Source organism: Larus michahellis, chromosome 10 (genome assembly GCF_964199755.1).
Source record: "Larus michahellis chromosome 10, bLarMic1.1, whole genome shotgun sequence".
NCBI lineage: Eukaryota > Metazoa > Chordata > Aves > Charadriiformes > Laridae > Larus > Larus michahellis.
The window spans coordinates 11,666,992-11,727,939 of record NC_133905.1 but is presented as its reverse complement, the minus strand read 5'-3'; the positions used below and the strand labels follow the sequence as shown (position 1 = coordinate 11,727,939).

General features: G+C 46.6%; 2 protein-coding genes across 19 annotated transcripts in view; both read left to right on the top strand.

Annotated features, from left to right (window-relative positions):
* The first annotated feature begins 480 nt into the window (after positions 1-480).
* Positions 481-30,174, top strand: EIF4E3 (eukaryotic translation initiation factor 4E family member 3). 10 transcript variants are annotated; one of them, XR_012589420.1, is made up of 9 exons: positions 481-870; positions 10,400-10,472; positions 12,379-12,473; positions 14,440-14,500; positions 17,552-17,674; positions 18,051-18,117; positions 20,440-20,595; positions 23,313-23,868; positions 26,551-28,086. XR_012589420.1 is itself a non-coding variant. In XM_074603384.1 (8 exons), exons 1-8 carry the CDS (start codon positions 764-766, stop codon positions 23,366-23,368), a joined length of 738 nt encoding a protein of 245 aa, XP_074459485.1. In that variant the 5' UTR covers positions 627-763; the 3' UTR covers positions 23,369-24,411. The 10 variants fall into 10 exon arrangements, 6 of the variants coding, with proteins under 6 accessions (XP_074459485.1, XP_074459488.1, XP_074459487.1 ...); XR_012589419.1 differs by lacking the exon at positions 481-870 and adding an exon at positions 8,420-8,549; XM_074603384.1 differs by lacking the exon at positions 26,551-28,086 and having other exon boundaries at positions 627-870; positions 23,313-24,411.
* A 23,317-nt stretch (positions 30,175-53,491) lies between these two features.
* FOXP1 (forkhead box P1) overlaps positions 53,492-60,948 on the top strand; it is a 391,349-nt gene continuing 383,892 nt past the window's right edge. For 2 of the 9 annotated variants that reach the window (XM_074603310.1, XM_074603308.1), the window contains exon 1: positions 54,358-54,577. The gene's annotated coding sequence lies outside the window, so the exon portion shown is untranslated. Of the gene's footprint in view, positions 53,783-54,357; positions 54,578-55,070; positions 55,364-56,703; positions 57,222-60,948 lie in introns of those variants that run through there. The other 7 variants (XM_074603299.1, XM_074603303.1, XM_074603302.1 and 4 more) reach the window with 6 other exon arrangements.

Sequence of the window (60,948 nt, the reverse complement as noted above, 5' to 3'; positions counted from 1 at the left end):
AAACCAAGCATGTAAATTAAACAGGCTGTAGAGAAGATGAGAAGACAGATAAATTATCCCCCCCCAAGGCTGGAAAGGTTTGTTGTTGTGTTATTGTCTCCGTCCATGGTCAGTTTGCATGGTACTCGCCCCTCCATTTTGTGAACATGCAAGGGTTTTGTGTCCTAAAACTTGGGGTTTTAGAGAGATTTAGTTTTCTGGTCAGCATTGCCAAGCTGAACTGAGCACAAAGGTTATTTTCTTCAGCAAGGCAGCCCCAGAGATGGGTCAGGTTTGTGGTGTGACCTGTGTGTGTGCAGAGAAGGGGCTGCCAGCAGCGCACTCGGTGTAGGACGGTGGCACTGGGTACCCTGCCCGCCCAAATGCCTTATGGCTGTGGGTCCTTGTAAGGGTCTGAGGAAGCAGATCAATGCTTTCCCTCAATGCAGAGACATGGATGAGGCCAAGTGCGTGTGCTGGGCCTGGATAAGGGACCCTTTCTGGAGCCACCCGTGCCCTCAGATGGGCCCATCGCTGTCACCATCGGTGTGGCTCCCTCCTACCCTCCCCTGTCTGTCCCCCCCACCACCTCCGTATCCCTCCGGCCCCCTTGTCCCAGAGCATCCGTCCCTCCCCTGTCCCTCGTCCCCTTGCCCGAGTCCCGCTCACCCCCCTCCGTCAGCCCCCTCACCCGGCTCCCCGTCCTCCCCCGCCCCACCGCAGCGTCCCTTGTCCCCTCCCCGCCCCCCGGCCCGCCCCTCGCCCCCCCGCCCCGGCCAGGGAGATGGCGCTCAGCCCCCCCGAGCGCCGCGGCGGCGAGCGGCGGGGCGGGCGGGCGGCCGAGCCGGCGGGGCTACCGCTCCACTCGCCCTGGACCTTCTGGCTGGACAAGTGAGTGGGGGCTGGGGGCGAGCAACAGTCCCGCGGGACGCACCGAGCCGGGCGAGGGAGCAGAAGGGGAAAAAGAAGGGGGAGAAGCCCTAAAAATCCGTCTGTGGAAAGCATCTCTGTGCTTTCTCTCTCCTTTTTTTTTTCTTTTTTTTTTTTTTTCCCCCCACTCGTGGAACGGGTTGGAGAAGGGGAAATTAATCTTGGGAAACCGGGCGATGCGAGGGAGCGGGGGATGCGGTGTCCCCTTCCCCTCGGGAAGCGGCGGCGTTTGCCGGGAGTTAGTTCGGGAAACGGGTTTCTGACAAATGCTCTCGGTTTTGTGGTTGGACGGACACACGGGGATTGTGTGTTAAAACCACCGGGGGTGGCGTTTTAAACTCTAAATTTAGCCCTGGCGCTGGGCAGCCCCGGGGTGGGGGGGGGGAAGGCGAAAGGTTGGGCTGTGCTGCTGCGGGGTGGGACGTGGCGGGGGTGTCCCAAACCGACCCGCGCCCCCCCGACCCGTCGGGTTTTGTGACTCTTGAATAGTCAGGTTTGACTGCTTTGACTCTTAAAACCGGAGGTGAGCTGTTTTGAAGGATTTGCTCCGATTTATGAACTAACGGCAGCGTTCACGCGGTGGGATTGCGTTTCGGGTTCTTGAAGCTGCAGCCTGTTGTGGAGAGCTGCCAGGGGAGCTCATCCCGTGGTGCGGACAGCCAGGCACCCAAGTCAAAACTGAAAGAGAAAGTTTAAAATCAGAGTTTGATATTAGGTTTCCAGTGTGTACTCTCTGGCATCTTGTTTTTAATCTTCTGCACCTCCCTTTTCTCAATTTTCTCTTGTATTTCTCCTCTCCTCCAACTCCAGAAGGAAAGTTTTTTTCCTTTATATGTCTTTCTGCCACTGAACATACTGCCTTGTTTGTAACTTTTCAACTCATGACAGAGAAATAGCAAAAAAAAAAAAAACAAACTACAAACTGTTGAAAGCACACAAATATTCTCAGGTCCTGCAAATCAAACCTTAAAAAAAACCCCACAAGCTATTTCTGGTTAATCCTTTTGAACTCAGGATGTAGTTATGGTCGGGTTCAGGATCTGAGTTGTGTTTTCTGTTTGTTTTTAAAAAGCACCATTTGAACTGGTCTTTAAGCAAGCTACATCCAGATCTGTTTGTTTACACAAGCCATGTGGAGATAAGCACGTTTGTCTTTTATAATCAACATCGGAAGTTAAAATCCATTTCAAGTTCCTGAGTTGCATCGTGCTATTTTTTCCCCCCCCCATGTCTTGGTTCCACTGTAATTTAGACTCTTAAAATTCAGTTATTTTATTGGTTTTTTTCTTTTTCTTCTTTCTGATCACATATAAGTGCATTTCATTAGGTAGCATTGTTATTCCTTAACTTATGAAGCCAAGAGTGTATATGTGAGGGAAAGAAAACAACGACCAGTGGGACGTTATATACACAAAACTGTGTTTTGTTTACCAGCAGCAGGGATAGAATAATGGCAGGGAACAAGAATGACAGCAGCCAAGGCATTTTTCATACACTTAAAAAACAGTTAAGGCATTAAAAAGCACACAAGAGATGCACCCGTGAACTTCATTCACTGCAGCGGGTGGAGGTTCCTGTCTCTCTACAGCGTCCTGCAGAAGGGGCTGTGACATTTAGCAGTGCGCCCACGCGGATTTGATGGAGGGATCGTTGCTTAGGTTTGCACAGGGTGGACTTTCCATAGGAGATAACTGTGGGCGCTTTTTTAACTTACTTTAGTAATACCTGGTGTGGAGCGGTGATATTTCCTCATGAGATGGCACTGATTTTTGACTGCCACTAAATTTTGCCCTGTACTTGGGCTGAAAGGCAAGAAGTGATGCTTAAGTATAAACACACGTTGAGATAGATCTGTAGTTATCTCCTTCTATTAAATTACTGCGAGAGGTCCGTGACATACATATTAACATCTCCAAAATGTATCTTTTCATTAAGTCACACTGTTAAAATAAATATCCATCAGCCAAGCTGTACTTCCTGTAGCAGCTAGTGATATGCTACCAAGTGATTCCCTTGGGGCTCACAACCTTGCTTTTATCATAGTGGCTCTCGATACGTCTCCTGCTTCAGCAGTAAATGCCTTTGTTTTATCTCCATCAGCACTTGTTTCTGTGAATGCCTTGGCACAGGCTTAACATCTGGAGACTGGGATCCTGTCACCAGGTTCTGGTCCATTGCCATTGTCTCTCACGTGTCGCAGGGCATCTGCATTTCCCGTAAGCGCTAAGCCTTTCTTGGTATGTGTGTCTAAAATAGTAACCATCTGATATCGCTCTCTGGTATCTTACCCCGTATACGCTTTAGGAAAGCGAGCATGATGAAAGCATTTGGGAGAATGTTATTCACCAGTTTGACAAATAAGATCCCATCTGTGATCTTCAAATGCTCGCAGGTGAGCAGTTTCAGAGAAGCTGTCAGGTGTTTGTCTCTTAAGAGAAACAAGATTTCCTTTTTAACTGCTAAAATGTTTTAAGGTCACGTGCTGGAAGTCTTGAGACCAAGGCTTTAGGTCTGCTGTTTGTTACGGTTTGAAGAATCCACAATAACTTACTGTTGTTTAGACAATTATTCTCTCGCCCGATGACCCCTCCCCACCTAGGAAGGGGAACTGGGGAAAAAAACAAGGAAACACGAGTATTGAAATATATTTAATAGAATAAGACTAAATAATTAACATTAATAATACTAGAGAACCAATATTGATCCTGATAGCAATATCAAATATACCGGCATTATACTCAGCCCAATTCTATCTTAGGAAGCCGTGCGCTCCCAGCAGGGACAGCCAGTGTGGGACACTGCGAGCGCTGCGGCTTCGGGGGGAAGGGAAGGGCTCAGGGCCTGGCACCGGGGCAAGGAGTTCTCAGGACTGCAGCCATTAAGGAAGAGAAAACTTCTCAGCAGACTTAGTAATTTTTATTGACTGTGATGTTCATGGTATCAAATAATCCTGTTGGACCCTGTCAAGTGCCTGGGTCTCACTCCTCCTCATCCCTGCACCTGGCAAGGCTTGAAAACACCAAGACCTTGAAACCCACATACCATCGCTGGCTATAAAGTAAATATTTTCACAAATTCAGACACTAGAGTCTTCTAAAAGTGCATTTTCCCCAAGCATTAGAAGAGACCTTACTGAAAGGTAAAATTACTGAAAGATAAATTAATCCTGTGTCACTCAAACCAGGACGCTGTTTTATTTGTCCATTCTGCAGGCTTCCAAGTTCATACCTACGTGTCTGATTTTCAGTACTCTTACATGCAGTGACGTTATGGCCCATGGGGAATTTCAGCAGGTCTTGCAGATGCCTTTGGTACCACCTTGGGAAGCTGATCCGTGCTGGTGGCTCTGCACACTCGTGCTTATCTCAGTGAGGCTCCAGGTTGGTGTTGGGTCCTGCTTATAATGGCTTCTGGCTTTGAAATGAAGGGTGCCTTTCTGGTTTTTGCTACACTGTGTAGTCTTTAATCTATTTTTTTATTTTTTTTACAACAAAGTGGAATGCATCACTGAAAATAAAAAATTAAAACCAAGGATTGCAAATCTGGTCATTATATTCCTGTTGTGTAGCACATTGAACACGGGGATTGTACAAAAGGAGAAGTCAAGTGAAATGACCATCAAAGGCTGGGGTGTCCTGGGTAGGTGCTTGGAGCCATCCCTTAATAGGATTTGGGGTTGCGGATCTGGGTGCGATCTTTGTGTAAATACAAAGCTGTGAAGCTGATTGTGCTTTTTGATGTACGTGTGGACATGATGCAAATATCCCACTTGGCAAACCTTGCAAATCACGAGGGTCGTTTAGCCTGGGTGGTGTATGCCTCCTTACATTTGATGTTACACCAAGTAAGCCTTTCCCTACCAGAAGATAAGAGAGAACGTACTATTAGTTGTCTGATTTTTCCAGCTTCATGATGAGAAGCCTGAGGTTTTGTCAGGGGTAACAGGTTTTGGTCCAATGTGTGTGTGCACACGCAATAATGAAGATGTTGCGCGTCCTTGCGGAAAGACCGCTTTTAAAGATCTAAGAGCAGCTGAGCTGCCAGCGTTGCTGACAGACCGCTTTCAGCCAGCAGCGAGGAAAATACCAGTGCCCTTCTTTACAAATCAGTGCTTTCAGAAACTGAGCACAGATCACACAAAAGCCTGGCACAGAAGTCTCACTTCTAGATAAACTTGGTCAAAGACGCGCTGGCTTCCATGGAAGTCTGAGTGCTGAGTGTGCAGCAGCGCGGGTCGCGTTGCAGGGTCACGTCCTGCCTGCCTTGTCTTCTTGCTTTACTTCTAAAATACACTGTTAGGTCATTTTGTTTCTGTTGCCAGAATATTTTAACTCTTCTGTATCTTTTTGAGGGGAAGAATACGCTTGTAAACGTTGTAAAATATAACGCGATGTTATTAGTCTGTTCCAGGAAAGCGAAAATATTCTTGCATAAACGTATTATCCTTTTGTGCTGATTTTTCTCACTCCATGTTATACTGATAAGTTCTATATAAATAAAGTTTGGTTGATACGGAACAATTTTCATAGTAATTGTGAATCTTCATAAGTGAACGCATCAGATATCTGAAACTGAGCTTAATAATTTCCCTTCTTCCCTATAGCAAAATCTTATTTATCTAGAATCATCTATTTCGTCTATTAGAGCTCATGAGTAGGTGGCTTACAATGAAAAATGATGGTTAATATTATAAGAATGTTCAACCCGGTAAATGCATTTTGACAGGCTTTGATGGCTTGAAATTAGTCTTTGTATTCAGAATGGATTAGCAGATTTATTTAGTTGCCACAGCATGTTTTTGAGTTTTTGCTTTGTAAGTAAATATTTTGCTTATTTATACCAAAAGCAGTTGTGGCTAAGTACTTACAGGGGTATCTTCAAAAGCGCTTGGCAGCTTTTAAAGCTCCCGCTAAAGCTGCGATGAGATTCCCACTGGGAGACAAAGGCCAGTGTGAGCACATATGAAAAAACTTTTATCCTTAATTCTTTGCAGGGAAACAGAAGAGCTACAGTTCAGCATCAGGCATTAACATAAGCACAACCACCTGGAGGTTTACTCATGGATAAAACAATGGAAGTTATCTTTGTATCCTTTGTTCTTTATTTGTGCTGGAATAAAGGAGGAGTAGTGAAGCAAGCCGGCGTTAGGATTCAGTTCACGTAGGTTATCCCTATTTCCATGTTCCACTTTTAACTGATGCCCACGTGGTTTGCTGCAAGATGCCGTGCGGTGGCTCTGGCCTGATTTGGCGACTCGATTAATCCTGATATTGCACTAAAATTTCTCCCTTAAAGATTCTGAAGATGCAGAAAAGTGGCATCACGGGGCACAAAACAGGCAGAGCAGGAGAACTGTTGGATGTTTTATGGGCAGACTCTCCGTGGGGAACCCAGATGTGGGTTTGCAGGTGGCGTGGCGATGGACCAGCTCCCTCCATCCCCGGGAGAGCCGTCGGTGCCTGGCTGGTGCTGGGACCCAGCTGGGAGGACCCATCCCCTCCCGCAGGGACTTGCAGGGCCTATTGAGTTACTTGGAAAGTAATTGCTCACCATGATGATAACTGACAGTTCAGTATGGCAGATCGGATTAACTTTATTGTTGATGGCAGTAAAGTTATCCGAAAGGGAGGAATCCTGTAATAGCTTCGTTTCCAGGGCCAGTATTTGCAGGGTTCCCATTCCATGGTAGCATGTGTGTTGAGGTTTTTAGCAAAATACACAACCATCTTACTACTCGCTTATAGCGTGTTCGTTTAAAGAGTTACAGAAATACGAATTTCTACAGATTCCTTCACTAGGAAGTCATCTGCCGTTTCTGCTAACTTAATCTAAACTTATTCTGTGTACTCAGTTAAAAAAAAGAAATCGCAATTTCGTTGGTTTCAAGGCACAAAACCCCACTCTGTTGTCATTTGTGCTGATCTACTGAGTTTATGGGTGGCTATCGCAGAATCACTGTGGTTCAAATTTGCCAGCAATCTGTAATTTTGCAGGAAACTGAGATTTTTTTTCTTTCTGTCTGTGATTAAAATACCATCTCTGCCTTATATTCATCTGCTAAACCAAATTTGTGCAGGTGTAATTTCTGCAGCAAATGATCCCAAACTTTTAAATTGACGCATGTTATAATTTTCTCACTTGCATTCCCTTTGGTATTTATTTTTTTTTTTTATAAAAAAGTCTGGGGGCATGTCTATAAATCACTGACACTTTCCAGGGCTGGGTGAAGGGCTGAAATAATGCTGTGTAATTCAGTGGGCACGGAGCACTCGCCAGGCAGGTTACTAGAAGTAAATGGTAGCTCACCTTAACTTTTAAAACAGATAATTTGCTGGTTGGTTGGGGTCTTCTGCCAGCTGGTCACATTGTTTCTCTGGAAAATGTTTTTTGCAGCTATCAAAATGAATCATGTTATAACCTCAGAGTGGAATATTGTCTGTTTTTCTCAGCTGCTCTTTTAGAGGGCGCTGATTTTTCTGAATGGCTACCGTGATTATCTGGATAACCTTTGAAGGCTATCGTTAGAGAATAAATTTTAATTGTAGACCTTACTATGGCAGCATCTCAGTGGCAGTATCAGTGTGAGATAGGGAGTGGTGATATCACATGCTGTAGAACAAAGTTAACCCTTGGTGACTGCTGAGTTAGCAAAGTGGCAGTAGTGCCTCAGAGAAGTAGTTTCTCGGGCAGTGGTGTGAGACACCCACAGGCAAAGTTATCTCAGGTTTTGCTTGTTTGTGTTTTGTAATGTATGAAATGAAGCTTCGTAGAGAGGAGCCACTTCTGTCAGCAACAAGCTAAAAACTAGGGGGGGTTTGTTGCAAATCCTCTGCTCCCCACTGACAAACAGTTAAATCACTGGCGAAGTTTTCTGTCTGTTTTAACTTGCTACTTTTTTCTTTTCTGCATTCAAAAGCCACCTGACTGACTTTGTTTCTGTTAAATACTGTGAATTTTTCTTTCTGCTCTTTAATGCTGTGTGTAGAATGTAAAAAAAAAAAAAAAAAAAAAAAAAAAAAAAAAATACTCTTACTATGATAATTCTTTTTGAACACGTTGATGAAAGTTTTGGCTGTTGTTGTTCCTGAGTTATCGGTTTTCCCATGGGAGTTTTCATAGTTCATGAGGCACAGGACTAGAACCTGCACCGCAGAGACTCCTTGGGTTTTGTGTGTTTTTATAAGCTCTAGTTAAAGTGATTTTTGAAATTTGGACATGTAACACAGTTTTCTCATCAGCTCCACAGTTGCAATATACCCTTATCTAGTGATTAACAGACAAATAATAAAGTAGACGTTAGTTTGTCTGTTCTATACTGAAAAAGTTGAGAGGGATTTCTCTGCTGGTTTTGTACGTATTTTTAAAGTAACTTACTTTTGATAGGAGCCTTCAAAAAACTTTGGAACTTTTATTAAAGTTTTGAAGATGTGATGCTGTTCCAGTAGTTTTGCATGTTACATTTCTTCCTTTACACAAATACCTAGTTTTTCCCCCAGAGCCTGAATTATATCTGTAACAACTGAGAGTTACTTTTGTGTTTTCCTGGACATATTTCATGCTGATCAGATGCATCAGGACAAACAGCCGCGTTGACGGAAGCGTTGCTGAGATCTGGTTTGCCCTTACCCTTTCTTCAGCAGGTGCACGAGCAACAGCTGCGGTTTTTTCCCCCCATGTTTCCTTAAATCTGCTTCTGTTGCTTCTGTTTCCAGATTTAGTCATTTTACACATTTTTATTTCTTCTTTTAAGATGCAATGGGAGGTTGCTTTGTCTTTGATCTTCATTTTTCTTTAGAAACCCTCCTTCAGCTTCTGATGGGGAAAAACTGTTTCCAGTTCTAACAAACTGCATGCACCTTACCAATTTTGACCTCATTCCTCCTAAATTGCGCCTGTGGGGGCATGTGCTGGGAATTGTAAGATGGTTGTTACCTTGCGCTATTAGTGTGGTGACAGGAGCCAGCGATGTCTGGGGATGTGGATGGACCGTTCCCTGCGTCGCACGCACCGAAGAGTCGTGATGAAGGTTATAAACAGAATCATGGAACCACTTAGGTTGGAAAAGACTTTTCAGATGATGGGGTGCTGTTATGATTTGAAAAACCCACAGCAATTTAATATTGCTTAGGCAATTATTCTGTCACCTGATGATCCCTCCCCACCTGGGAAGGGGAATCGGGGAGAAAAACAAGGAATCACGAGGGCTGAAGTATAAACAGATTTAATAGGATAAGGCTAAATCCATTAACATTGATACTAAAGAAACAATATTGATCCCAATACCAATGTAAAATAGACAAGGATTATACTCAGCCCATTCTCTCCACAGCAGGTTGTGCTTTCCTGGCAGGGGACAGCAAATGTGGGGCACTCGAGCTCTGTGGCTTTGGGAGGAAGAGAAAGGCTCAGGGCTCCGGCACCGGGGCAAGGAGTTCTCTGGATCACAGCCATCATAGAAGAGAGAGAACTCTTCAGCAAACTTTCTGATTTATAGTGAATGTGACATTCATGGTATCAAATAATCCTGTTGGCAGCTTGGGTCAAGTGCCCAGGTCCCGCTCCTCCTTATCCCTGCACCTGGCGAGCTCGGAAACACCCAGACCTTGAATCCCCTGTAGCATAGCTGGCTATAAAGTAAATATTTTCACAAATTCAGACACTAGAGTATTCTAAATGTGCATTTTTCCCAAGCATTAGAAGAGAAATTAGTCCTGTGTCGCTCAAACCAGGACAGGTGCCTAAAGGGAGCAGCTCCAGGTGGGAGCTGGGAATAACCAGGGTGAGCTGGAGAAGCTAAACGGTGCCTGGTGAACACCACGTAACCCTGAGGTCTGGCCATGAAACCAACCCAAGGACCTCCCGGCTGTATGGGAAGTGCTGGTAGTAGACGTGGCTTGAAGCAGCAAGTGCTGGTGGTGGAAGAGCTGGGGGAAGCCCTGGAGGTTTCCAGCGCGGTTGGGTGACGGGGCTCGCTGCCCGCCGGCGGCTGTGTGCCCCTGCCACCTAGCGGCCTGTGCTCGGCCGGCTGCCGAGCAAATAATCGTTCATTCATTCTATAAACTCCGTGGATGACTTTTCTTTTTAAAAGTATGGAAGGCTGAGAGTACGTTAAAACGCTCCAAGGAGGTTCGGGGTTGTATTAAATGCGATTAACTGGCGGTCCCTCGCTGATAGCCCTTCGCATTGGAACTGCAGAGCTTCTTCTGATGCCTGGCGCAAGGAGGGCCATTAAAAGGAGCACTGTTATTCTTGGTTTAAAACTCCTAATTCAAATCAAAATATTCTTACAAAATGCCCAGTGAGTCTTAATTTATTCAAAAGTGTAAAAGCACATGAAATGATTCATGATATTTGGAGTTGGAGTTTATTGTGCGACTTTGACATATGAATATTTCAACTTCACACTCATGTGATTCACTTTCCCCATCCATCTCTCTTCTACCCCCTTGATAAAATAAATATTTTTATTAATCTCTACTTTGTTTCCGAGGTCACTTCCTGGGACAACAGCGGCTGAATGTGCGTTAAATTTGAAGAAGATTTATACAGTACAAACGGTACAGGTAAGGTGTAAAGCTTTGCTGTGGGAGTTACCACATGTTATTAATGTAACTTCACACCTTAAGTTTTGTTTCTCCTCATACGATGCGTCACACCTGTGGCTTTGCTTACCTGTGGTATGAGACGTAAGCATTATTGTGGGTTGTGTGGGGTATTACTTAGTCATTGTTTGAATTTCATTTGGCTTTCCAGACCAGGAAAGGAGGAAGCATATTGAATTGAACAGGCAAGAACACTCTTAAACTTCCCTGAGTTTCCACTTTTGTCTCCATTGGGTGTTATACTTGATGTATTTAAAATATTTTTCCTGCCTTTTCTCAATTTTTTTAATACAGAAAATCGTTACACAAACACTAAAAGTTACAGCTTGTGGTTTTTTGATTTTTCTCTCCTTGAGCATGAATTTTAAAAAAGAATTTCTAGCAAATTGATTTGAATTAAAGTACTGCAATGTTTGCAGCAATGAGAAATTCTGCACGTCTGCGTCATCTGCCAGTGCCGAGTAGCGGGCATCTCTTGCAAGTAAAATTGCATTTCTGTTTTAATACCAGTTAGCATGAAGTGTAGCAAATTGGTATTTGTCTCACCTTAATGCTAGGCTGACTCTAGTTCACTAAAGCTCTGAAATTCTAAGGCAATGCCAAAACCTTCTCTTTGAAGCAGCCCAGCCATAGTGATCTACTGAAGTTTTAAATAACGCTTTCTCATTAACGTCTGCACAACTTGTTACGTCGCATGATGGAATTGGCCTAAGAAATGAATTGGCTTTTCTGGAGCCAAAATTGGAGTTTTCTGGAGATGAGTTTATCAGTAGAAATTCTTTGGCATAAAGCATGGAAATGTCCTTCAGACCCTTGGGAGAGGTTCCCACTCACCTCTCCGTGTCACCAGAATGTCCCCATTGGTCATGCAGTGAAGTTTTCTTATATTTCTATTTTTTTAATATATATTTTTAATAGTCTTCCATCTCTTCCTGTGACTGGGTAATGGCTGGTAAGTAGAATTGCCAAGGGCCACAAAATTATATCACATAATGTTGCAATCTTTGTTTCTAAAGTAGTGCTAATGATTAAGTATTAGATAATACTTAATGAGTTGTACTAATGCGCAATATTGCATTACTGCATGTTGATGCAACGCACGTCTTTAAAGATCCTTTCTTATTCCCAGCTGTTGGATGAAGAAGAAAGGGGATTGGGATCTTTTCAGTCATCCCTCTGTGTTGCTCACCACTGCTTTTGGGCGCCTTTTATCCGCCCCAAACATGTAGGACAGCTTCTGCTCTTAGCAGCAGAAAGGCTGGGAAGTAATCTGATGGTTCCTGGTAACTTGGGTCCTCTAATTCCTCCCCCATTCCTGTATTAATGTGTGCATCTCAAATTCTTTGCGTCTGTTTGCAGCTTTTCACTGTGATCTAGACAAAGTAGCTGGATTGCTAGTTAGGCATTCAGTTCAACAGAATTATTGTTTGTGGTGGTTTTGTAACTCAAGATAATCATAATCAAGTTTTAGAATATTCTTAAGTGAAGCAAGGTGGATATTTGATTTAAAGTATATATTTTTAATATGCTAAGACAGTTTTATGTATTGGTTTGTTCTGACGTACCTAGTGTAACTCTCATTTTGATTATTTTTTTCTCTCTATTCCTATAGACTTTGATTCTAAAGTAATCCACAGTTGAAGTGCTTCCCTTCTTTCTGTAACTTCTGCAGAAATGACATCTAAAAAAAAAAAAAGTGAAATTGCAACAAGTTCTTTTCAGAGCATTTTATTGTAACGTAGAAGGTGCCAGTTCTCTGGGAGCAGGATATGGAATTGTTTTGGAGAAAATGAACAAGGAAGTAAAACTATGTTAAACTTAGTCTCTTCTGTTAATGCAACTAGTATTTTTTTTTTTTCTTTTTAAGGATTTCTGGAGTGTCTACAACAACATTCCTCCAGTGACAAATTTGCCTCTGAGATGTAGTTACCATTTAATGCGGGGAGAAAGGCGGCCACTTTGGTACGTGTGTTGTCATTTCTGGGAATGGGGAGTGACAAACCCGAGGGGGTGACAGGAGCAGGCGTGGGACAGGAATGTCTCGTTTCTGTTGCTTGCAAACTCCTGAACTCGAGAGACCCACAGAAGAATTATCCTAAGGATCTTGTTAAGCTTAAAAGTACTACAGAGTCTTTATTAAAAACACGGTAATTTAATTGTCCACCTCTGAACGTAAACAGAAGAAGGAAATTAAATTATGAAATAGAAGTTAAGAAATTAAAATATGTTTCTGAATTTCAGTTCAAGAATATACAGAATGGGCTACTTGCATTTAAATTACTTTTTATCTTGCAAATTTTTCTTTCTTTCCACTGAAGCTAATGTAATAACAATGCAAACGACTGATGGTCCTTAGCTGTTCATCACCTGTGCAAAATTGTGCTTCATATGCATATAAATGCACATATACCTTGGATTAAAACTAGCTTAAGGCATTATGAAATGATTCATTGCACTAAATTCCTGATTGATTGTCAGACAGTAATGGAATAAAGTATAAATCGTTGAGGTTTTCCTTTCAGAAATTGAGTTTTGCGTGCCTTCGTCCTGGTGCAGCTCTGTCACAAAGTGCCGAAGCACTTTCTGAAGAGTTTTGAGCTTTTTGGCATCGTTTCCATAGATCGCAATTGGATTAGAGGTCTTTAATTTGATCATAGTGCAGCTGACTGGGTGGTGACTTACTACAGGAGATTTCCGTCCTACTCTACTGAACAAGTAAATAATTTTCTCAAGTGAAATGCATCTACGTTACTTTTCTAAAAATACTGTGAGTGGTCAGGGTAGCTAAACTGGGTTTGAAAAAATGTTGATGTCAGTATAAATCAACTGGGCCATTGTGGGCAGGTCTTGATATCTTTGTAAGGATGAGTTGAGAACATTTCGGGCTTTGTTTTAGTTTGTTCTGTTTTCAGCTTTGATTCGGTAAGGGACTATTAGAGGTGTGAAATGCAAAGACCTCTTCTAAAAAAAACGATACCTCTATTTTAAGACTGTCAAAGTAATTTTGTATTTTAGGAAAGGGATTGCAAGAGATTGATCTCATCAGTAACCCACTAATTTTTCAGTAATTACTGCTAAGAAGCTTTTCTCAGATTACAGTTACAGTATACTGGTGAATTGCAGCATTGTTTTTTAGGAAGAAAAACAAATTCTGAAGTAAGAATTGAGGACTACAGATTTTTTGAAGATGTTCTCCCAGAGTTTTCCCAGTGCTTGTCTGGATTGGTGGGAGACCCAGTTTCATACTGGTCTTAGATATTCCAAAGATGAATTTTAGGTTATTCTTTAAACTTAGCTATTACAGAGTTTTTAACAGGAAACTAGAACCCTAATTTAAAAATCTTATAAAAAGAATTGTGACAGAATAAACTTGCAGCTCACAGGTTTGTACGCTGTGCCTTTGTCATTATGAGGCAGTTTAATGGTTGTGTCTGTGCCCTGACCCGGGGCAGCTTCAGCCTTTCTCTTAATAAGGGCAATTAATTTCTCGCTGTCACAAAACTGAAATGAAGTGCTCTCATGTTCTTTTATTAAACTGGATAAACTTGAGAGTAATAAGCTGCTTCTGTGAAAATATGCCAGAGTTTTTTCCAAAATATAAAAGGTTACCATAGTAAAAACATAAAATTGCTTTGTGGCTTGTTCCCATATAATATGCAGCCACTTCTAAGATGGTCTGTAGTCAGGAAAAATGTCAGTATTTTCCAACACGCAGAACTTAGGAAAGGGATTAGGTGTTGAGAGATAGGCTTCATACGAACAATGAAAGAATTATCTCTGATGTCGGAAGTCATGGCTTGAGTCACGCTACCTGGAGTTAGTAATTGCATTTCAAATGACATTTTTATGGGAAAATTAAACCCCAAACATAAGTTTATCTAGATGTGGATGTGAGTGTTTATCTTACTGATCTATTTTCCATAACCAGGGAAGAGGAAAGCAATGCCAAAGGAGGTACTTGGAAAATGAAGGTCCCTAAAGAAAGTACGGTATGTAATTATTGACTTTTTACTTAGACACTGTTTAGTAAGGGGCGGTTCTTGAAACTCCATCTGATTAAGCTGTTGTAAAGCTTTTTAGTTCTGACATCACCCAACACAACAACTAAACACTATTTTACCATCTATAACCTTTTATTTTAAGACAACGAGCAAAAGTTTCTTTTCACATAGTTCCATATCTCTTGCTTGTGATAACACTTATCAATGTATTAACAAGCAAATGAAAGCTGCAGTGTTATACTCCATTTCCATTTGGAAACACAGTATTTTATAATCGCCTTTGTTCTCAAGGCTGTTTGCTTACAGGCATGCAAAAAAAATGAAAATCTTCCTGATAATATTACATGCTAAATTATAGCCAGAGCCACAATAATGCTCTTCAAAAGTCAACACACACAATCCAGCACAACTTCGAGTTTCACTGAAGGGCCAAATGCTCCTAAAGTCTCTGTCAGACTCAGCAGGACTATTTCTGCTTGGCATTGCGTGTTTGTACCTGTGCGTGGCTGTGAGTAGCGCTGTGACATTCTCTCCCCAAACATGGACCAAGACGTTGTTTCCACCGATAGCTAATCCCGTCTCATGGCTTGTCCTGGAAAGGGGAAGATTTTGCTTGTACTCTCCTGATCCCTCTTGCCCTGGCGCTCATCGGACTGTTTTGTGAGCCAGTTTAATGCGCGCCGATGTCAGAAAAAGTCTCCCATTTATTTTATTTTTAATTTGAGTTTACAGCCAGGAGAGTGTTTTGATGGGTGTAGGGCATAAAGGAGAAAAGACAAGTAGGATCATCCCCTTTGGCAACAGTGAGTTGTCACATCCCCTCGTGTGCATCTTGTGAAACTGTAGTGCTGCTCGGGGTCTTTTTTTTTTGTGTTTTGTTTTTTTTTTTTTAATTTTAAAATGTGAAAGATAAAATCCATTCAGGTATGTCATAGTTCTAGCCCTGCTGAAACTACTGGGTTTCTCTTTGCACCCCTACTGAAATGCACGTGAGTCGCGTGCACCTCCTGAGAACTCTCATGCTGAGGAGATTCGACCTCTTCAAGGGTGGTGTTTATGTGTGTGAGTTTGTTCTGGATCGGGCCTCTAAACGTGAAAAGCGAAGTGTCAGAAAAATGTGAGAGCTTTGCAGCAGGCATTAAATGCTGAAAAGTGGTACTTGAAATTTCAGCCAAAAGTTAATTGATTTTGGCCTATGGGCTTTTTCCCCATATGTGAATTGCAGCTTTCCTCCCTGCAGTCCCAAGAGATCGCAAAAGACTGAAATTTTCTGTTTCCTCTTATAATCCAAGGTGTGAAGATTGTCAGAAGTGACACGTGGTTTGGGGAGCCTGCGTTACTGGGTGGTGAATTTAGGGGCCTGAGAAGCCTTGTTTTTCAGAGGCTGACTGATAGCCCCTTTTTGAAATGAAGGTACTTCTTGATCTCTCAAACTATGTACCACACATCCTGGGTCACTTCTGAAAGGTTTAATTGAAGGTGAACTTCAGTAAGCTTTTAGTGCCTCCGTAAATAGCATAAATAATGTCTTTATGCCCGTTTCTCACTTTTTGGCTTCATTCTTCGTCGTGTGTGCACATAGCGTCTCCTTGGCAAAGATGAACATCTTGTACAGACCTAACTCAAAAAGACGATATGCTATAGCAGCTCTTGGAGACGGTGTGGAGGGAAGAAAATGCAGGTTTTTCTAAAGATACTGGTCTCTCAAGTGGTATGAAAAACTGACTGACAGAATACTGATACTTAAAATGTTGTTGCATGTGTACAGTGATCCTTTCTGTCTGCTGATTTTTTATTTTTATTTTTAATATAAAAACTAAGACTTTTTAGATCCTCATAAGCCTGATCCTGCATCTGCTTGCTACTGGATGAAGTGCTTCCTACCCTTGAGACCATTAGGACAACTCACAGTAGTGAGCACTGTGCCTGGTAAAGAGAGTGTGCGTGGTCAGTCCCACCATCAGTCTCTGAGCTGGTCCACTGGCAGGCGAAAGGCCACCACGTCAGAGGCTGTCACGCTGACGTCCTCAGCCTGCTTCGGGAGCACCAGATGGTCCTTCCCATAACACAGCTTTATATGATGCATTGGATAGATGATGATGAGTCACAGAAATCCTTTGTATTCTTCTAGAAGATGGCTTAGGAGTGCTCAGAAACTACCATTAAAGTAGTTTATTAGTTTGTCATCTTCGCAGCTGCTTGTTTTTTGTTTTAATCTGGTGCGTTTGATATGTTGGGTTTTTTAATAGTGCTAAAACTCAAGATAACTTCATATAGCAGAGAAGGGACTCCTTAGAAGTATCACAGAATAGTTTGGGTTGAAGGGACCTTTAAAGGCCATCTAATCCAACCCCTTGCCATGAGCAGGGACATCTTCAACTAGATCAGGTGGCTCAGAGCCCCGTCCAACCTGACCTGGAATGTTTCCAGGGATGGGGCATCGACCACCTCTCTGGGCAACCTGGGCCAGTGCCTTGTCAACCTCAGCGTAAAAATTTCTTATATCTAGTCTAAATCTACCCTCATCCTATCACTACAGTCCCTGGTAAAGATGATGTTTAAATATAAATCAGTTTAATTTACTGGTAGGGTTTTCAGGCACTTTTCTTAAAGTGGTTAGTAATTCTTTTCTGTAGAAACAAATCATAGAATCACAGAATGGTTTGGGTTGGAAGGGACCTTAAAGATCACCTAGTTCCAACCCCCTGCCATGGGCAGGGACACCTCCCACTAGACCAGGTTGCTCAGAGCCCCATCCAGCCTGGCCTTAAAAACTTCCAGGGATGGGGCTTCCACCACCTCTCTGGGCAACCTGTTCCAGTGTCTCACCACCCTCATGGTGAAGAACTTCTTCCTAACATCCAGTCTGAATCGTCCCATCTCTAGTTTTAATCCGTTCCCTCTAGTCCTACGATTCCCTGACATCCTAAAAAGTCCCTCACCAGCTTTCTTGTAGGCCCCCTTAAGATACTGGTAGGCCACTATAAGGTGTCCTCGGAGCCTTCTTTTCTCCAGAGTGAACAACCCCAACTCTCTCAGTCTGTCCTCATAGGAGAGGTGCTCCAGCCCTCTGATCATCCTCGTGGCCCTTCTCTGGACGTGCTGGAACGTGTCCATATCTCTCTTGTCGTAGGGGCTCCAGAACTGGACGCAGTACTCCAGGTGGGGTCTCACAAGCCTTACGGTCTTTTATCATGGGAAATACTTGGGAGAAATCTGCTTTCATGCTTTACATTAACTAGTGCATTTGAGATGAGTCATGGACACAGATAAAGTGAAAGTAAAGTCATTGTTAAATATTTAAAATGTTTATTAGAACAATTCTGTGTAGCAGTATGTATTTGCAGGGTCTAAATCGTTGCTCCAACTGTATTGAAATTAATTGTATAACACAGCAGGTACTTACGATAAACGTTCTTCTTTTGTCTAGACAACCTCAGAAAGAGAATGCACTCAAAACTGAGCTAGGAAACCTAACTTTTAAATTGAAAAATAATAATGCTAATGTAACTTTTTTTTTAATTTTCCCCCTCCTTAGGCTGCAGTTTGGAAAGAGCTGCTGTTAGCAACTATCGGAGAGCAGTTTACAGGCTGTTGTGCAGCAGGTAACTTTTCAGAATTATTGAGGCTTGCATGACAAACTCTGACTTTGAATGCAGAACATGGAAGTACCGCTAAAAATGGGGTACAGGGCTGAAATTATATTCAGACCCATTGTCATTAAGAGGAGGAGAAGGTATTCTTGACCGTCTTAGCGCAAGACTCAAGCTCAGCAGCTTGCATCCCTGGGAAGCCAGCAGGTTTTCTAGTTATTGAATATATATAGATATATAAAAAAATATATATTAATATATATAATCTATAAAATATATTTTTTATATATGTACCTGTTAGCCAGCATTTAAATCATTAATATTAATTCTGCAACGCCAGGATTCTGGAACCCCAAATTACACTATATTTTGTATCATCACTGTTGGAAGCAGCTACGCTGGATGGATGCCCCTATTAGCCCTCAAGGTCTCTAGTGGTTCTCTTAAAAGGGTTAGGAGTTGTCAGGGGCAGGAGACCTGAAGCAGAGGGAAGGTGCGTAGTTTGCCTCTGGTGATATTAAAAGCCTGTAGCAGGGTCATAACACAAACCTGGCTCTCCTCAGTCCCAGGTTAGCTCTCTACACAGAAGCAGGATTTTCATTATTGCTTAAAAATACTGCATAGGTCAAGGTAATCTTTAATGTAATTGAATTTACGTAAATATTCTTAAAATACTTTGCTGGTTTACTGGAAAACAGGCGTTAATCACCCAGAAGCTCACATGTGATTTTGGTCAGAGGTAATAATTTAACGATGTCGTTTTGTGAACAAATATCTTCTCTAGGCTTGCAAGCTTGCAGGTTTCATTTGGAAATGGACTCAGGGAAGGGACTGTGAACGCTGGCTGGCTTTAGATAGATCATCACATGCTGCTGCTTAGTCACGAAAAGCCAGTACAAGTCTGTGGCCATTTAATCCGTGAAGGTTCGGTTGTAGAACTGTTTCTTGCCTCTGGGTGAAGTGAATAATGAGCCTGCTGATCCGCTGGCCTAGAGGGAAGGACTTCTGGGGACTGGTTACTAATCTTAACTTTTCAGTTTAACCTGACATTTCTTCATCACTTCTTTTGACCATATTTATTTCTTTCCTAAGCGTGGACATGTGATTAAACTGGCTGTCGCAGTGATGGTATATATCCCCGTAGGAGTGTTCCTTCACTGCTTTGTCATTTCAGAGAAAAGAATTGAGTTTCTTGGGTTGGCAGAGCAGTTCTGCAAAATTCTTTCTAACAGTTTCTCTTACAGCTAGCTAATACAGAAGAGCAGGCGTATCGCAGTAGGCTGCTGATGGTATGTTCACCTTGGTGGCTTTGTTTTTTCCACAGGAGTTTTATTGAATGAGTTTCTCAAGTAGTGCATTTCTCTCATGGCCTTCCCACCTTTCAGAATTGGAAGATACAGAATACGGGCCTCAAATCCTTGATCTATGAGAGACACTTCTAATAGCTGCTTTTCAAAATCCTTGATATGCATAATTGAGTTGGTGTCATGAAGGGGGTGTTCCTGCCCTTTACACCGATGGGGTGGTCTCAGGTCAGTTTAAGCAAGTACACAACATTCTGCTGTCTGCAGAGGTAGTCTTTCCCCTTGGCCATGTGCTGTTGACGCCACCTTTGCATTCTTGTCTCTGACCCTTTCCTTAGGATGGACCGGGGAGGTCACTGCGGGAGGCAGCCACCGCTCCCAGCCACAGTGTGGCCTTGGGCTGAGCTCTCCATCCTGAGATTTTCACTCCAAAAAGGGCTTCTTCAGTGAAGCGGTGGAGTTACCAGCACTGGCAGCAGCAGCAGCAGCCTGATGGGGGCTTTCTTCTTCTTCTTCTTCTTTTTTTTTCCTTTGTCTTTTTTTTTTTTTCTTTTTTCCTGTTCCTTTGCAAAATGACAAAGAGAGCAAAGTCTGGAAAAGCTGGTGTCTGACCTCCTGCAGATACCGTTCCTGGGGTTTTAGTTGTTTCACCCACCCATTTTTGCTTATAGACATTGCTGTAAGTAAATTCCCTTCAGTAGTTCATATTACTAACCTGACCGAAGGGAGTCTTGTGATTCTCTTTTAATCAAGGATCAGAGTGCTAATAGCGAAGATGAATAATCTTGGGGCACTTTATTAAAACCACTATGAGGTAATGTTTCCAATAGCTTCTATAAATACAGTGTTTGTTTCTTTCTGGTAACTATTTTGTCTGGTTTGAACATTGGTATTCTCCTCACTGGAGATCGCTCTCTTTCATTTCTTCAGTTTGTTCAGCTTTTGGGCACTGTTTCATAATACATAAGTATCAAATTAGACATGTCTCACTTTTAAAGTATTCCTTAGTGATCCTTCCTCTTCTGCGCAGATGATGAAGTAATAGGGGTTAGCGTCAGCGTTCGTGACCGTGAAGATGTTATGCAAGTCTGGAACGTGAATGCCTCTTCGGCAAGTGAAGCAAAAGTTTTAGAAAAGATACATAAACTTCTGCCACACACACCTTTTAAAGTGGCGTTTTATAAATGTAAGTATTTTGTACTGTTGATTTCCAGCTGCATTAGGGAAACGAGATGCTGGTAGGGTATTTCTATGGGAATATCCTGCCCGATTCATCATTTTCCACTTGGAAATGTAACATCTCTTGTTGCATTCAAATTATTACTTCGAAGATATGCATGTTTTTTCCCTTCAACATAAAAGTTAGCTACCGTTCAAAATAGAAGATATTTTTAGTTGAATTGTCGAATATATTTGGTCTCATGTTTAAGACGCCTGATTTGTAAAATGAGCGAGACAAATCTCTTGATAGCTCTCAAGACTCCATGCTGTTCGAATCAAGTATTCATTTAGAGGAACCATTTACAATCACATTGATAATTTACAAGGGATCTCTTATTTTAGGCTCCATATAAATGTATTACCAGAATAGTGTATTCCCAAGGATTACTTGTTGGCACATTGTGTCTTCCTTAACTGCTCATACATGGTCTTCTCTTTTCAGCTCCTCAACAAAGTTTACACATTCTTTTATTCTTGTTTTTCCTTCTCTCTTCCTTAGCACACAGAGAGCATCATGCTTTTGAAGGCTGACGGGGAAAACATTAAGTGCCAAGCTCATTTGTTGTCATTTGGTGTGTTGAGGTGGTCTGGGCCAGGAGAAAGATGGTGGAAGGCCCTGCAGAAGCACTACACACAGTGGCCCTTTTGAGTTTCTGACATTTCAAACTGGGAAAATGAGGAAAAACAGTTGCTTTGACTGCTCAACGCCCAACTAATTGCTGCTTGTTTGGTTGGGGTTTTATAAATTTTTCACTGGTTCTTTAAAAAGATATTCTGGCCACTTTTTTTTTTTTTCAATCAGATCATATTTGTTCTTATTTCATTAAGATAGCAGGCTTTAATTTCTTCTGTACTGTACTTGATTAAATGCAAACGTGCACGAAGATGGTGTGCTGCGTTTCCTGGATGTGCTGTACGTAGAGGAATACTGGCTTGCTGAAATGGGTTTTCAGTTTTCAATTTTGAAACATTCCTATAGTGTTAAGATTTACTCGCTGGTTGTGTCCCAGGAGAGAAAGAAATTGCGCTGCATTTATTCTAATATTCAGTGTACTCTGGGCTTGCGCTGACAACAGCACACATACTGTACGAGTAAATAGTAAAGTGTTCGCTAAATGAGCAGCTAAAGAGAACACATTCATATTGGGACTGAACCTGTGTGGGATGATGTTAACGAGTGTTATCATTGCAGTGATTTCAAAAGAGCCCCTGTTGGAACTAGAGTGACAGATCTTTCAGCAGGAAACCCTGCAAACTCCACACCTCTCTTATTTAAGAGGGGATGGGGCTTTTTTAAAATGTTTTATATTGCATAATTTCTTAGGATATTTTTGTGTCCATTCATGATGAAGTGTCATGAATGCTTTCTAATGCGTCAGACTAACTGGATCCATCCCTCACGCTTCTATGAGAGCTTTAGGCCCGTGCCGGCACCCCCAAAGGTCAGCATCAGAACTGCCGTTGACGTCGGTGCAAAGGAAGAGATCCCATCGTACGTAGCTTCAAGCCGTCATGACTTCCTAAGTGACATTTTAAAAAAAAAAAAAAAATACAGAAAAGACATGGATTTTGTGTTGCAGCATGAATATGAATACAAAATGTGTTAATCTTTTAATTTTGTCTATATTAATTGTTTGAGGTGTTAGTTTGGTTTATTATACTACCAAAGATGGCTGTAGTTCCTTTGACAAGAAGCAGCTGCGAGGTGGAGATGAACGTACACTCCACTGAGCGTTACTTCATTGTTAAGAGGTTTTAGTTTGGGAACTTTTCAAGTTGCACTGATTTCCCCATCTTTAGTATTTTAAGAGGCAGCCATTAAAATAAAATAAATTTTAAAATAAGAATTGCACATTTGTGACCTTTTTTTACAACTTTATCTGTATTTATGAATTAAAACCATGCAGTTGATGAGTATTATTAATTAAACAGGTTTTCTAAAATCCAAATGTCTTGCTTCTGTGATTGCTTTCTGAGATTAAATGTTACCAGACTTGCTTTTTTAAAGCCCTGTATTTTTCAGTAAAACTTATTTTCTCAAGAGCTAACTATGTTTTATTCATAGATTAAAAATATTTTTTAATTTTTTTGTTCAATCATAAAGGAAGCCTGAAGCTTATTAGTAGTATCTCTTGTACATATTTAGTTAATATTTGAGGTATTTTTGAGTTGCAGTTAAATTGAGGTTTCAAAGTAAAAAGCAGAGACTATAACCAGTGTAATTATATGACGTTTCTCAATTCACACTGTATTGGTGTATGAAATATCCCAGCTAGTCTTATTTAGATTAATTTTTACCAGTGTGACTTTCCAAGATGCATCTAATGCTTCAAGGATTTCTTTTTATGGTGCTACTCACTTTGAGTTACCTCCAAATTGTCTGAGATCTGTTTGAAAAAAATTAAAATATTGTATTTGACTACAAACAGGGTTGAATCACAGAATGGCGGGGGTTGGAAGGGACCTTTGGAGATCATCTGGTCCAACCCCTGCCAAAGAGGGGTCACCTAGAGCAGGTTGGACAGGAACGTGTCCAGCTGGGTTTTGAATGTCTCCAGAGAAGAAGGCTCCCCGACCTCTTGGGGCCGCCTGTTCCAGTGCTCTGCCACCCTCAAAGCAAAGAAGCTCTTCCCTATGTTCATGTTTCCCTTCTGTTGAAACTAGGAATGGTTTCTCTTGTAGGTACATCGTCACCCATTGAGTCCCATGTGGAGATACCCAACCTGCTTGAGAAATGAGGGAATGTAGGAAGGTGCTTTCCCTGCAAGGTGAAATGAACTTGTCGCTCGTCCCTCACTTTTATCTGCAACAAGTGGGGTTCCTCTTTTTCCAGGGAAGGGGTAGAGGAGACCTCAGGACAGCAGCTACCCATGAAGTGCCAGCTGATAGCTGTGGGTGTGATGGGTACAGACAGCCTCCAGGCCTGCGTGATGGAGTCAAAAAGTGACTTTGGAGAAGCAAAGAGTAGAAACCTTGGAGAAAAACATTTTCAACAGCTTGAAGAGCAAGATTTCTCACTTGAAATAGTTTCCCATCTTTGGAGGAAATGTGACTGGAATACTAATGGGGAATTAATCACATACCTCATCCTTTGCTTACTTTTGCTTTTGGCAACAAGCCAGAGCTTCTCACCTCTCCTCCAGGTTCTTTTTGAGCACAGACATTGACTTCAGCTGAGTTGGATCTGCTGGCAGAAGTGGCCATGGCCAATTTGGTGATGACACTGGAACTTGCTAATGTAAGATACTACTTTTTTCATACTATTGACGAAAATTGTTTTTATGCTCGAACATCGGATAGTGACTGAGAGAGACCTCATCCTAGCCCTAGGATAGGGTAGCTGCACACTGACCACCACAGTCCACGTTCTGACCTGTTGTCAGTTTTTCATTGTTCTAAATCCCTAGCCTATAGAATTAGGGTGTTTTTCTGTATGGCTTAATTCTGATGATAATTGTTATTAGTACTTAGAATCTGGGTTGATGGATATCTTCTGATTAAAATTCAGTATATCATATGCCACAATCCAAAATCAAAATGCGTAATGCAAGTTTACAGGAACATGACAAATTGCATATTAGAATTTTGCAACAATTCATTTAAAGACTTTGTAGAATTTTTGAACTGTCTTTTCATCCCTACTGATCTCCATAGCACAGATGTATTTATACCAAAGGATGTTGAATAGTTAATTTTTTTAGTCTTTTAAATATTTATTATTTTCACCTGGAGATGTGCTTTATTGAACTTGATTAAATGAACCCCCCACTACTTCAAAATCATCTAAATTGTTTAAATGGATATCAAAGAATTCCTATCAACATGAATTTCTGCCGGCATTTCAACATAAAATTAAAACATTTAACTTCCATGGTGACAGACAACAAAGAAAACCCAGATTGCTGCATTAGCTGAATTAAAGACATCTGCGTCCCTCTTGGGGTGGTAACAAGCCCTGGCTGATACTTGCCCATGCTGGGGCAGTGCTTGTGGCCTTTATCTGGTGTCTGTTGGTGTGGAAGTTCACGCTGAAGCCTTACATATAGCTGGAGAACTTGTCTCTTTTTCCCAGGCTGTTTTTATGAATTTTGTAGGAATTTCCTATCTTTGATACACCCGTCCTGACAGCCAGGCTGCTGGGTGTGGAGTTACTGTTGTGTGAGGATTGTCTTCCGTCCTGGGAAGCCAGGTGAGATGCAACGTAGGGGGGAGATCTCTGGTTGGCTTTAGAAATGTCTGTAGCACCTTCTAAAAGGTGCTCACAGCATCTTCCTGGGAAAAGCTTTGATGCTGCGTGGTGTTAAGTGGAGGATGGTGGTGAGCTGGCTGAAGAGGTGCTGGCCTCTTACACGGACACAAGCATGGACTTTGCTTGTGGGAGGAAGGGAGGGATGGATGCAGCAGGAGCACCACCCCAGGAGAAGAAGAGATGCTGGCCAGGTGGTGGCTGAAGCCGCTGGGGCAAATGGAGCCAGGACGGACAGCTGAGAAATAGTAAGAGGAATTAATAGCTTTTTACTTCGAGTATTACACTTCTTGTGCTGGTTGACACCTTCCTGGGGCTGAAGACAGCTGCTGGCAGCAGGCGGGGGCCGAGCTCTGATCATTCTCCCTGACTTAAGGGCATCTCTAACAGCTCTCTGTGGCTCCCCAGGCTGCGACACAACTGCTGCTGGAGGGATTAGTTGGGAATTTCACTTAACAGGGATGAAGGGCTGTCTTCTGGGGCTGGCTAATTAACGGGATTCTACTCTGATAATTAAATAGCAGTTTGTTGAACACAACTTAATTGATGAAATCTTTGGAAAACAACCATTAGCAGGCAAGGAATGGCAACTTTGCCTCAAAAGCATATCCCCAACCAGTTGCTGATACGATTTTAACCTTTCATTCTCCAGCAAAGATGATATTGACTCTCAATTTATTTGGTTTTGCTGCTGTCATTGGACAGCTGGTTCTCCCTGCTGTTGCAGCAGACGGTTGCTAGGGGTTCTTCTCAGATGCAGGGGCTTGAGATGTCCCACTTCACCTGTTGTTTTTTTTTTTTTTTTTTTTAGAAGACTGTAAAAGACTTTAAGAAGATGCTGGCTTCTTAAAAGCCAATGCTGGAGGACAGGAATGTTTGTCACCCAAAGAATAAATCCTTTGTCTTCCTGCTGGCTCAGCCGTGCGTGCCTTTGCACAACGTGGTTGTGCCTTCTCTGTGGGGAGGAGGGTTTCCACCATGGTCACGCTGCGCAGAGCAGCATCTCCCTCCCCTCTCAGAGAGACGTGTCTTGGAGAGATCGTGGGAAGCACGTGGGGTTTCCTCAGCAGGCACTCACACCATCCGTGTGCACTGGGATGAGCTGCAGCTGTGTATTAAGGCTTCTCTGCTGGGGTCGCTCACTTTGTACTCATGGGGCCTTTTTTTAAACTGCCTTCTCAAAGTGGTCCTGGAAATGAGAGGCAAACCAGCATGAATTATTGCGGTGTATGGCTTATTTGCACCATGGAGGTGCTCGTGGAGTTCTGTTTTGGAAAGTAGCATTGAGTATTATTATTAGTAGTAGTATTTTGTTTTGGAGAGTAGTAAAAAGAGCATGGGGGGAGGTGGAGCAGGTAGAGGAGAAGGTGCTTTTACGGCGTATGATGTGCCTTAGCAAAGCTGCTCCATTGCTGCAGAGGAGCGCATCAAAGTGCCTTCGATTTAAAGCCATTTCATGCTACGGACTTTGCTCAGTCTTCTGTGCGCTTTTATTTTAGTGTGGCAGGTTCAGGACAGGTTGGCACTCTCTCCTCGGTAATAATTAACTAACTTAATACTTCAGAGCGAGGAACACAAAAGCTCTGCGGGTCAGAAGGGGCTCAGTCAATGCTCTGCCTTTGCAAGTTGATGGGATTACAAAAGAATTCACTTTTTATATTCTTCCTGTGGCAGGATTGACCAGAGGGGATCAAGCTTAAGAGTTGTCTTAAAACACAAACCTGACTGCGAGAGGAAAATTACTGATCCCGGGCAGTTTATATAAACCGTCTGATCAGCACCCGCACACGGACGGGAGGTGCTTTCAGCTGGAAACCGTTCATGTCTTCATCTTTCTGCATCTCCCTCTCCTGTAATGATTCTCTTAGGACAACGACGAGGAGGAAATTAGATTAGACAAACAGTGGGAGATCCCACATCTTGCTATAAAAGCCACCTCCAATCTTTGCTACACTTTGACAGCTCTCAATTTCCTAATTTGACAAGTTAATGAAGACTGGATTATTTCCGAAGCCATACGTACCGTGCTGCCGCGGAAGTGGGGGGGCTGTGCTCCGCACCGGGACTACCCACCCCAGCACCTTCCTCCCACCCAGCCTGCAAAATCCTCATCCCTGGGAGGGAGGAAGCGTGTGCCCCGGAGCCTGGGGTCAGCAGCAACATCTGCAGGATGGTCAGGAACATCTGGCAAGAGGGTCAGGAGCATCCGCAAGATGCTCCCGCGCCAGGAAATAAGTGGGCTTGCCTCGGGTGCTTGTGTCATCTCCGAGAAGCCGTGCTGGAGCGTTTGACCTGCCGGTGTTTGGCTTGGCTGGCCGGTATGGTGTTTCCTTCCACTCTCCCCGGGGCTGCGGGCAGACAGCGGAATGGCCTGGCCCAGCCAGCCAAGCTAAATACAGCAGGAGACGTCCCGGTCGCGCCTCCTGAGCACAGCATCCCCGGGGTGGGCGCGTGGGCATCCCTGCCCCCGCATGGCCCTGCCTCCAGCCCCAAAACATGGTGTGGGAGAAATGACCAGCCGTTGAGTGGCAGTGGCAGTGCCGGAGCCAGCAGTCCCGGGTTGTCTTTGCAGAGCAGCGAGGCCAGGAGCGGAGTTTTCAGGCCTTACTGCTCCCTCTCCAAAGCGCCCGTTGCAAGCCCCGTGCCCATGCCGTGCTCTGTCTCCTGGGGAAACTGGGAGAGGAGGGTTTCCGTCAGCGCAGCGAGGCTCCATAAATAAGCAAATTGGAGCAGGCTGGAAGTGAAGAGCAAAGTAAGTATCATTCATCATGCACGAAGGCCTGGAGTATGTTCCAGCTCGTAATGCGTAAGGGAGAGCAGTGTTATGAATAAGCATGGGATGAATCCCCTTCTTTTTGGATCGTGATTCTGTGTAATAAACATGCAAGACAATTTGTATAAAATAGTGAGGATTCTTTCCTAGAGAAGTCATTTAAAGCTATATTTGCACATCAGGGAACAGTTCGTAGGAACGGTTTGTAGCTCAATTTCCATACAAGTGCGCGAAGAGAAAACAACGCGGTCAGCAAGTGATGGATGGTGCATGTAAACCTGTGCAACGCTGTGCTCCGCTCGGGCTGGGAATCCTATTGCATGGCCCCCATCGTACTGGGGAAGCATCCAGTCTGGCACCCTGTATCCCTGCCTCCCCCCCCAGCCATCAGAGTCGTGGGGCGGATCACCCAATAAATGTAATCTAAGGTAGAAGGGATTTTTTTTTTTCTGAGCGTCTTTTGGTCACGAAACAGTTGTTTTGGAGTAGGAAAGTCCTGACACAAATGCATTACCGCTGCTGGCTCTTAGCAACCTTTAAAAATAATATTTGCCTGTAAAAGGAGAGGGTGACCTGCCAGGTAAAATGCAAAACGATCCCGCAATGTGCAGCGCAGGCATGGTCTGCACAGAAAGTTTGCTGGCTTTTTCCCCCCCCCCCCCCCCCTCTTTTGGGATAATTTTTTTGGCGCACTTTTTTGGTCTGTTTGCTTTCAGTATTTCCCAATTAGATTGTGAGTCACTCCCTGCACCCTGCAGCAGCAGCTGCCCCACTCTTCTGGCTTTGTGTCTTGGTTTCCCCCCTTGCAGCGGCTGTGTGCGGGGGGGTCACCGGGTGGCGCTCTCTGAGTTTCTCCCAGCGAGATGCACAACCAGAGAAGTGCGGGGCAGTCTCCTCCCCATGTTTTTGGAGGCAATCAGGGTGACGTTTCTCTCTCTGGAGCCAAGCGAACAATAAAAGGTGATGCGAGCGTCCTCATTGCCCTCACCTCCATCCTTTTTGCTCCCTTTTCACCGTTTTGAGCTGCTCGCAGCCCTCATCCCCCTGCGCACCCCTCTCTCCCTCCTTCACGCATTCCTAGAGTCAGGCCAAGGTCTGCAGGGAGCTCGGACACTGCTCCTCCCCTGCCTCTTGCAGCATCTTCTTCACATAAAACAAGGGAGCAACAAACCCTTTGCTGATGACTGTGCCACCCTGCCACGCTTACAGGAAACCTCTCAGCTTTTTTTGGAGATCCAAATCCTATCAGACCCACAGTCTTGAGAGGGTCAGACCCCAAGGAGGGGGATGGATGCGGCCCTGGGGGCTGAGCCCTTCCTCTGCAGTGTGGAAAATACCTAGCTGGGAACGGGCAGGGCAGGACAGGGTGCTGCACCTCTTCCTCTGCGGGTATTTTCCCTGATTGGTTTTATCAGACATAGAGCACGTTTTTTTCCAAGGAGGGACCTGTTGCCCTGGCTCTGGCAGGGGGGCAGCAAACCCTCTGTGATGCTGACAGTCCATCTCCCACCATGGCCTTGACCTTTGCAAATGGGGTCCTCAGCTGGTTGGAAAAAACATCTGACCTTCCTGGGTTTTGTTTGCTTGGGCAGAAACCCCCTCCAAGCCAGTGCTGTGTGTGCTACTGCTCCACGGAGCAGAAAGCTTCACTCCCATCCAGACTTTAATCTTTGGGATTAGGCCTCCCTCTGATCCTCCTGTGAGCACAGGATGAGCTGAAGCCTTGAAGAAAAGGTCTTTTGAAAGCGTGGCTTTCCCGGCACACCTAATCGGCTTGCCAGCACGCCGCAAGACAGGGAGCAGCGTCTGATTTTGATGTCTGCTTGTTCTGCTTCTCTTCTGTAAAGGGGCCGTCCCCGTCTGCCCGGATGGAGGTGCTCCCACTGCGCACCCAAGGGTGACGGATGGAGCAGAGGTTGCTCTTCGTGTTTGGTACCCCCCGGGCTCTTACTGCTGGAAACTTCTCAGAGCCATGAGGAGGTGGAAGGGAACATTCAACATTTGTAAATAGTTTTACTGTTCGAAGCCTGCGATGGCTTCCAGATTTAAGTACAGTTTTTCTTTTCTTTTTTTTTTTTTCTCTCTACTAAAATAAAGGAGCCATTAGAGATGCTCTGTAATGTGGAAGACACATGTTTGTATAGTGTTACCATTTATATAGCAGCCGTCTGGACTGGAAAGCTGATCATCTTTTAGGGAAATAAATTATCTCTTTACTGCGTGTGCTCCGTCCTGCAGCTTCCTTTGAAGGCTCTTAATTTTTGGACATACGGCTTTTTGCTAATTGAAAACTTATTTAATCTTCGGATTTGTTTTTTTTTAAAGGGTTTATAAATCGAAAACCTGAACAGCTCAGCAAGAAAATACCTGCAAGGAGCTGCAAGAAAACGTCTCCGGTGTGTCCGGAGCTGCCGTGAGATGGCACTGCAGCACAACGCATGGAGCGCGGCTGCGGGCGCGGCGCCGCGGCCATCCCGCCGGGGTGCGCTGGGAAGCACCCTTCCTGCTGGGAAAAAGGGGAAAGGAAAAAAAAAAAAAAAAGATGCCAAGGAAGAGAAAGGACTTATGTAAGGATAATTCTGCTATTAGTCAGGGGGAGCTGTCGTGGAGCCGTGTCTGGACTGGACTTTTCCTGCTTACACAAAGCACATAATGCTGGAGGAATTCGTGGATAAACAGTGCAAATGAGGGGGGGGGAGGCTATGTGAATTACGAACAGCAGTAAGGAAAAGGGTTTTCTTTAACTGTTGCTGGCAAATTCAGGAAGTCTTTGATTTCTGGGGGGTTTTCTGAGCATAACTGTGCGTTAAAAATAGTCATGGTGTAACTTTCTTCTAGGCTTGTGTGTTTCTCCCTTTTTCTTTGAGCACACACAAAGCTTAAAACAAGCTGTAGGAAAAGAGGAGAAGCTGTGTCAGGACTGGGCAGGTTCACAGCAGAGGCAGGGGCTGGCTGTGCCACCCAGGCACAGATCCTTGGGGATGGGATGGGATGGGATGGGATGGGATGGGATGGGGCACCTTGCCTAGGGTCTGTGCTCCTGGTAGCACACGGGAAAAGCACTTTGTGTCCACACCAGGGCAAAGCAGCATCCTCGTCACAAAGTGCCACGTAACGCACCGCTTAGCAAAGCTCCATTGCATTGGTGACGTCTCTGAAACCATAAATTAAATGCTTTTGAAAAAAACCTTTTGCTGACTGTTTTGCCCATAGCCAGACAGAAAGCATGGGGTGGAGCATGCTGCAATTTCTAATCAATTATAATTAGAAATACTAAACTATGGAGGGGGCCTCTGCGAGTGGCTTCTTCCCTCTCTTGAGCTGAGCTGAATAGCTGCCTTTCCCTCCCTTCTCCCCACCTAGAAATATGCTTTTTTGGTGCTCCGACAGGATCTTGGCTGGGTCTAACTCTTGGAAAGTAAACAACAGCACATCAACTGTGTTTCTGCAGTCAGAGAGTAAGTGGGCTGCGTCTCCACGGCTTCCCTATGGCACTGACAAGGTCGGGCACAATTCTGGAAGAAACCGGCAAAACCCATTCACGCGAGTGGGCTGGGGGTGGTGATGCCCTTTTCCTGCCCCACAGCACAAGGAGGGATTGGTGACTGGGGCCAGCAGCGGGATTTTTCCCCCATTGAGGTGTTAAACCGCCATCATTAGCTGGTGGTGTTAGTAACCTGCTGCGTTACCCGGGTGCTTGCCCAGCACGAGTGGTGCCGGCCTGTTGCAGGAGTGTTTTTTTTTATGTGGTTACAACTTCAGCATCCCCCCAGCTGCTGCCTGCCCCACGGTGCCGGGCAGACCCCACCACCTCGCACGGTGCAGCGATGCGCACCCCGAAACACCCACCAAGGGGTACTCACACAGACCACCCCGGGGACCTGCATTTTCCTGAGGTCCAATTAGGAAAAGCATTTTGGTAAGGAGTAGGCAGGTACCCCGTACCGGTACCCAGCTGGTACTGGGGCCAGCTTGTCAGTGGAGAAGCTATTTCGTGGCTGTAACAGGTTGCGGAAATCCACCTGAGCTCCGAGACTTCGTTGCTGCTTCTGCTGATTGAGGTCTGCTTTCCCTGTGTTATCCCTGCCCGCTACGTAAAATACAACAAATAAACGCAGCCTCTTGTACCTGACCCACATTTTTCCAAGGGCCCTTTATCTTCCCTTCTTTTACTCCCCAGTACCTGTGTTTCAGTCCAGACAAGGAGCAGAGAAAGGACATTTCTCCTTCCCACTTCCCAGCCCGGCAGCCAACACAGTGCTGGGCCCTCCAGGCACTGCTGTGGTGTGCAGCCAACTGCTGCATGGGCAGGAGCATTGGGGTGGGTTTTTATTTTTTTTCTTCAAAGGCACAAAACTGAGTTTTTAAGGGTGTTTTTTTAAATGGGACTTTGGGGAATAATTACCCTTTACGCTACTTCAAAGAAGTCCCCAGCACGCTTAGCGCTACCCTCGGAGGACCATGCCTGTTAGGAAAATACGCTGGCTTAAGCATCCTGTAAGTAATACGAACTTTGACTGATGGTACTTAGTGCAAATGGGCCAACAGTCACATGGCTGAGTCTCCTAAAGCCATTCAGGATATTTTTGCACCAATTGCAGCCTATTCATCAAAATAAAATGCCAATAAGTAAAGCATTACAATGCTTTCAGAGGGGAGTGCGCAAAGGAAAGTAGGTGAATTCTGCCCCCAAATGGATATTCAATCTTATAACACGTATTGTGTATTAAAAAAAGGGAGCGCCTTGGCTCCTCGCCATGCTGCAATCGTAGGGCTAATGCTTTATCTCCATTATCTGTGAACGGCACTCCTGCCTCCATTGCATGCAGACCCTGAAATGAAGTAACTCACGGCCAGCTAACCAGGATCTATTTCATTAGGTTGTCCTCTAAAAATGGTAGCCTGTGCCCTGATAAGAGAGGGGCAGGATGCTGCAAGGGCAGGAGCTGGGGCTGCGGGGGCTGAGGGAACACCCTGGGGCGTCTGAATTTCCCCGGGGGGTTGCTTGCCTTGGATATTTTCATTTAGGGATTTTAAGGAGCAGGGTGGGAGAAGCCAAAGATGCATCAGGAGCACCTCCTACTTGCACGGCCTTGAGCAGCATCACAGCGTGGTCCTCCCCGGGACGTGCTGGAGCTGTACTGTGCTCAGCCCCTCTGGTGAACGGATTAACTGAATATTTCTCCCCTCCTTTCCATACAAGCAGCCAGCCACGGTCCTGGCCTGGGCTCGCGGTGCATCCTGAGATGTCTGGTGGGGCTTCCTGATGCTGCAGGGAGCAGAGGGTGTCACCTGAGGGTGAGGGGACCCACAGCTCAGACCCGTTACAACCCAAGCCCAATAGTAAATTGTTTTTAAGGCTGAGTTTTTTGCTGTCTACATCCTGAGCTTCTGAATTCATGTTTTGCAGCTTTTTCTCCACAACTCCAAGGATGCAGCAGGTAACCCTCCTATTTTCACCACCTCTCCCCAAGTCTTTTTAAGGGGAAGCCAAGAGTCTTGGCTGTATGACCCCAGGACGTGGTGCTTTAAAGAAGCCAGTTACTTCCAGTGAAGCCCGCGGGAGCTGGCAGCACCGTGGTGGCAAGTTGTGGGGCTGGGATTCACCTGCAGGGAGCAAGTGCTCGATGCAAAAGACCTTTGGCTTCACAGCCGAGCTGCCTGCCTGTACCTGCCAGCAGCCCTCCAGAAGTCAGCATGGGGATTTCTGGCTGCTGTGGTCACGCCATGGAGGAGCATATACCACTGCACAAAGGACAGGTCTGGCATGGTGGGGGGCCCAGGCACCCATGAGTGCCAACGGCTGGGAGATGTCACGCAGCCCGTAGTTGCTGGGATGCGGGGGGGACACCAAAATCGAAGCCCATAAGGCTTTGGGATGGGAGGGCAGGAGCGCGGAGGAGCTCTGCCCTGCTCCAGACCATTTCCATCCCAGTCGGTCCTGTCCCTGCTGCAGCACCACAGCAGGGCCCTGGCTCATCACGCCCGTATCGGTGTGTATGATTTTTTGTTTAAACCATTACAAATGTAAATGATCCTTCTCAATTACAAAAGCCTGTGCGAACTGGCATCTTGAAAGGAAACTCTGAAAGAGCTCCTGGCACGGTGCTTCTTCAAATATTTGGAAGCTTTGCTAAGTCTCCTGAAACAAAGGCAGGCGCAACCTCCTGCTCCTCCACCGCCCTCCCTCCTTCGAAGACGAGCAGTTTGTGGGTGCACACCGTGAGGCCATCACTGCTGAATGGTAACCAGGTGACACGAGGGGTGGCAAGGGACGGAGAAGCCACCTGCCTGGGAAAACGGCAAGGGCTGGGGCAGCCCCACGGCAGCCCATCTCCCGGCTGCCCCGCTCGCACAGCGCTGCCGCAGAGCAGCACTTATGAAACATCTTCCTTGCTTCAGCGCCCGAGTTTCCCTCCTGAATATCATGGTTTTGCCCTGCTGTGGTGGCCTAAACTCTTTTTTTTTTTTCCTTATTTTCCAACACAGCCTCTCTCAGGTAGCTAATTCTGCACTAACGATGCTCCGGGGCAGTGAGAGGTGGTCGTGCTGCTCCCCTCCGCTCCTGCTGAAAGGGCGCACACAAACCGTTTCGCCAGCACGTCACCCGGGCAGATTGGACCAGATGGAAGTGAAATGAATGGTTAAATAAATGCGGTGGCCGCCTGTACACAATGCGATAGTACTTCCAAAACAATGAAACGTATTATTTCGGATTTGATATCCGCTATCAATCGAGATTGAAGGTATTGATCCGGGCTGATTGCTGGGGACAATCAGAAAGTGGAAGGGTAATTGACTGTTGTGTCCCCCATTGATCGGGCACCACAGTTCACAGCAGCCAACATTATTTTCAAGTACTTTGCAGCATCTCCTCTAATAAAGAAATACAGACTTTAAGTAACAAAGTGACTTACATGCACTGCCATTTAAAGGGGGGGTGAGGCCGTTCTTAACCAACACGTCACTGCCATAACCAAACTGAAAGGTGGTGTCGACAGGAGAGTGCCAGGGCAGGAAAGGATGGATTTATGTTTGCACATGTGTCACTGTGAGCCATCGCGGTGCTGTAGGATCATCTCGCTCCTGGCTGCTTGGCTGCAGCAGGTATTAAAGGAGGGCCTCCGAGACAACATGCCAGGGGAGTGTGACCTCCCCTCTCTAGGTTGTTTAAAATGTTAAAGCAACAAATATTTTATACCATGTGTTCCACCAGGGCTCGCTAGCAGCTGATCCAGAAAAACTGTCCTGGGAGAGGAGCAAATTGGGAAACATCCCAAGTTGCTGCAATCAAATCCACAAAAAGCTCATATAAAATTTTTACATATAATCAGAAGGATGGAAAAATTACCTTATTCCCTGCTGTGCACTTCAGATTAATATAGCCAAACATTATTCAATCCTAATACTTATGGTGACCATGAAACATCTTCCTGTACTTACTGGGAACAGGCAGATAAAATGGCTTTTCTCCTAGAGGACATGTATCTGCTGTTGATTTTTAATAATATACTGTATGTGCTGTTGATTTTTAATAATCCGTACTACCTGACATTCCCGCTGCTCACCTGCAAGCTCTTTTGGGTAGGAACTGCTCCCTGTGAACAGAGGTCCACTGAAATCAATGGGATTTAGTTGTTCAGTGAGATTCTTGTGCCTAAATACCTTAGTGAGCCTGACCGTGGAGTGGGTTGAGGGATAGTGGTCCTAATTTTGACTCCACAAAACCCCAAGCCTTGGGGCACCCCCTCTTCCCCAGCTGCGATGCAGAGGGATGCCTCAGGTGCTGCTTGTCCTAGAGGTGCCGTGCAGCTTCTTCAGGGATGCTCTCTCCAAGAAACCCAAGCCCCTGAGAAGCCCGAGCCCTGAAGCAGGACTCGGTGGGGGCATTTCTAACTGGCAGAGACTGGGACCGCACTGATGCCAGGCTTTGCTGTGCTCTTGTGCTCGCTCTGCTCCAGCAGCACAGCCAGACACGCACGGCCTGGGGGATGCTCAGGTTTGTATCGCAAAGCAATGTTTTGCCGGTCCATAACGTTCAGCTCACGTGGCTGCTCTCTCCCACCACAGCCCAGCGCAATTCCCAGCACGACAGGTGTCCAAGCCCATCCCAGAGCTGGTTGCATTTCAGCCATGGCTAAAGCAAAGCAGGCTGCAGAGCGGAGGGTTACCAGACATGCAGGTTTCCCGGGACGTTTTCCACCTGAACGTTGTATACAGGCAGATTTGGAGGCTTTTGTGTGTTTGTCTGAGATTTCCCAATGTCTGGCAGCCTCTCGGGAGCTGCCAGATGTCCAGAGACACTGACCTCGCCCATGAAGCATGCACGAGCTCTTCCACAGCAGGCTCAAAGCAAGTCCAGTGCCTCCAGCATCACGCGGCCGGCCGTGCACGTGCTGTCTGGTCCTTTTAAGAGGGGAAGCCCTAGAGATGCCAGGGGTTTTGCCTCCACACACAGCACAGCCGGCTTCAGTTGGTGTGATGCATCCTGAAGTCATAGAATCATAGAACTGCCTAGGTTGGAAGGGACAAGTCCTTGTCCTGGTGTGCAGCGCTATTTGTTCAAGTCATTTTAGCACTGTTTCAGGAGCAATATAGTGGTGGAAAAACATATGCGGGAAGAAACCAGTGGATTTTGTGCTCATGCATAAAGCATTGCCTCTAAGAGATCCGTGTCAGTGCGTAGCCTCTGCTCCTCGAGCACTTGCTCTGAGCCCCAAAGTTGGCTTCTTGCTTATAAAGAGGACTTAATGAGCTGTACGCAGATTTCTGATTTCCTTCCCAGCTTTCAGATGGTCAAACTCCATTTCAGTGAGTTTGGGGCACGTCTCACCCACTGCAGTTGCTAAGCTGAGCCGAGCTGTGTTCCTCGCCTTGGGTTTCGGTCCGTTAAACATCTCAGCCCAGCCTGCTTCTGATTTGCTTCGTCTTGACTTTTTTTGGTGCTGCCGGTGAACCGAAACACCCATCGTTCGCCGGTGTCTCAGGGCGCAGGCAGGGCTGCCCGGGGGAGGGCGGCTGAGCCACCGAACTTTCACAGCCACGGGCGGCAGCCCCGTGGGCATCGCTCGTGAGTCAGGGTAGCGAGGGCGGCCAAGGAGGTTTCTCATCCCACCTGAGTTTCCTTTCCTGGGAAGCGAGGTGGCTGCGCCGGGGCGCGTGGGCTGGGCGAGCTCCCGGGGAGTCAAACCCAAACTGAGCTGACGGAATCGCTGTAGTCTCAAGCACCCAGAGCAAATACCTCCTGTGCTGGAGGCTTAAAATGCTGATTAAACAGAGCTGGCTGGCCCCAGGTCACAGCCGAAGCGAGGGCTCAGTCCATGGTTAAACGTGCAAGAGAAACAGAAAAAGTGCTGTACTGCATCGGGTCAACGGATCAGTCACTTCAGAGAGAGGTAAATCCTACAAACGGCACCCATGTGCTGCTTAACCCCCCTCAAATTTTGCTGCTGCTCCCAACAGTCCCATACGGGTGGGTTTATGGAAGTGTAAGACCGGGAACCCCGCTGACCCCTCCTGAAATAACTTTTATGAGGGCTCCATGCATGCTTCTGAGTGAAGAGCAACTGCACTCTTCCCATTACATCTGCTGGAGAGAGGGTGTAGAGAAGGAGGAAGAGGAAGGTTGGCTGAACCGGCACTTAGCACTTAAGGACAAAAAACCAACAAAAAATAAAGTGTCACAGCATGAATTTACACAAAGTAAGAAGCATTTCTCCTTAGTGAGTGGATCTATTACAGGAATGTCTTGGAGGAGAAGCAGGGAAAACACATGCCACAGCTTAGCGAAACAAGAGTTAAACAACATCAAATCATTCCCCGTGATGGATCATTAAGAATGTGGAGTCTAAATGTGCGGTAAGATTACAGCATCGCGCAGATGTTCCTATACCGGCAGCTTATTTTGCATATTGCCAAGTATATAGATAATCCCTAGTAGCAAACGCACGCGAAGACTAGCCCGTCCTACCCTGAACACATGTTTGGATTGCTCTACAAGGTGAATTTGTGGGGTGGAAAGGACCGACCTCAGCTGCCGCCTGGGATTACAGCTGCCTTTAGCCGGCAGCGGGACGGGTCTGCCTGCCACCTCCCCACCTTCGCCCAGGCGCGGCTTAGAGGGGGGACAGATGGACAGGGAGGGAGGTGGGTTAAGTAAACAAAAGAGAGGGACTAAGTAAGTAAATGCTGAGGATTTCTTTTTTTTTTTTACATGTATATATTGTAACAAAATTTAAGGCAACATTCCTCCTGCTAATTAGTGTTTCCACGGCACTGCAAAAACTACAGCTGTAGGAAGAATTCAGGAAAAGTAATCAGCAGCACAATTAAGCAATCTGCCATAATGACAGAACACAACATTAGGGTAGAATAATCAGAAACATATATATTTTTTTCCTTCTTGATTTCCATTTCCCACCCAATGATTTGCTTTTGCAGGGTGTATACAAAGCAATGCCTGATAGAAATGCTGGTATTTATCTGCTACAGCTTGCAGATCTTGCTCCAGTGAGGATGCCCATGTTCGTTCTTGCCAATCACTTGCATCTGGTGTTATTTTTACTATATTTTTTGAAAACCCAATGTTTGACCTGCTTTAATCTTGATTTTGCCACCCTGTCTGTCTCATGTAAACTCCTTTAACTTAAAGGGTCCAACTCCTTGAACTGGAAGGTGTCAATCCTGACAAGAAAGCCTGGAGCTAAGGTCCCTGTGTTTCTGGCAGCCATCCCACCCAAGGAAGGAGAGCAGGGAGATGGTTCACTCGGTGTCCCTGCAGCCTCCAGCTCCCCTTCAGGAAAAGAAAATGCCTACACCTGTGAGCAGACAACAGGGGAAACGGGCCTGACCTGCTTCATCTGCACAAGCTGTTTTCCCAGAGCTCCCCAAGGCTTTAAGAGCCCATGAGGAAGGTAAGGTCCCCTTCCTAGGGGGTTGTTTGGAAGAGAAATGCAGGCCCTGAGAAGGGGGTCCTATACATTTCAGCTTTCTGCCAGTTGTGCATGAAGGCTGGTTGGACTGAAGCCATGGGTGAGAGGGAAGCTCTTGTGTTGCTGTGGGGAGGTAGGTCTTCTCCTTGGGCTCTGCTCAGGGGTGCTTACTGGCTGCTGGGAGAGGGCCACCATGAAAAACTGGGAGAGAAGCAGTTTTGGTAGAGTGGGGAGTGATCATTGTGCCCTAGGGTGCTGCAGGGGTTAGTTGTGAAACTCGGCGAGTTTTTTGGTGGTACTTCCTAGGTGGCTGAGTGTTGCGGTGGTGCTCCCGGAGAAGACCGTCAGCCTTTCCCTGGGAGGTGGGAGCACTGTGGTGGTGGTGGTGCAGGTCCCTGGAGATCTGCTCCATGGGCATGAGGGCCTTGTACTAGGAGGGGCAGCTTGTCCTTCCAGGATGGTGAAGCATGTGGGATTGCTGCTGGTGTCTGGCTGGAGTGTTCAGCGTGTGCTTTGTTCAGCGGTGTCATGCTGATGCCCTGTTATCTTCCCACAGTTGTTTCCTCCCTCCTGTTCACAAACGGAGCTTTTGCTTATTAGGGCCCTTTTTGGAAGGAGTTTGTTGACCCTAGAGGTGACTGGGAGAAGGGGCTCAAGTTTGTAACCTCTGGTGCAAGGGAGGGCCTTAGGTGTTTGGATTTACATGTGGCTGCTAAAAAGTTGGCTTCCATCAGAAACAAGCTAGCAAATGTAAGTATGTTCCACTGATGAATCTTTATAATGGTAATGCTCCGTTTTGCATTCTACATAATGGAATGAAATGACAACTATAAAGTTATGGATTTTGAGAATTAAAATCTCATGAAAATGGGACAAGAGCAGCTGGGAGCACAGTACCTTTATAACCTAAAATACTTCTTTTGTCTTAAGGAAAAAGCTTGGGATAAAAACCGAGGGTCCCAAGAGCCCCTGATAAGCAGGAAGATGTGGGTTCCAGCTCCTCTAGGCACTACTGAAAAATCTTATTGCCCCTTAAACCAGTTTCTGATATTTGCTTTTGCGTGGCCATCTGGTGTCATGGTGGACAGATTCTGCTGTCACTCAAAATGGTGAAAAGCCACATTGCCACTACCCCTCCCAGAAGAGCTCTCATGAGTTCAGAGTTGCTATTATTCTGCATGTGCCTTTTTCATCTAGGAGACTGTCTTGCCAACACGGACACAAACACACACGCAGAGATATTCCTCCTTTCCCCATGTGGTGGAAATCGAGAGCACCAGGTCCAAGGAGCAGAGATGTGTCTGCAAAACTCGCTCACAAAATCCCAAACCATGGAGGAATGCTGGGTTAATTTTTCATCTGAGTATCAGCTGAGAGTAATGTATACCCCAAATTAATGCAGACAATGCCTAGTCTGGTCTGCAGGCCCTCTGTATTTTTGAATTCTTTTCTACTAAAACTCAATAAAAACATGGGGGTGGAAGGTGCTGCTGGGAATTTGCTTTTTGTTCTGCTTAAGTGCTGTATTTCTCAGCAGTCTTCAAGTTTCTCAGCATGAAGATATTGTTACATCAGAACTACCGTGGGTTTAACACAATTCTCAATTTGCAGGCAAATGGATGTATTGTGTTGGGGCTTATCCACAGAGGACTGTGAAACTACAAATTACGACGCAGCTGCATTCTCTTATCTGGATTTTTTTTTTCCCCCCCCATGTGCCTGAAGTCCTCCCCTGCTCGCAAGTAGAAGATGCAAAGAGAAACACGAGTGAGAAAGAGACATAGGCTCTAAGTCAAAAGGGACCCTGACAGCGTAGAAGATCCTGCCCATGTCTGTGGACGCTGCGTTTGGATGGGATGGAGCTATGGTGTTTTCCATTAGCAGAGGATGTGGTGCCTCTGGATTTAGTGTTTTTGTGATTGCCTGGGGACTTCGTTTCTGTAAGTCTCCCTAGAAAACCAAGGCAGATGGGGTAACAGTCAACACATCCACTGAAGGTTTCTCCACCAAGGAGGAAAGAAAAGGGGGCTCCCCTTTCTCTGGGATTACTAAATATGGTAGTAAAACAGGGTATCCACCCATTTAGCTTTCTCAGCTGTTCTTCATCCTCATTCCTCCTCCTTGAAAGGAATGATGGACCATGAAGAGGTCCCTATGGGAGAGGCAGGAGGCACTTGCACTCTACAGCAGTTCGACACAAGGCTTTACCATCTCTTGCTAGCCCCAGACAGGTCTTGCCTACCTTGTCACAGTTACACAACCCAGGCCAGGTTATGTACCAGAGCCCTGTGCCTGCAAGCCCTGACACCCGGATTGGGGACAGCACTGGGACAAACCAAGTCTGCCTGAGCAGAGGTGCTGCAGCTCTGATAGCCGGGACAAGCTCTTGACCTCCATTCTTCAAAGGAAAGGGCCCTCTTACTTGATTGTAGTGACACTCTGGACACCTGCTAGCCAGTAATAGGGTGAAAACTCAATGACCCCACAATAACATCATTATGTTTATTTGCTTCCTTTCAAATGGCTGTAGATATGCAGGATGCTGACAAATGGGACCTGAACTCATGCATTTAGTTGACCAGGAAATAAATATATTGGAGAGACAGTACTTCTTTGGACTCTTTTGAGACTTGGGAGTTGCTGGCCATTCTGTTTGCTGGCTCAGTTTAAGCAGCAGAAATGTCCATGTGTTCTGTCAAAGCACTTTACTTGTGACAGGCAAAGTGCTGCCCTGAACTGGAAAACCATTCAGAGCAAATAAATGCATTAGTTCAATGCAGAGTATCTTATATTTGATACACACCACTTCCTAATCACTTTACGGAACATCTGGATTGCCTTGAAATGAAACCAGTGCTGGCGTCATCTTCAATTTGGACATGGGATCCATTTCTGAAGCCTTTTTCCAGGACAGCACCTCATGGATCTCAGTATCATTTAGGTTGGGTCCTACAGGTCTAATCTAGAGTAAATAAAATTAAGGGTTGCTTCAGTACCGAAGGAGGACAGAAAGTAGTACACAGGAGCCAGCTGAGCCCTTTACTTGTAGTACTTGTAGTCCAAATTGTAGAGTCATATTAAAAAGTGCAGATGTTGCGAAGGAGCGGGGATTTTCCATGTGTCTTTGAAAGAGGGTCTTGGGCCCCTTTCTCTTGGGGAAGTACCCAGTACAGGTGTGTTCTTGCAGGAAAAAAAAATGAGACTAATTAACTGCGGCTGTTAACGTGGCATACAAGAGATTGAAATTAAAGCCATTGTGTTGGTAAAAGACATGAAAGAACACACAGCGTGCAAAGACACTGGCTGCTCTGTGTGAGCGAGTGAAAAGCGGGAGGAAGGGGGATGACATAATGAACGAGGGATGCATTCGCATCGCTGCAAGTTGGGTTCGGCTGAACAACAGCAAGGACTGTTTGCAACATCTTTTTGTCAACATCTGTTTGTCTTTGAGTTCATGAAAGTGGAACAAATCTCATTAATGTTTTGTTTTTTTTTTTTTCTTGTGTTGAAATTTTGCACAATTGTCTCTGTTATTTTGGCAGCCAAAATGATGCTGGAATGTTTCACCTTCTTTTTCCAAGTTTTTGAGCTGAATTGCTCAGTTGAGGTTTGTCACATAAATCATGAGGTTTTACTTCTGCTGCTAGCCAAATCATAATCCTTATATCATAAGCCTTTTGTTGTTTATTGTTTTTTTTTTTCCTTTAAAGCTCCAGCTTCTGGAATCATGAGAATGCATGAAAATCGCTACTTCTGCTTTCTGTCATGTGTTTGTTTTTCTTTGAGTTTCTAGCATGGAGAACTGTAAAGAAACTTTTGGGTGTCATCTGAAAGATGGGAAAAAAAAAAAAAGGAATTCATTAAATTTCTCTCTTTTTTTTTTTAATACTAGTTAGATAATTTTTGGAAACTATGAGTCATGATTTTGAATGTTTATATTTGGCAAGGCTGTAGTTCTCTGTGCCGCTCCCCCGTGACCAGGAGCGTTGGAAGAAGCCATGCCAGGCTTGTCTCTGCGGACAAGTTACAGCACAGAGAGCCGGGGTGTGAATTCGCAGTGCCCTAGTTACGTTGTACAGATTCCCCACGTGGATGCGAAGTGTGCAGTACCTGCCCTTTGGAAGCGTTCTCAGGGCATACCTCCACGGGAGTAACACATGGCGTGCGGTTCGGAGCCCCTAGAGCTGACGGCAACACGCTCCAGCTCGTGGGCCAGAGGCAGCACAACAGTTCCATGCTTCAAACCACATTTATTAGCATGGGCACAGGCAGGAGGTGATGCTGCTGTGTGGATATTGAGCATCTCCTGTCTGTGGCCGTGCCATGCGGTTGTGGTGGGTGGAATGCCTTCTGGGTGCTCTGAGTGATGCTGAGCCTCCTTGGGTGCCAAGGGCTGGCTTCCTGTAGCACCCATCCCCTGTATCTCGAGGGGGAGCTGGAATGGCTGGTCCATTCTCTGACCCTGTTGAAGGGGAAGAGGGTGAGGACCTGTTGATCTGGAGCTGGCCTTTCTGCTCAGGGGAGAGACAGGTGTGCTTGGCAGTACTGGAGGGCCACACTGGGATACCAGTGACACCTGGGTGACCTCTGGGCGACTTCCTGCAGCTTGGGTGACTTGGTTTAACATTGAAACTCACCTGTGAGTTCCCCATCTCCAGTGGCTGATTGCCATGAACATGTCTCAGCTCCTTGGAGCTACAGGGTAGCCATCAGTGGGATGGGGAAAGTCTTGGATGCTCAGTGGGGAACACATTGGACAAGCCTGGGACAACGTTGAGGGAGGAGTTTCAAGCCCCTTCTGGCTGTCTGCATCGACTGTAGAGAGAAAAGGGAAAATGAGCCATTGGGGTAGACCTGGTAAGGGGGACAAGGGGGGAAAAAATAGGAATAATTCAGCCCATGGTCAAGGAAGAGCCGTGCTAGCTGTGGGGACCTGCTGCATCCAAGGTCAAGTTCCAGCAGCTGCTGGGGTAACACCAGGAGACTGAGCTGGTGCTGCTGGAGCATCTCCTCTGTCCAGGGTGGGAGGGAGGGAGCAAGCTGCTGTGGCATGGAGCATCGAGCCCCCCCTCTGCCTAGGGGAAAAGGTGCTCTGCCATGGGGACACCAGGATGCCACAGGGTCCACCAGGCCGGAGGGCGGCTGGGAGCGGGCTGAGGTCTCTGCCCCTCAGGAAGCTGTAAGGGATTTGTGTGTTTTCCAAGGCGGCAGAGACAGGATGCTGAGGGGTGGGAGAGAGACAGATTTCCTTCTGCTGTGAATAGACTCGGGGTGGGGGATGGCGGCTCCGGATTAACCCTTGCCTGTTCCTTTCATCTCAAAAATGAAATGGTGTCTTAGGAAACCATTCCAAGAAACTGCAGAAATTGGAGGCACAAAAAGTACAGGGTTGTTGGCAGCAGGGTGATGCCGTGAGTTTTATTATCCCAGTTCTCTCACCCCCAGGCGCGTCTCCCTGGCTCTGGCATTGCTTTTTACTTTGAAGTTTGTTTGTTCAGTGGCATCGCTATGACCAAAATGAACACCAGGGATGCCAAGGGAGAGGCTTATAGGACATTACCTTGCGTCAGACAGAAGCAGCTCGTGGGAGACAGCTGCAGGTTTGGGTACTGTAACAAATTTCCCCCAGAAGCCTGAAAAAGACGGGATTTTTTGTCTCTTACACCAAGGAGTCGGGGGGGGAAATCTTAGGACTAACTCCTGAAATGGGTCCTGCTCTTGTTAAACAGTGAAGGCTCTTCTGCATCTATTGCAAAGTTATTAAAACAGGATGACCTAGAGGAAGCAGAGGAAAACCCAACCACCACCAACTCCCACCACCAAACCCCGAGCCCTTGGAAATGCTGCGGAAATGGGACCTGCGTGAAGACCTTTAGGGCGTGAGTACGTAAAGACGTTTGGGAGAGGTACCTGGGACACGGGAAGCCAGGGAAAACTACTTTGTTTACTGCACCGGAGTCTCCCAGAGCCGTGGAGAGTCCACATGGCTGAAAGTTGGCAGCCGGGCTGCAGGTGTGGTGAAAGAGCCGTGTTTTCTAAACACGCTAAATACTTATTGCTCCGGCCTTTTGTAGATAAAGATCAGCTTTGACTTTAAAAGAAATTATAGCAAAAGTGCTTGTATCTGGGAGGATGAATACCTGCTTCCAGGTTGGGCTTTGTAGAATCGAACTTCATAAACAAATTATTTGATGCGATTAACTGAGGCAGAGGGTTGATGGAAATGTGCCTCCGACTCTCACAGTATCGGGGTGGAAGCTGTAATGTGTTAGCCAGAGAATTACCCTGGGTAGGAATAAACAGCCAGAAGGTTCTCGGGTGTGAGGTTTCCCATTTAAATAATTTATTCTCTCTGAAAAAAACCACAGCAGAAATAATAGCCCTCCTGAAAGTCTGAAATTTTGCTGAGATTCAAAACACTGTCTTTACTCTGCAGACGTTTGATGTGCAAAGATGGCAGAGAGCAGTTGTGAACCACCGAGAGCCAAAGAATTTGTAGCAAAACATCTGGTCTCTAGGCCCACCAGATAAAGAAAGCTTTCGGTAGTTCTGATAATGCTTCTGCCCTACAGTTGTGCTAATTTCGCTAGGAAAAACGGTCCCTCTACCGACCCCGTTCAGTTTTACGAAGTTTGAAGGTTGGAATCCAGAGATAGCAGCCCACTTGTCCCTATGGTAAATGTGACTTTAAAAAAAAAAAAAAGTTAAAAATTAAAAAACAAACAAACTGAATGTGTTGATTGTCAGGTAGGCAAAAAATACCAAACCCAAACCGGAAAACATTTAAAGTCTGCGATGGAGTGGATGGCAAGGCGAGCTGACCTCCTTGGAGCCTGCTGCCAGAGATGAAAACATTTCCTTGTGCCAAGCGTGCTCTGCGTGTGAGCTGAATTTGCTTGGTCTCAAGTGGGTGACAGTAACTTTCAATAACACAAAGGGGAAGATGATTCTCTATTAGGAGTTTATTTATTATATTTTTTTCCCAACTGGGATATCAGGTCCCTGCCTGGTACCAGAGTTCATTCACAAACTGGGCAAGGCTGGAGAAGCCATTTCACCCAGGATGAAAGTCCTACCACAGATGGGATGTGCAAGGGTTGAATGAAATATTATATTTTTCTGTTTGGAAATAGTTTGTCTGGGACAAAATTTTATGTTTAAGGGTAGATTTGGCACCCCGACGTAGGATTAGCTATGCGTTGGTGCTCCCAGCAGCTGGCAAGGAGGCAACGATGGGAGGACATTACATACTTTGCTGTTTCCTAAAGGCAGAAGGGGAGGCGAGAGCCTTGCAGGGAGATTTCTGCCTGCTGTGCCCTTGGTTTTGTCTGCGTGGTCTACAGCAAGCAAACCTGGGCTTGCTCTGCGTGTCCTCCAGAAGCTGGGCAGCACGATGCTGAGTTCTCAGTGGCCAGCTAACATCACTGCGTGGCCCCCGTCAGCTGGCAGCGCTGGCAGAGGCAATGCTGTGGAGTGTGGGGCAGACGGAGGATGGGGGAGACATGGCTGGGGACACCCCCTTGGCACAGCCCGTGGGCTGTGCAGAGAGTGCAACGGGTGCGTGGGACCATCTGTGCAGGTGACACCCCTCCCTTGGACGAACACTGCCCGTCCCATCCTCTCCTGCCTCCACTCCCAGGCTCGAGCTGGAACTCCTACCCCATCCAATTGCTCCAATTAGTGCTGTGGTTTGTTTTTCTTTATTAAGAAGGTTGCTTGAGACCTTCCTGTTTTTGAGATCAGCTCCCTTTAATCTGTCCCTACCCTCATTGAGGTTAACTGAGTTTCTTGCCCAGCAGCTCCTTTGGCAAATTAGAGAGAACCAGCGAGACACTGCCAATAAGTTTTCAACCGTATAGATTTTGTCCAGCGGAGCCCGAATAAATTGGGTCATGCTGCCATATGTAATCCCTGCACTTGAGGTTTGACCTAGCTCCTGTGAAAACTAGTGGGCAGGGAGGTGCCTGGAAGCTGGACTGGAGCTATGGCTGAGGCAGCCGAATTTGGAAAGAGCTGGGGTGGAGCTGTGCCCTTCATTTTTGTGGACCGGTGTCATTTGTACAGGAAGAAGATTGATGGCTTCCCGCGGGAGCCCTTGTCTGTGCTGGAGCGTGTCTCAAACAACATTGCCAAGCCACCTTGGGGCTGGGATAGGTAATTATTTTGCGATCAGATGCTGAAATCAAGTAATTAAGTTAATCATTTTACAAGTTCAGAAGAAAATTCATTTATTTCACCTGAAACTTCTTCTCAACAGCTATGTGTAACTCTGTCATCTTCTGCGTGACATTGGCCTTAGGTCTGACAATTTCCCACCAAAGGACTCGCCAGCTTCCCGTGGCCCTGGTGATGCAAGGTCACCTGTTTAGGAGGAGGCAGGATTATTCTGCTTAGCTCTTTTGGGCAGTCGGATGACAACCCTGCAAGTGGTGGTGATGGGCCAATGCAGCTACCGCCATATCACAATTCATACTCGCTGCACAGAAGATTAGTGCGCTAGCAGGGAAGACTCCTCTTTTGAAAAGAGGCTTTAAATGATGTCAAGAACCACCACAATGATATGGTTTTTACATAAATAATAATTAATTACATGTAAATCAGACTTTTCCCCACCCCTTCCATTAGTATCGTCTTCGCTAAGCTCTCTGTCTTGTTTCTGTCCGCTCACTTTGACTAGTTGAATGGCAGCAGACATCATTTGCAATGCTAACGTCAGATACGGGTCAAAATGGACAAGGAAAACACAACCCGGGGTTTTATCAATGCAATAACAACCAGTTCTGTCTAGAGATGGCAGCGTACCGGGGTTTAACCTCTTCACTGCCACATAGCAAGAACCACCAGGAATTTACTTTCCTGGTTTCATCTTCCGCTATTTCTAACTAACTTTCAGCCCTGTCCTTCTCCTGGCTGCTGTCTTTTTTTCCTCTCTCCCCTTTCTGGTGTTTACTAGAGCATCTGGTAGCGTTTATCTCCCAAGACACAGGAGACTGCTGTTTTCATAGATATGTAACTAGAGCAAAAGCTTTAATCTTTGTTGATGTTGGACTTTTGGATTAAAAAAGAGACATAATAGTGGAAAAATTAAGATGAAATAATATTGCAGCATAGTACACTTTGGAGACAGCATCAACAGAAAATCCTTCATGGGGAAAAAAGTTGCAATTACTGCATGTCTTTCACAGCCTATCTCTGGGGAAGGATCTCTCCCTCTCTCGTGGGGAGTGCGGGACAGGGAGTGAGGAGACCATCCATCCCATTGAGATGGGACTGGTCATCCCACTGGAAGCTGAAAGCATGGCATGTCCCTGCAGGGCTTTCTGTGTGTGCTCCGCAGCCGGGGTTCGAGCAGGTCCAGAAGTGCCAACAAGATGCGAGAAACCTGTCTCCATCGCATCTTGCTTCCAATAGAGCCTTCAGTAAGGGTAGGGAAGGAGCTGGTCTGACCTCCAGCAGAACCAGACTACTTATGACCGGGTTTTGAAGCCCCTGTGGAGTATGGGCTGTCCTGGAAGTCAGAGGGAGGAGATGGTGTTTGGAATTGGATCTCTCGCTCTAGAGAAGTACGTTGGTTTTCTCCAAGAAGCTTCAAAGACGCTGAGACTGGGTTAATTAGAAGTTGTCAAGATACAGCAAGAAGCGGTGCTGTCATCGGAGAGATGTAGAAAGCGTTACAGAAATCTGGTAGCAAAAGGCAGGTAGGTGTCTGTTATCTGCACAGGGGAATGCAGGACTCTGGCACTTACAGCAAAGATCTGATTTGTTGCCTTCCCTGGGGACCAGGCAGTGTCCCAAACCTGTGGCGGAGTCAGCTGTGCTGGAATCAGACGTGCAAAATCCGGATGCCTGCTGGTTTCATAGCAAGAATATATTCACTTGCTAATACCATAAATGCTTCGTGGTAAATTTTTATTACATTTTATGTAATTCAGAGTATTTTAAACTAAACGCCGTATTTCAGGTGCAATATACTCCTGATTTCCACCCCTGCCCTCCTGCTAAGTAAGGTGTAAACCTGACCGAGAGCTCTCCAGACTTCTCGGGAGAAAACAGTTGAAAACCCTCGCTTTGGGAAGGCAGCGAGGCGATGAAAGGGAGCTTAGCCTGCAACTCTGTTAAGGCCGTAATGAACTCAGCTAATAAATTACCTAATGTCACCTTAGAACAGGTCCCTGGCAGCCTGTCACACGGCAGCGCGTCAAGCTGGGGACGCGCAGTCGGTCTCTCCTAACCTTTGTACCTCCCCCTGCTAACCAGGGAACTAGTTCTGGGAGAGACCAGCCCTGCCAAGTCCTGCCAACCCAGCGCTAAAATATTAATAAGCCAAAGAGGAGCTGACGGGTGGCCACGAGGCTCCATCGGGGAGAGGGCTGCTGGCCCCCGCACAAAGGGAATGGCAAAAGGGGCTTTTGCACGGAAAATTTCGCCCTTTTTTTTTTTAATTTTTTTTTGCATGCAAAAATGCAGATTCAGCAGCACCAAAACGGTTTGTGCACACATGCCAAACTTGTCATTTATAAAAACTCAAAAAAGCTCTGACAAATGCTGAAGCTGTTAGTTTTGACACTTCTGACATGAAACACTTTGATTTTTCATTTTGAAACTACTTTGTGTTCAAAATGTCCTTTAATTTTATTTTCAAGCAAGGGGGTGTGTGTGTCTTTTTTTCTTATTCCCCCAAAAAATCAAAATTGAAATGAAATCTTTGGATTGACTCAAAATGAAATTGTTCTTGGATTTTTGGTTTCACCAGGTTGGTTTTTTTTTTTTCTTAGATGTTTGTGTGTGGCTTTGAGTTGCTCTTTTTTTTTTTTTTCCCTTCCTCCCCCTCCCACCCCTCCCCCCACCCCCAATTTTGCCAGTTGGTTTATCAAGTGCAGCAGTGAACATCAACCCCTTCGAAGGGGCACAGCCAGCACAATAGAGTATTTCTTTCGTAGGTGTCAGTTGCAAAAAAAAAAAAAAAAAAAAAAATTAAAAAAAGGAGCCTTGCGTTTGCTTTCCAGGAGATTGAGTTCATTTTCTATCTTGACTGGGATAAATAATAAACAGTTTTTTGGGTTTTTTTTTGTTTTCTGTGAAGGATTTTGTTACGTTATCTGTTTAAACATTCCGTTATGTCTTAGTAATGTGAATAATGATTATTCCTGTGCTTCTGAGCTCTCCCTCTTGGCTCAGGCGCCGGAGGTTCAGGAGACACCTGGCATTGTTGACAGAGCGTTGAACTTGAACGCCTCTCGCTGTGACAGGGCAAGCCCAAATATTTTGGGAAGAGTCCTTGTTATGTTACGACAGGGGTTGGTAGCACTGATGCCGGGGATGGGTTTTGCTTCAATACTGAGCTGATTACGGCTGTATTATTGGAGGAACGGCGTGAACTTTGGCAGGCGGGCTGCTGGGAGGAAGGAGGATTGGACTTGGGCATTTCTTCTTTGTAGGATGCGTTGAAGGTCGTCTAAAAGATGCCAGGTCTCAAAAGAGAGCAGGAACGGGAGGCCTTGAAAGATGTTTTCTTATGGGTGAGAAAGGGAAAAATGAAAGCTCTTTTGCAAGAGAAAACAAATGATTAGTATAGTCCCTATCTGCAGACAAATACCTGGGGAACAGTTTGTATTAAAGTAGCTTTTTAATCATATTTTTCATCCCTAAAGGCATTGTTTGCTTCCCACACTGTACATCTTCCCACTAGCTTCCTCTCCAGCCCATCTCCTCTCCTGGAGTCAGGCCGCATCTTGGTAGCGCTTTGTGCATCTCCAGCACTGCCCGAGCGTCCAGCTCGTGGTGTTCCCGATTAATTGGTCATAGACTTTCAACATGATTGGATGTCTTGTGGTGTTTGCCAATTCACGTACCGCACGTAATTATATTCAGGAAGCAATAGGAATTAAATGACATTAATTTCCATGAATATTCATTTAAGAATCTCTACCAAATTCAGGCAGATTAATAGTCCAGCGCAAATACGCTGGCTATTCATTGCCCCCACAGGAAAAGGAAATATGTATTGGCTGGCAGCTCAGGACGAATGGAAACGTGCTGTAGAAAAGTTATCTCTGGGTGGCTTCTGATACAGCAGCGGTCGGAGGGACGCCTCGAGGAGTAAAGGGGATTAGTGTGGGTATGGCTTTGGGGAGCCCTTCCTCTCCGCTGAGGAACCCCGAGGAATCTGGGGTGAATCCGAAACTCGCGTCTCTGCACTACCAATGCAAATCCAAGGCAGCTCTGACTGCAGCGGCGCTTCCCTGGACTTGCAGCAGAGCAAAACGCAGTTTATTTTGTGCCTGACTCGTGCTGCGCTGTGTGTGAAGCCGGCCCTCAGCCTGCTCTCCCCGGGGCAGGACAGCAATTTCTCTTCCTTGGGAGCCGCGGTAAGGAGTCAGTGCCGCTCTCTGCCGTAGCCAGCCCGGCACCGGCCCTCAGGCTGGCTACGGGGCAGCCCGGTGCTGCTGGGCACCACGTGCCTCCTGGCACACGGAGACTCCGTTCGGCTACAGCTCGTCCCCTTGGCACAGGCCAGGACATGGCATCCACCGTGACCAGGGAAATCGGGAAAGTCTAATAACAAAAGCAGACAAGGGGTGCGAACGTGTTTGGAAAGCCGGCATCAGAGTTTGGGATGCCAGTTTGTGTAGACTAGAAACTACAATTTCAAAAATTATCTGGGACTAGTTACAGTCCTCATTTGGGAGGACTTATTTATACATTTCCTTTTGTCAGACAAGCCAACTTGAGCCCTTGGGTGTGTCAACTTATTTTTATCTTTTTGTGGGATTTCCCCAGTTGGAGGGGAGCTTCCACTCAAGTCAGTGCAAGTGTTGCTGGTAGTATTGGGCTCAGCCCCTAAGCTGGATGTTTATGCCTTTTAAAATGCCCCCCTCATCACCATGTCAACCCTTCCCATCCTTAAAGTTATCTGGGCGAAAGAAATGTCTGGTGTCATTCACCTCGCATGGTGTGTGATGGGCAGAGGTCAACTTCTGCCTTTTTGAAGGGATCTGTTGCCGGACTATCTGACTCGCTCTGACTCTACACCCAAAGCCATGGAACGTGGAGAGCAGCAACCGCTGACTTCCCTGGAATGGGTTTTGCTGCGAGCTGCGGTACGTGGGTACTCGCAGGTTCTCTTCTCCTACTGAGCACCATGAGAACGTTGGACTGACTTGAAACAAAGTCATTAAATCATAAAACCAGACTGAAAGCAACATATATTTCTCTTTAGTATGTCCACCAACTTTTTTGGGGGGAGACAATCTTGACTTTTCACGCCTGATGTAAAAGGTGGGATAATAGCAGAGTACCCACGTGGGCTCAGCACCTACGCAGGAGCACAGAGTGGTCCGGGAACCAGCCGTGCAGCCTGGTGATGTGTTCTGCAAAGCCTCATAAACCAGTGACTAAAGCGGAAAGGACTCCAAGGCCCGGCTCCTGGGACATCAGAGGTGTGGCATTACAGTAGCTTGGAAAACATTCTGACTTTAAAACAAGTAACACCTATAATTATGGAGGCGTCATCACCTTCATCATTTTTTTTTGAGCTAACAAGCTGTAGTTGTAGCCTGTGTACAGCCTTGCCAAAATCTGCCACGCAGTTGCTCTTGGGATGGTTCTGCTGGTGGTGGGAATATCAAGCATCTTTCTCCAGGCACTTGTAAAACAATACAGCAGTAAACAATTCAAGTACAATTAGCAGCTACATTGGCGGAGGGGGAGGGAGAAGTCCCACCGCTGGTATTGTCTATGGAATTAATCATGTTTTACAGAGTTGATGTACTGGTTTAGATTTGCAAAGTTAAAAACAGGAGACAAAGAAGTTTCCAATAAACAACGTTTATTCCAGGATGAAATGTAAAACAAATATTTTTTAGAAAAACTAAGGGTGGGGAGTGTTTAAAAAAATATGCTTTTTTAGTAAGTTCATCTTGCTTTTCTTCCTACTGAAGGAACAGATGAACCAAAAAAAGTATAAAAATCTAAATGACTGAAGCTCGAGATGACGGTAAGTATTTGGCTTTTAGAGCCGGTGGTCCCTCCCGGGCACACAAATCCCGGTGTTATCTGCGCTTCCCGGGCTGGGAGGGACCGGCTTGCAAGAGTAACCGGTTCCCGGTGCTTTTTTCGCCCTTCCAGCAGCGCGGCGGGGCGACCGAAGCGCTCCGCTCCCGGGCTGGCAGAGATCGCTCTGAAAGTACGGCGCAAACATCATCTTCGCAAATATTTATTTGCAGCGATTTTCCCCCTCTTAATTATTTAAAATATAATGAATTAGGCATAAGTACCTTGCCATTACTGTAATTTAAGGTGTTAATTGCCGCCGGAGCGGCTCCCCGCCGCCGATGGAGCGCTTCTGCCGGGAGGTGTCGCCGCGCTCCCGGCCCTGCGCGCCGGAGCCGCCGGGGCGGGCGGGGGACGGGCCCGCTGCGCGGCCGCGGGGCTCCGCCGAGGCGCGGTTCTCCCCGCGGGAGCGGTTGGCTGCCCGTTTATCACTTCTGGCGGTGTTTAAAAGCCAGCTCCGGCCTGCGTGTGTCAGTGCTGGGGATGCCAAACGCCACCACCAAAAAATAATTAAAAAAAAAAAAACAAACCAACCCAAAAAACAAAGAAGGGGAAGAAAATTGCGTTCTCGCAGGTCCCCGCGGTCGGAAGAAAAAGAGTTTTTCCCCGAACAAAGTCGGCCGCTCGGCAACTCCCCGGCCTGCAGCGCCGGGCGGGGAGGCCTCCATCCCCGCGGGGATGGACCGGCCCCGGCTCCTCTCGCCGCCGCAGTCCCGGGGGAGCGCAGGATGCTGCCCGCTCGGACCCACGGCCGCGCAACCTCCGCGTTGTCCGGCCGCCTCCAAGCGAGCCCCCGCGGCCGCCGGTTGCCCCTCACCCGGCCCGAGGCCGCGGTGATGTTAAACTTCCCGGGGCCGGGGGGGACCGGGCGGCCCCGGCTCTCGCCCCCGCTCGACCTCTCTCCGCCGGCCCATCCGCGGGAGCCCCAGCGGCGCGGCCCGGAGCGCGGCCGTTCCGCGGGGCCGCCCCGCGCACCCAGCCGGATGACGACCCGCGCTCAGCCCGGCCCGCGGGTCGGTCACTCCCGCTCAGCGGCCGGTGCGCGCCGCTGCGCACCCGCGCAAGTGTTTCTTAAGCAGTGTTTGCGCCAACAGCGGCGTGCGCTGCGAGGGGCAGCGCTGGCAGCGGCCCGCCTCGCCGCTCCGCGCAGGTAAGGCGGGCTCCGCGGGCATCCGCGGAAGGCCCCGCGAGGTTTCCCGCGCCCCCCAGCTACGCGGACCCGACACCCTTCGGCGTGCCGCGGAAAAGTTGCTCGGGGGGCGCTGCACTGCCCTCCGCTGAGGGGGCGGCTCCGGCCCGCCTGCCCCCGCGCTGAACTCTCCGCAGGGGCGCGCAGCGGTGCGCGCCGCGGTCCGCCGCCACTTTCACTTCCCCGCGGGGCCGCCCCGCCCCCCCCCCCCCCCGGCCGTCCTCCGCGGAGCCCCGCACCTGCGGGGCTTCCACCCCTCATCTCCCCCCCGCGCCCCCCCCCTTCCCCTGCCGCTTTTATTATTTTATTTTTTTATTATTATTATTATTTTCCCCTTGCATCGAGCCTTGTTTACCCAGCAGGTGGATGTGACGTCAGAGACTGACAACAGCAAAAAATAACAACATCTCCCTCCGCGGGGGTGTCGCGGGGGCCGCCCCCCCGGCCCGCCCGGGCGGGCGGCGGCGCGGGGCTTGCGCGGGGCGGGGAGGGGGGGGCGCGGGGCGGTGCGGGGCGGGGGCGCGGCGGGGCGGCGTGCGGGGCCCCGCGGGCGCGGCGCCGAGCGGAGGGCTCTATTGTTATTTACCGAGCGGCGGAGCACGCCGCCGCCGCCGCGCCGCCCGGGCTCGGCGTGCCGGAGGGACGGGAGGGGAGGGACGGGACGGAGAGGCAGCTCCGCGCCGCTCCGCGCCGCCGCCCGCCCGCCCCGCGCCGGGGGCCGCGCCGTGCTGGGCAGCGGCAGGCCGAGTCCTGCGGGTGAGTCCGGCCCCCCCCGACACTTTCGCCGCTCCTCCGGGGCTGTTGCACTTTCCTCCCCCCCCACCGCCGGCCCCACGTGTCCGCCTCCCCCCACCCCCCCCGCCCGCCCGCCGGAGGGGACCGGCGGTGCGCGGGTGCGGAGCCCCCTCCCCGGGCTGCGGAGCTGCTCGCACCCCCTATCCGCCCACTTTGGAAACTTCCCCCCCCCTCCCCCCCCGCCCCGCTCTGCGCGCACCCTCCGCGGAGAGCGGGATGCAGTGCCTCTTGCTCTCCCCCCTCCCTCTTTCCACCCCCCTCCCTCTGCGCTTTCCTCGTGTTTTCCGCCGGGTCCCCCCCGCGCCGCCGCGCAAGGGGCGCGCACGCTCCAACTTCAGCACTCGGGGCAAGAAGTTGCGGCGGGGCCGCGCCCCCCCCCCCCCCCCCCCCCGTACCCTCCGCGCTCCCCCCGCACCGGGCCCGGCCGCCCCTTCCCCCCCCTCCCCCGGCACCTGTTGCGGCTTTCCCCCCGCGCAGTCCCTTCCGCAGGCGCGGAGCTCGGCGCCGCGCATCCTCCCCCTCCTTGGGGCCCGCTGCGCCCATCCCCCCCACTTTTTTTTGGGGGGGGAGGCGAAGTGTTTGAATAAACATCCGCGCCTCCCCATCCCGGCGCAACTTCTGGCTGCGCGGGTGCGGACCGCGCATCCCTCACGTCCCCGTCCCCCGCGCAGAGCCGCGGTGCGGAGCCTCGGGACGGAGCGGCGTCTCGCTGCGCGCCGCGGAGCCGGGGGCGGCCGCCGGCGCCCGGTAAGTCTGGCCGCGCCGTGCCCCGCGCACCTGCCACCCCGCGCAGCTCCGCGCATCCCGCCGAGGGTGCGCGCTGCAGGCGGCGTCCGAGCGGCGTGTCCGCGCCTCTCTCCTCCCCCCGCCCCGCGTTTTTTTTTTTTTTTTTCCCTGGAAAAAAAAAAAAAGAAAAAGAAAAAAAGAAAAAAAAAAGCGCTGAAGGCCGGCTGCGCGGGCAGGGCTACGCGGGGCGCAGCGGCGGCCCCCTCCCCACCGCCCCGCAACTATTAATTATCCGGCGGCCCCGGCGCGGAGAGCATCGCCGGGCTGGCTGCGGAGCGCCGCGATTTTAGCGAGTCTTCCTTCTGCCGCTTCGCTGTAATGATTTTAATTGCGTGGTTTTTTTTGCTTTGAGTGAACTGAGCCGAGTGAGATTACGTCTTTTTTTTTTTTTTATTACTTTTTTTTTTCTCCTTCTCCTTTTTCCCCCCGATTTCCCCCAAAGGCTGGCAGCAGCAGCGCTCAGACCTCCCCGTACCCACCCGAGGTATCAGCCGCCTGCGAGCGCTCTCAGAGCCGCTTCTCTAGAGAAGCCGGAGCCCAACTTCTGTGCTCAGAAGTTTTAAGGTTTCATTTTTAGTAACCGTTCTTTGAGTGAGTAATGTATCTCTACTGCTCGTAGCGTGCTGTCTACACAATGTAGCCTGCTGATTTCTAGGGTGCTGGATGGTTATAAATATTAAAACAATTCTCTAAACTTGGTTTCCTTTCCGTATAGTTTTTCTAAACTTGCGTTTTACCTGCTTTGACCAAACGTTGATGGCACTAATGACAGCTTCTTAATTAGACAAAGTTTCAAGAATGTCGACGAAGAAACTTGCTGCTTGTGCTCTTAGTCCACGGTTTGCTTTAATGTTTCGGCGGAGGGAAAACAGGCATTCCACTCGATTTAGTATTATTTTTACAGTTTCCGTTACTGCTGAGAAGCTCCTACTTTTTGTAAGTTTGAGAGAGCCTGAAATAATTCAAGTTCTCAGAGAAGCGAGCGTAGGCAAGGAGGTACCGTGCATCTTTGCAACTAGATTTGGGAGAAGAAGGGGAAATCAGGGCTACTGGTTTCAATTTCTCCCTCTGAATCTTTTTCCCTGCACATTTTATTTGAACTATCTCACAACCATATTGAATGGAGCAGGGCACTGGGGGAGGAAGCTCTTCACTAGTTACCATTCAAAAGGTGTCGGCTAAAATCTCATTGCAAAAAGGTATTGTAGCTTTAACATCTTGCATTGGCAGCATTCTTCCCCCTTAGTCTTTGGATTAGTCATTGTATGAGAGACAGAAAAAAAAAAAAATCACTTTTTTTTTTTTTTCTGGAAAAAGTAAAGTAAACAGCCTCCAACAAGTGAACCTTGACAACCCAGATTAAGGAAGGCAGGAGAGATCAAACAAAGCTGCTGCTGGGCTGTTGTCAGGAGCTGCCTCACTGAAAGCTCTGGACTATTCGATCAGGCAGCAAGGCTATATGTTCACTTATGCAGAAATGGACCATTACAAATGCTGATCTTTGTTGTGAAACCAAAGGATAACTTTGAGAAAAATAACTACTATTTCAGACAAGGCTTTCTGTTGCTTACGATTTTGCTTGCAAAGTTAGGTTTTTGTGCATGGGCTGGGATTTGGGTTTGTTTTGGTTTTTTCCTTTTTTTTTTTTTTTTTTGAGTGATAGTGGTTTGGAGTGTGTTGTGTACACTTTCAGAGAGACTTAGGATTTGATTTTATTTATGCTGTCTACAGCTGCAGAGAAGGAGGCGTTTCAGTAGTGTAATGTTGAAAACCGTAAAAGTTCAGTGGAATTCAGCTCTTATTTCTGGATCTCTGAATTGTAAGGAAACATGGATTTATTTTCTTTTTCTTCTCTGTGTGTAAGTGCTGTGCTGATGTATAATAGAGGAGTTTGGTTGTGATTAAGCATTGTGTGTTGTATGACTGCGTTTCTAGAGTTCAGAAAACTTGTGATATCTTTCCTTCAAACGTATTACCAACCAGTCAGGATGGCACCTTATTTTTGATATGCCAAGGTTTTTGCAAAATTGTGTGTAACTTGTCTTCATGGCTATATTAGACAGATTCTGTTACTGTGTAGCTTTTTAGGGGAAATAGTAGTAAAGAGTATTGACCAATACTTGGTTTTAGTTCAATAAATGTTTAGTGTTTAAGTATTACTCAAACTGAACCAGTGGGAGTTAGGTTATTTTTGTTGCTTGACACTTTCATGTTTGTATCCAAACACTTCACTGTAAACTTTACAAATATGCCCCCTCGTTCATTTCTTTCAAGTATTCCAAAACAATGGCAATACCTATTAAAAAAAAAAAAATCTGAGGAAAAGGCTGTTACCCTAATGTATATTAATCAGGAGGAAGACCAAGTGCACATCTACTGAAGAATTAAGAAATCCAAAAGCTTTTTGCATAAATATTTCTTTAATTAGCAGTGCAGATCACACAATAAGTACTTTATACTTTTTATAAGGTAAGGTTTCATAACCATCCTGCATAACTTATAAAGCCTGTAGATTTTTATGGTATATGCTTTAATTAGACAGTAAAAAGTATGTGTGTTAAACATGCACATGTATGCTATTAAGCCATTTTGGGTAATGTGTAATGTTTTTAAACATCTATAAACATTTTCTGCTTAAATCAGTTCCACCGGTAATCCTCACGCAGCTAGTTTTTGTACTGGTAAGCGAAGGAGCAGGAAAGTTGTGCAGAGAATTATGCACTGGGCATTATCGCGCAGCATATGCTGCAATATGCTTTTTTTCTTGGAGTGGATCACCTTTTTTTAAGAGCTCAAATTTGCATTATCATCCGTGATATGATATACTGTAAACATTGGGAGCTCCAGAATTATTCCTGTTTCTCAGCATTGTAAAAAAAATTAGGAAAAAAGGCTGGTAGTAAAAAGGCAAATTTATGGAATGCAGCTTAGCATTTAGTGTTTGTACTGCTTGTGGTCATTTATGTTGAGAGATTGAACCGGATAATGTAATTCCTTTTGTGAAATATCTGTTGAGCATGTATTTGTATATCAAAGGAAATAACATATGCACACACATATGTAGGATATGTATGTAAAATACAGTTATTTCTGCAAGGCTGTCCAGTTATTTATAGGGCATAATGATACTTCTGTCGTCTTAAATTTTCTCCGAGAAGCTTTAATAAATTTAAATAGATTATATGCTGTCAGAAAATAGTATAAATTTTGTTTACGATTCACTTGCTTTAAGGTACTTATACTAAAGAAGCTCATTTAACCCCAAGACTGAGTAGCATTAAGTGGTGAGAGGAGTCTGCTGAAGAGCTGCTACTGCCCTTTGCTCTTGTGATAATCTTAAATTACTACAGTTTAATTGCAACTTCAAGGCACCGAGCTGAAATATTTTTATGCAGCTGAGGCAGGGCTGGAGAAGACGCAGTGAGATTTTCCCAGGTAGCTGGATTTCTCTTCAGAAGGGCAGCGTTTCTTCAGGCCTTTCCTGCCTTTTCGGAGCGTATCCAGCCCAGCTCCGGGTCCCTGCACAGACACTGTGCCCTGGGAGGGAGCTTTCCTGGGGGATTCCCACCTCGGTGGGAGCAGGATCGGGCCCTGCAGTACTTGGGCAGCTTGGCTGCACAAGCACCGTGTTTGCCGTTGGTATTGAAGCTTACGTGTGAATTAAATAGCACGTCGTAATTATTCCTCAAATGAGCCTTGTTCTCAAGTCGCTTCCCGGAGCTTTTCCCTGCGAGTCAGGGTGGGAAGGGGCTGGCAGCTGGAGGCAAAGAGCAGGGGGCATGGGTGGCACACCGCTCTGAAAATACAGCCCGCTGGCTGCTGGCTATTGCAGGGTCCCCGTGTCCCCAAAAGCGAGCTCAGGGGACAGCCAGCCACCCTGGCCGCGCAGGGCCCGATCCAGAGCACGCTGGCATCAACCAGGGCTTGTGCCGGTGTTGCTGCCTTGGGGTTTGGCTTTTGGTCTGTGTCACTAACTCGTATCACTGAAACTTTTCCTTTTTTTTTTTTTTTTTTCCTCCCCCTTACGTGTACTAGCATGTTTTCACACCCGGCGAGCGGTTCAGTGGAGATAGGAGCCAAAAAGCCTTTGCTAAGTGGAATTTATACACGTTGCGCGCTAGAGATCAGCAGCGTCTTTGTGACCATTCTTAGAGGTTCCTGGCACCCAAACTTTACTGAAATGCTTAGAAAGGTACGGCCGGGCTCGCAGTCCGTGACTTCATGCCGCTGAGGACACGCGTAAGTGCTCGGCCGCGCTAAAGCACAGGGGTTTTTACATTGCGAGTCTGGTTTTGCGTTGGCCAAGTCCTTGCAAAAGTGTCTCGTTGCACTAAGGAATGGAAAATCTCGTGGTTGCTCGAAGCGCTTGCTTTTGGGCTGACAGAAGCGCTGCTCGCAGCCTGCTGCTCTCACCAACTCCTGTGCCGTCGGATTCCCGCAGCTCCCGGTGCGTTGGGAATTGCCGCTACCATAGGTAACAAGGTGATGCCAGCATATATAGAGGGGAAAAAAAGTAGAAGGGAATAAATCATGCAGTCATTAGAGGAAAAACTTAATTGTGAGAACTCTGTAGTCTTTTAATTTAAAAAAAAAAAACCAAAACCAAACAACTGTATTTTGTGCTGTAGAGGAACCAGCTGTTCTATTTTTAGGAGATCAGATATTTGTTGGTTGGGATGTCTGGAGTGTTTTAACATGTGCTCTTTTTTCTTACTTCAGCATTGGAGCTACCAAGTCAGAGAAGCCGCTGGCTCAGTTCGCGTGCAGTCGTCTTTGCAAATATGCTCTAGGGTTTTGTCTTTCTATTCTCCTGGCACTGCTCTCTCCCATGCATGCAAGCGAACAGGCTGATGTATAATGGCTGTTTGTGCGTGGCAAGTATCCAGAATAATCTTGATAACTTTTTGTTCAGCGCCATCCTGAAAGCGAAGATAGTATTCTATGGAAAATGAGCAAAGAGAAGAGCATGGGCAAAATCAATTTCTCTCCAAGAAGCATCTGGTACCTGAGGAGGACTAAATAATTTTTCTCCTCTCGTTGACCCTCCCTGTCCTGTTTTTAAAACATCTCCATTTTAGTGCCTTGAAATCGTAATTAAGTTGTAGTAATTTAAGATTATTGCGAGAGTGCAAAGGGCAGTGGAAGCTCTTTAGAAGTCTCATCTCAACACTTAATGCTACTCAGTCGGGGGGTTAAATGAGTTTCCTCGATGTGAGTACTTAAAGTAACTAAATCGTAAACAAAATTTATACTATATTCTGACAACTAATAATCTATTTAAATTGCATTAAAGTATGTGTGTGAAAATTTAATTAAAGACAGAAATACTGTCAAGCCCTGTAAATATCTCGACAGATCTACTGAAATGGAACCCATATTGTAAAATATTTACATATATCCGATAGGCTACGGTGTTTCTGGCAGTGCTATTCCGCAACTAATTGCGGGCTTTTTCCCTCCCAGTTTCCTCTTCGGTTGCAATGGTCTCGGAAAGCAACACAAATAAATACCCAGAATGTTTTATTCGGATGATTCTCTGGTGTGTT

Excerpts from the sequence above, each read along its gene's own strand:
- EIF4E3 (XM_074603384.1), top strand. The coding sequence starts at position 764 with ATGGCGCTCAGCCCCCCCGAGCGCCGCGGCGGCGAGCGGCGGGGCGGG. Across the intron at positions 871-10,399 it reads TGGACCTTCTGGCTGGACAA|GTCACTTCCTGGGACAACAG; the intron begins GTGAGTGGGGGC and ends TTTGTTTCCGAG. Across the intron at positions 18,118-20,439 it reads TACAGGCTGTTGTGCAGCAG|ATGATGAAGTAATAGGGGTT; the intron begins GTAACTTTTCAG and ends TCTTCTGCGCAG.